Raw genomic sequence first — 72089 nt, forward strand, 5'->3', positions numbered from 1 at the left:
GCTGCTATGACTCCTTCTTTAGCACCTATTGGTGGGCAGGTTGCACTTCCTCCTTGTAACTGGACAGAAGGGAACAAGTGAAAGCAGGGTAATGTTTTCTTTGTTATTCTGTTTGCCTTCGTATTTTAGTTTTATCATTATTGTTCTCCGATATAGTTTTGCACCTAAGTTGTGGAAAATGATGCCATGTCTCTGAATGTGCATTAATTGTAGTGGGAGAAGCCCGAAGGGTTAATCTTATTTGAGCAATGACAGCAGCAAAAACAACATCATCCACAAAAACCTCTGGAATAACAGTTACAATCTCAGTCTCAACCACAGGTCCTATCAACCCAAGAATGCCCTCAGTCACAACAAAGTCGGATCAACCACAGATGCGTCGCCAGCAACAGTTGCAGCAACCTTCTATAAACCGGTTAGTGCTGGTGTTGCCAAGTCGAGAGCTGTTAGAGTTGCACTGCTGTCAGTTTCGGAGTTGGAGCAGAGCTGCTTCAACGATGCTAGAATGTTGTTATTCGCATCTGTTTTGCTAGGTGTCCTTTCTACCCATCAGAACATCCCATCCCGGTCCACCAGACTGCGATTAAACAAAGCTGTTATAGCATAAAACCGCACCGTCATGATATCAATTATTGGCTTATAGGTGAGTTAGATAATAAACATTTCGTAGACAGAATAACGGAGTCTCGTCAATGTAACAAACCCTAACCCCGAAATCTCTCTCGATTCGATCTATTTCTGGAGAATTTTGTTGTGCACATGTACATTAGTCTATTAAACGTACACTGCCATTAAGCTAGCTAGTGTTAGTAATACTGAAGCAAATGAAAAAAGAAGAAGTGCACAGTTGATCAGTAGCTAGAGTGATACGGCCGTGGCTCAAACTTATCCATTTCACTCTATGATGACAGCTGACTGAATGGACATTTCTGCTGCACATCGGGGTTTGCGAAAAGCTTCATCTAGGTGTCTCTTTATCGCATTTTATAGGTTAGACTGTAGTAGGTTAGACTGTAATGTTACTAATTTACAGTTCCTTTCAGCATTTCAAGATATAAGCCAGCAATCATCTGCTGGCACTTCGTTAGAGGTAGTGAAATATCCAGTACTGGGGTTTACTTGAATAAAGCTCAACAACAGAAATGGAGTCTCCAGACACTTAGATCAGGGACAGAAAATGAATAAAGTTCTTCTCACCGTGCAACGGTGATTAGGTACTGCAAGAGCGGACATGGAGGACCTTATTCTTATAGCAAGACTAAAATAGAGAAACTGCGGTTAAGAACTACCTTTTTTTTTTCCTAAAACAAAAACAAGAGTAACATTCAAGTTCAGTAGTAAATGCTAATGAAGAAGTTGACCCATTTCATTGCATCTGCTAAGTAATAACAGATGACTCATTTGCATCTCAATACTACGAGTCACATTCAGAAAAGACCTACACTTGTCTGTCTAGATTCATTAAAAGAAAATAACAATCACTAAAACAAAAAAAAAAAAGAGCAACATTCAAGTTCAGTAGTAAATGCTAACGAAGAAGCTCCAGTATATGCTCAGTAATAACAGACTACTCATCTACTAACACAAACTGCAGATTGGGAGAATATTATAGTTAATACCTGCATGCCCATTCAAAAGAGACACTACACTTGCTGGTCTAACATCAACCTTTCTCATGCTTCACTACCATTTTTTCGCTCCTTCATCACCACCAAGTTTCTCTTCGGCGGACGGCAGTTGTATGCCAAAGTATGACCATCCTCGAGTTCAAATTGATCCCATCCACCCATGCTTATGAATCTCTCCGGGAAAGCTGCTATGTCCCTCACCGTGGCCTTCCAGTCTATTTCTTTAGTGTTGACATAGTACTTCACAAAACCAGAGTTGAGGCGATCTTTTATGGCAGCAAACGCCTTTAAGGGAATTGCATTGATTAAAAGCACGCTCTCCTCCTTAAAGTCCTTAAATATGACTGCCATATTGATTTTCTCAGATCCCAGAACCGACAGATTAACAATCTCAATTTCTTCCATCGGGAACACAGTGAAGGGTGTTTCTACAAGCACAATTAGGTCATATGGAGTCAGGACAAAGGTGGGGTGTGAATAGACGGATGATCCCTTCCAGTGAATATTCCCATCAAACTCGTACTCCTTCGCTAGCTTGACAAAAAGACGAGGTGATATAGGCAGGGTATCCCATGGAGCATGAACTTCGTCGACAAAGTTCTTCAAACGTTCATTGTCCGAGATGTTTTGCTTCTCAATCTTATCTGAATCATGATGAGACCTCCTTTGTCTATTCTGTCCCGGAGGGCATTTCACCAAATGGAATTCAAACTCTTTTGTATCTTCTTTCTTCTTCTTCTTCTTCAAGGGGGGATGCATATGAAAGTGTAAGAGAGGCGGCAGCGTGCTGTCCCCAAGTCGGAAGAAGGAATATTGGATATCGTCAAAATAAAAATGCTTGCGGAAACTGGAGGACGTGTATATGTACCCGTTCACATGGGCTTCAAGGGTACCGATAATGGTCCCTCTTTTTTCACCTTGGCCTCCTACCTTGGGAAGGATCGCAACACCAGTAAGCCTTATTACCCTGTCTTTTTTTTCATGCACAAACGAACCAGTGATAGACCCAGGTTGTCTTTTTCCAATTTCAACCCATGGAACATTTTCAAACCACGGTTTCTTTATATATCCCGGACGATATGTTATTTCAGAATTATCTGCTTCTGTTTCGCTGCACTGAGTAGTAACACTCAACAATCTTCGTTCATCTTCCTTCTTCAACCATCGAGCAAGTATTGCCTGATTCTCCATACGCATCTCCTCCCTTTCATCCTCTGAAAATCTTTCAACAAACGGTGTTCTCTGAAAGTTTTCCAATACAACTGCCATTGAAACGATATGCAGAACTGAATCTGCAAGACATGATAGAAACACAGCAGAAAACAAGTTATTCCTCAGGGAAAAAATGAATTCCCAAAAAAGTCGCATAATGCAGGAAGACTTGTATTCAGAATTCAAAACATAACATATTTGTTTACAGGGAACATCTATCTGATTGCCATGAGATGACAAAAATAAAACTAGTAGCTGGATGAAATACCATCAAAATCAATAACCACCATGAGAGTTAACAAACGTACCAAGGTAAAGAAACTCTTTATGCTAGTACTAGAAACAGTTGGCTTGCAGCGACACAGTGAAGGAATGATTATGGCTAGTAGGAAACAATATAGTTCTAGAAGTCTTGTGTTTTAATTGAAGTAAATTAAGATGGTGATTGAAATTATTAAAAGACTGGAGTAAACATTCACGTAATCTATGTCGTGTGAGAAGCTAGGCGATGCTAGGCGTCGAGCCCCTAGCGCCTAGGCGCGACTAGAAAAAAATTAGCTAGACGTCGCCTTTAACAACATAAGATGTAATAACCAGGCAGGTATGCTAACCAGTATAGATCGGAACCACGAAAACTAAAAGAATCAAATGATCACTAATAGATAGCAAATAAATACATATACATGAATTTCGTCTTATCAATAATTAGCTAACTCCTTATTGAACAAAAATTCGAAACCCTAGATCAAAAATTAGGGGAAAGAAAAGACGGCAAAAGAGGCTAAAACATTAAGATTTAAAGAAATATCATCTGCGGAACTCGTATCATACATACCTTAAACGCTAATCGGAAGAAAAAAAATCTGATCTTTGTGACCTCGTACTCTTCTTTTTCTTTTTGTATGATGAAAAAACAAGGGATAAGGAAAGTCCCCAAATAAAGCTTGGGGGGTCATATATGGCAACCGGGACACTTGAACACGACACCTGTCCTAGAAACGGCACTTACTGAAGAGTGTTTTTTCCACCCAAGTGCCGGGCCTTGGCCTTGTGTACAAACGCAAGGGTGTTTTGGTAAATTGAGTAATCCACTTTCATAAAACCCTAATTTTACCTCTTGACACTGCAGAAGAATTAAAATTTAGAGTCTTCTTTTCAGGGAGCAGTAGAGCCGCTAGAGGCGAATCTACTTAAACCTCAAACAATTAAATTGATTAGATCTCTCCTATCTCAAACAATTTTTCTTATATTTTGTTCAATTGATTTCTATATTTTTGTCTTTTGAAATTAAAATTTAGTTTTGGATCAGTAGAAACAAGAAAGCAGAGATTGTGTGTATCGGAATTTTGCAATTCGGTGAAGGTGTCAGTTCATATTCTCCATATTTGTAATCCTCCTTATTTGATTTATGTTGTTCCTTGAGTTCATCTTAAACTGGATCTCTTTACCCGGCTCTAGTAAATAACTTTACTTCTCTAATTTGAAAGTACATCATAAAGTACGTCAGCGGCGGAATCAAAAGTATGTCAACGGGCGGAAATTGAATAACTTTCCGGATCAATTTCTTTAGCAATTTGGTTGTGTAACATAGAGTTCAGGTTTTGAGGTTGGGAGTTAAAATGATAGCATGAATTGGAGGCAATCCACTTTGTCAATACCCTAATTGGATGCGTGAAATAACGTATGCCCTTAAAGAAAATTAGGTTTCTATGATTGATTTTATTGAATCGAATCCCTAATCTGTTTTATTAGAATTAATTTTTTATTTTTAGAAATGAAATTAGGCTTCAAGTTATAAGGAAGCAGAGATTGTGTGTATCAGAATTTTGCTTATTCATGTGAAATTGATTAACTGGTGTGATCTTAGTAGTTTTTTACCTGTATTCGGATTTTGCTCCCGATTGTGATCTTAGTAGTTTTTTACCTCTATCCGGATATTATAGAATCAAAACCTCAATTCTGTGTTGTGTTGGTATTAGAATTAATTTGTGTATTTTTTGAAATGAAATTAGGTTTTAAGTTTTTGGATTTTTAAGGGAAGCAAGGATTGTGTGTATCGGAAATTTGCTTATTTATTGCAATTTAAATCCCAATGATTACTCTGCGAAATTGATGAACTGTTGAATGTAGGCAGTTGAGTCTCGTATTAATCCATTGATTAAATCAACAATACAGTATTGAGTACATTTATCTGGATAGTACATTTATCTGGATAGTATGATTAGCCAATCTAATTCTTCTTACTTAGCTACATCATCTTTACTCCTCTTTGAATTTTATCACTTGTGTGAATTTAATCTATTTAGCTTTTCTGAGATGAACCCATACTCTATTCTGAATGCATCGAACAACTATTTGTCTTTCAATTGATTTTTTTTATTTATGGGTGTATCGATATTTTGCAATTTAACCCGAAGGATTTCTCTTCGAGATGGGATGATCTGTGAAGGTTGCAGTTCATATTCTCCATATTTGTTATCCTCCTTTACTGATTTGATTTATTTTGTCCACCATGCAAATGATATTTAGGTCTTGTTCTTTGTGTTATCCTTAAATTAAACTGGATCTCATTCCTCAATGCTGTCTATATTTTACTTGCCGGAGTTTTCTAATCTGAAAGTACATCATAAAGTACGTCAGCGGCGGAATCAAAAATACGTAAACAGCGGAATTTGAGTAACTTTCCAGATCAGTTTCTTTGGGGATTCAGTTGTGTAACTTAGAGTTAAGGTTTTGATGTTTGGAGTTAAAGTGATAGCATGCATGCATCACTTAACATATGTCATTAAAGAAAATTAGGTTAAGAGTTAACATTTGACATTGTATCATCTGATTAAATTTTTTTTCTGGTAGATACTTTGTTTCCTGTGGTTTTAATTGAGAACTGTTACATTAGGCAAATATGATTAGGGTACAGATTAACTTTATGCAATTAGAGTGAAAATGATATGTAGGAGTGGAAAAAGATCAGCTAATCTAAATCTTCTTACTCAGCCACATCTTACTTATTGTGAATTCTCATTGATTCTGTCACAACAATCTTTGCTTTATTATTTATACTCATTAACAGATTATTAATCTCAATTACAGACAAACACTGATCTGTCTTTGCTGAGTTCTACTATGATTTGTGTATACACAGATTTTTGTTTCAAACAATCTGTTTATAATTTCTGTTTAAAGGTTTAAAGCTTTAAATGGGTTCAAAAGTGGGTTTAAAGGTTTAAATTTTGTTTTAGGAAGATTCGAGTGAAATCCTTTATCCTTGGTAATCCAAGCCCTCCAAGTAAATTGGGTTTATAGTTTTTATCACCAGATTTTTTTTCACAATTTTACGGATTTTGTTGTTTCTTTTTAGTATGTGTTATGTGAGTATGATGTATCTTTATAATAGTTATCCAATTTTGTTTATCTTGGGTCAGATAAGCTAAGTCTTCTGATATCTTGAGGTTATTTGAAGATATCCTATTCTTATTTGACTGATTTTGGAAATGTTCGAATATCTATTTTGTTGATTTTAAAATAATTTGGGAATCATATTGTGGTCGATTTTTAAGTAGCATTAAATTTGTTTTTGTAATGGGCTTGGGTGGATCACAAGTAACTGATGTTAAGTCATGTACCCAACAAACAATGGTTCCCCCTACCCTAAAAGGCAGTCATCCATCATCTTGTTGTCATCTTGATTGGTGTTTTACTTATGGTGTATTTGGCTAGCCGTAATGTTTCGCTTACGTTATAGTTGTGTTATTTTCGCCTCTAAATGTCAACAAACTTTTCTATTAGACGGTGTTGTCACGTTCATTTTTATAATGTCATTAGAGTATATACTACATTTTTATTTTGCAAATAACTTTCTTTTTTCATAATGGCCACTAATAAATGATGGATAACCATGTTTACCTCTAGTTTTTACTGTTTGTTTTTCTTGTGGAATTTTTGAAGTCTCAAAATGAATGCCATTGATACCAAAACATCTTTAAAATTGGCATACAAATAGAAGAACCTTTCCTGACAAACTCTATATTTTATTGTGTTTTTTTGGATGTCAGTCAAAGTTTAGGAAGCAAACATCATAAATTTATTAACACCCTATAACACCTACCGGAGGCCATCACAAGGTCACAAAACCAAAGCAGTCTAGTCTTGTTTGATCGGATGTGCACACCACCAGTGGGTTGAAATGTTGTCAAGGACCAGTGGCGGCCACAGGAGATTTGATTTTTGATGGTTATTTAGGAAATCTTTTTTTTCTAAGGTTATTCAAAGAAGGGGGTAGACGCATAAATAAATTTCTATTTTTTCGCAATTTTTTTACCAAACAAATTTTAACTGTTTTTGGTACCCACACAACCTTTCTAGGGGGTATATAAAGGACGAGCTTTTATTTGTGTCCCTTGTGTTTTCACAAAAAAGAAAAAGCAACAGAAGAAAGAAGAGTTTTAAGGCTCTACTGATAGGGAGACGAGATCACAAAAATCAGATTTTTTTTCTTCTGATCAACGTTTAAGGTATGTACGATTCGAATCCCTATTTCTTTAGATCTTAACTTTTTAGCTCCCTTTGATTTCCCCTAATTTTCGAATTTCTGTTCAAAATAATAATCTGCAACACGATTATTAGCTAATAGATAAGAGGAAACTCATACAATTGTTATTTATCATCTGCTTCTTTTAGTGCTCCTGGTTTAGATCTATGCTGATAATTACATCTTACGTTGTGAAACGCGAGTCTTGCAGGGCGCCAAGCTATTTTCTTTCCTAGTCGCCTAAGGTTCGCCTAGAACCTAGGCGAGGCGAAGGGCCTGTCATTGCCTAGCGTCTCACACTACATAGATTACATGAATGTTTAGTCCAGTCTTTAATTTTCTCAATCACCATCTTAAACAGTTAACTAATGTAAACACTGCAATTAAAACACAAGACTTCTGGATCAGACAATTTTGTAATCTTTCCTACGTGTTACTTATAATCTCGAAACTCCTCCTGAAAGCCCAACTGTTTCCAGTACTAGCATACAGAGTTTCTTCATCTCTTGGTACATTAGTTAACTCTCATGATACGTATTGATTCTAATAGTATTTCATCCAAATACTGGTTTTATTTTTTGTCATCTCCTCCTGGCAATCAGATAGATGTTTCCTGTGTTTGATCGCAACATTATGCGATGTTTCTGGAGATTTACTTTTTTCCCAAGGAATAACTTGTTTTCTGTTTCTTTCTATCATGTCTTGTAGATTTCAGTTCTACATAAACTTCCAATGGCAGTTGTATTGGGAAATCCCCGAATAATTCCATCTGTTGGAATATTCTCGGAGGATGAAAGGGAGAAGATGCGTATGAAAAAGCAGGCAATACTTGCTCTCTGGTTGAAGATGGATGATGAAGAAAGATTGGTGGGTCCTACTACTCAGAGCAGCGAAGCAGATAGTTCTGAGATAATTTATCCGTTGGGATCCGCAAAGAAACCATGGGTTGAAAATGTTCCGCTGGTTGGAAATGGTTCCTTGGTGCATGCAAAAAAGGACCAAGTAATAAGGCTAACTGATGTTATGATCCTTCCCAATGTAGGAGGCCAAGGTGGAAAACGAGAGACCATTACTGGTACCCTTGAAGTCCATGTAAACGGGTTCATATACACGGCCTCTGGTTTCCGTAAGCATTTTTATTTTGACGATATCAAAAGTTGTTTCTTCCAACTTGGGGGTGAGCGGGGGACGCCTCTCTTACACTTTCACTTGCACGCCCCCTTGAAGAAGCGGACAGAAAAGACAAAAGATATCGAATTCCATTTGGTGAAAAGTCTTCGGGGACAAAACAGACCGAAGAGGTCTGATCATGATTCAAATAAGATTGAGAAAGGGAAGCAAAACAGCTCGGATGACGAACGTTTAAAGAAGTTTGTCGATCAAGTTCATGCTAGATGGATTTCCCTGCCTATATCACCAAGTCTGTTTGATGAGATAGAGAAGGAGTACGAAGGGGTTATTTACTGGAAGGGATCAACAGTCAGCTCAGACACTGCCTTTGCCCTGACTTCATATGACCTAATTTTTCTTGTAGGGCCTTCGCTTGAACTGCCTACGCCTTTCACTGTGTTCCCACTAAGGGACATTGAGATTGTTAATCTTGCCCTGCTCGAACCTGGGAAAATTGATATGACAGTCATATTTCGGGACTTCAACGAGGAAAATGTGCTTGAAGTCAAATCAATTGCCTTAGAGTCACTTGCTGACATAAAAGAACGTCTTAACTATGGTAACGTGAAGTACTATGTGAACACTAAACAACTAGACTGGAAGGACACGGTAAAAGACATAGCAGATTTCCCGGAGAAATTCATAAGGAGGGGTGGATGGGATAAATTTGAACTCGAGGATCGTCATACTTCGTCCGACTATGGCTATCCTGTGACGATGAGGAAGTTGGTGGGATGAAGGGAGTGACGGGTCAGATGGGGAGAGAAATGGTAGTAAAGCAGGATGAAGGCTGATTTAGACGTATCTCTTTCGAACGTGCATGCATGCCAATGTTATAGTAATGAAGATATTTTGACAATCTGCAGTTTGAATGAGCTTCTTCGTCAGCATTTACTACTGAACTTGAATTGCTCTTGTTTTTGTTTCAGTGATTGTTATTTTGTTTTAATGATTTTAGACATGGAGAAGTGTCGCGTCTTTTTTGAATGTGCTTGCAGATACTCAGTAGTATTGATGAGATGCAAATGAGTCATCTAGATGGAATATTGTCGAGGAAGCTCATGATGACTTGGACATGTAAATGTGAACACTTTGTAGATACCACAAGGAGATTGTCTCTGGAGCCGGTACTAGGGCAGAGTGTACATGTTTAAGGTCTTACAGGGCCATAATTGCATACCAGATTGCAAAATAAAAAATATTTGTTTTCCAGACTCTCAGATCAAGTAATAATCTATTTGGAAGTGCTTTTTTTTTCTTCTTAAGCACTCCTCCTTACATGGAGGTAGCTTTCAGTAGTGCATGATGTAAATGGCCGAACTGAAACCCCATCTGTGTTAGTGCATACAGTCACATTTTGTTTCCAGTTAATCCTAGTCTTCCGAACAAACAGCATATGCACTATTATATGTTGTGGATAAGTTACTCTATGAAGTTTAGTCGTGTTTTTTATCAAAGTCAGGTTCCTAAAATCAAGTCGACCGTCTCTAAGCAACTTGTACTTCTACTGAAATATGAAGACGACATTGGATATTGAACAATATCAAGTGGAGATAACCAAGTACGTCAACCTCACAAACAAATGTCTCGGCAGTGTTGATGATGAGCTGGTTGAGCTACTGACATGCAAAATTGCAATCTGAATGAGAACAAGTATCTACCCTAACAATCTTAATTAGGTAAAAGCAATTCAAGAAATTGTATCTCCATTCTCAAAAGAAAATAAGCCTAACCGTTTCATAAACACAGCAAACATTTAAGATCTTTTCTAAGGTGTTGGTGCGGAAGACTAGTGTTACGATTTGGTGGTAGCATTTCATTTTTGATGGATTTAGAGTGTTATCCCCAAATTGCTTCTAGGCCATCATCTGGTGATGACATTCTCATCCATAGGTGGTCTGCTTACAAGCATCTATTTTCTTTCTGCATCTAACTTAATACACTTCATTTATCTAGGGATCAAAACGACCACGATGAGATGAAGACAGGCCACATACTACTAAATTTTCCACACATTGTTGGTGTCAACGATTTTTCCGGCAAGCAATACCGGAGGAAAATTCTGATGGTGCTGTATTGAATCATATGTGCATCTATTTTCCGCATCAAACTCAATGACAGTTCATTTTCAATGGGTAACATACTGAAATTTGATTTATGTATGCTTTCACTGCATCTAGATTACATACATATCATGAATTAATTTAAAAACATCGGAGACTAAAAACTGGCAATGACAGAACTTTTCCACCACTCGAATATTTGATTTATTTATTTACTGTGTTAATTGATTGACATACATAAAACTAAATTACGGAGATGAAGAGACGACTTCTGCCATGATTTTGTAGATCTGTTTTTTTTTTTTTTTTTTTGTTTAGGGTTTCTCTCTTTCTCTCCACAGAGAGACAATGGGAGGCACAGTTTAGGGTTAACTATACGCCTACTTATAAGGACAGAAAATCTGCCCGTCAAAATTATAGTTAACTTATAACCGTGTATTTCAACTTATCATTTCCTCCAACGGCCGTAACTAAATCTATGACTGACCGGAATGGCTGACCTGCTTATAGACGGCTGTGATTTAGTTGGAATGGAGATCAACTTTAAGATATTCATCTGACCAACTTTTAACAGTTGACTCAAGTAGTCAAACCATCCAAACAGTCAAACAAAAAAAATTAAAAAAATACTGCATACACCTTTTTTTTTATTTTTTTTTTATTTTGAGAAGATAGTTGTAAACACCTCTTGGCACATTAGAATTTAACTCCTCCTGGATACAAATGGAATGACAGCGCAATTGAAAAGAAAAGTGATCTCCATGTAGAAATCCCTTATTCTCTTCACAGCTCCTACTAATCAAGGCAAGCAAAACACCATTTAGCCCATGCAAATGACTTGTAATGACGAGCTATTATGATAACATGCGGAAACTTTTTAACTTCTCTACCCACTACTAATTCAAAATTTAATCATGTACGTTCTTTTTTGATGGATGAATTTTTTGATCAATGAGGCTTCCATGTCAAAAGTAAATTAGTGTGTTGGTATAGAATTTTGGTTACCACATTTTTTAATTTTTAATGCAAATATTTTAGATGCAAGTTGATTGGTATGCAAAATAAGTTTTCGCAATGAATTCCAAAATCCTAATTTCTGCTAACTGATCAGTGAAAATGAATTTGGTGAGTTACTGACTTAACTCAAATATCAATCATCATTTTTAGCGAAAGTCGATCGGCTAGTTTAAGAAGAAGAAGACATAAACGTATCAAATGACTGGTCTGAATAATTAACCATCAGATAACTCCCACCAACCTAACAATCCCAGATTTCCTAGAACAATCGAAATACTATTAACTAAGCCAAAAAATATGTCCTAAACTAATAAAAATCCTTAAGCAAATAACAAATTCTTCCTCCTCCATCAAGCAATCGATCCAGTTGCAGAGTCTCGCCGGTTTCAAGAATTCCGACACTTCTCGCATAACAAAGTCTTCCTTGAAGATGATGCTGTCATATATTTTAACATAATATTATATCCTTTCATCACCGGTGCTCCCACATGCCTTGATATAATCTTTGAACCCTTAATGGTGAGCAAGTATCCCAATACGAGAACGATGGCCCAGAATCCTAAACGTGCATACCATGGCATATCAATCAACTCCAAACCAAAAGTTGTAGTCGTAAGAGCGTTTTCAATATCAGTTGTTGAAAAGGTTTGGATCGTCAAATTGTATTTTGTAAACGTAGATGCCATTGAGTGCTCTTAGAAGTCCTGTCGTATATGCTTTTGATGAAGTTGAACAAAAACAAGAGCGAAACCGATATAAGGATCACTAACCCAATTGCTGGTATTTATAGATCTAAACCGCCTAACTATAGGAAACCTCTGGTATGTTTCCCTATTAAGAATAAGGATCCCTTTCCTAGTTAAGCTGTGGAGTCCCAATTTGTGCACATTCTATTCGTGGTCTATATAAGCGGTTATCTTGTTTAATTTTAGCAAGGTGTCAAACACTAAATGTTAGAAGCCAAATATGTAAGTCCATGCGCACGTTTTAGAACATATAGTGCAGCATTTCATACTTTACATGGCAAAAGAAAAAACTGTTAACAGATGATATATTCTTATTTTACCTTCAAGCATAGCTACTCCGTGCTTGACACCTTCTGAGGTGGAACTAAAATCAAATGTTTTAATTGAATGCTTAATGTTACCAGAGTGCATCTATAATAACTAAAAGTTCACATGCATATTGATATACTTCAGAGCAATTGGCGAGTTTGTTTCATGTCTGTGCTCCAAGCTGTACCTCCGTTTGGTTCAACAGCCATATCCAAAGGGCATTACCTAATCACCTCCAGTTATTTGGGAACATTCAACCATACGTTCCAATATCATCCAGCGGATGCTTCAATTTTGTTGAGTTTTCATTTTGGTCCCAACATAGAAGTTCACAACAGAAGGAGTTCTAAAAGTGATGATTTATATGGCAATAGCATACCACATTTGACTGATCCTTGAATCTGACGGACTTGTACCTAACTTGATTACCTCTTCTCCGATGAAAAAAGTTCCCAAATGGGAACATCACAACTCTTTAAGTGTGTCAAGAGATAATTCTGAGGTTTCTTCAAGTACAGTACAAGAGTTCCCAATTGTTTACATATAAGTAACTTAACAAACAATTGTTAACGATTCAAAAAACATAATGCAAAAGAGAAAAATTACACAGCCAGCCCTACTCTAAAAAGAGAGTACAATTTTACTATAGTTGGTTCTTTCTGTAATTGACCTTCTTCTGTATACACATCACAATTAATAACAGACTCACTGGTAGGTTGGTAACCCAGGAGCAAACATTCTATCAGTCCAACATCTATCCTTCAATTTATCTACCCTGCACACTATATTTTTACCACAGGAACTCAGAAAGACAGATGATCAGCAAATTACACCCAAGACACCCCTCTCTCACGGAGTAAAGGTTTCATCTCAAAGAAAACACAGTCCTCATCACAGTCATCTATACTGTCAATAAAACCAAAACAGAACATTTTCCTACGGCATCCAGAAGTTCCTAGCACAAGAACGAGTAGGATTTTCAAGCAACTTCTGTTCTTCAGCAGAAACCAACAACTTGCCACGGCCATTTCCAAGGTTTTCCTGCAACCTCTGTTTTTTGCAGCTGGCAAAAGATACTTAGTCCCTTGTATCTCTCCTTAACCTCCTGAATCTTAGGTTTACTTCCAGTGGGTTTGTATATATCAACTGCGCTTGATGTTCCTGCAACTGAGACATCCTTGGAATTTTCGTTCTTGAATATTTTAAAAACATAATTCTTGTGAAGAAAAATACAATGATCTTTTACTAAGTTACATCGGAAACAAGGTGAAAAAAACAACCTTAAAAGATGCCTTGGGAAGAATCATATAAATGCAAGTATTTCCGCTGTTCGTTTCGATCGAACAAGGACTTTGCAGAATCCATAATAAAATGCCATATACAATGTGCACTCTAAATCACACTAAGACGATTTAGGACCGCCTCAAATGACTCAGAATTCGAACACACTCACAGCCAACTAATACATAACTCAAGCCTAGAATCCTGAAAGAAATTGCATCACAATTAATAAATAGGCAGTGACCCTAAAATTACATCACAATTAATCATTTGAATGTCGCAAAGCATTATAGGAAGGCACTGTATTTCATGAGGTCAAGCTTAAATTAGAGTTCCCTGAATTTCCTACAAGGAGTAAAAGTAATCTAGACTAAAGTTAGAAATCAATAGGCAGTTACACTAAGCACTACTACAGAGAGAAACTATAATTGCTAGAATGCAATAAGGACCTGCAGATCAACAGAATTGAGATTTCCACAAGAGAGTCGAGCTCACCAGTAGAAATGTCAGGCTTCATGCTTGAGAAACATCCTGACATGAGATACTTTTCCATATTACGAAGCTACTGCATTCCATGGTTTTACGCATCTCTGCACAAAATAAAAGTCATGATATAATGCACGCTCATGGAACAATTTCAGGAGGATACGGATAGTTTACATCATATGGTATAATTGAACAAAAAGGTGTGCAAACTGCAAAGAGCAGAAATCAAAGCAAACAAATTTAGTTATTGCATCAAAAATACTACATAGCTGGCATGCAACATTGATTGATACAGCCCTCCTAAATAAAGTAAAATGGAAGTTATAGTAGACTGACTTACCCTCATGTGATGATGAACCAACACAACATCTAAATCAACAGGACTCCAATCCCTCTGGTGTTGCAAAAACCTAAGAGTGACAAACTCTAGTCCAACTAGCAAACTCCTATGAAGAGTCTGGTGAAGAGACCATGAAGCTTCTGTTGTTCTTCGCCCAAATACTAAACATATTTTTCTGGTACCAGGCCGACCCACAAACATAGTAGCTTCATTAGTTCAGAATCATGAAGCTTTAATGTTGTCTCTTTTGATGGCCTCCGGTAGGTGTTATAGGGTGTTAATAAATTTAAATTGGGCTCACATGCCACACCAACAAAAAATTAGTACCGCATCTTTAATTTTCAAATATCGTATTTTTCAAATATCGTATCGTATCATGATGTTTGCTTCCTAAACTTTGACTGACATCCAAAAAACACAATAAAATATAGAGTTTGTCAGGAAAGGTACTTCTATTTTTATCCCAATTTTAAAGATGTTTTGGTATCAGTGGCATTCATTTTGAGACTTCAAAAATTCCACAAGAAAAACAAACAGTAAAAACTAGAGGTAAACATGGTTAGCCATCATTTATTAGTGGCCATTATGAAAAAAGAAAGTTATTTGCAAAATAAAAATGTAATATATACTCTAATGACATTATAAAAATGAACGTGACAACACCGTCTAATAGAAAAGTTTGTCGACATTTAGAGGCGAAAATAACACAACTATAACGTAAGCGAAACATTACGGCTAGCCAAATACACCATAAGTAAAACACCAATCAAGATGACAACAAGATAATGGATGACTGCCTTTTAGGGTAGGGGGAACCATTGTTTGTTGGGTACACGACTTAACATCAGTTACTTGTGATCCACCCAAGCCCATTACAAAAACAAATTTAATGCTACTTAAAATCGACCACAATATGATTCCCAAATTATTTTAAAATCAACAAAATAGATATTTGAACATTTCCAAAATCAGTCAAATAAGAATAGGATATCTTCAAATAACCTCACGATGTAAGAAGACTTAGCTTATCCGACCCAAAATAAGCAAAATTGGATAACTATTATAAAGATACATCATACTCACATAACACATACTAAAAAGAAACAAGAAAAATCCGTAAAATTGTGAAAAAATATTTGGTGATAAAAACTATAAACCCAATTTACTTGGAGGGCTTGGATTACCAAGGACAAAGGATTTCACTCGAATCTTCCTAAAACAAAATTTAAACCTTTAAACCCACTTTTGAACCTATTTAAAGCTTTAAACCTTTAAACAGAAATTATAAACAGATTGTTTGAAACAGAAATCTGTGTATACACAAATCATAGTAGAACTCAGCAAAGACAGATCAGTGCTTGTCTATAATTGTTTTAGACATACAAACAACTTCGCTCAAACTCTTTTTGTACATGCCATCATTGTTAAACAAAAACCACATATGTCGCACATTGCACATTCATCTCATTTCCATCATAAATCTTAATATTTGAACTTGAAAACTTTTTTCAAAGTATTTTACTTAGTATCCAGACAAAATGAGTGTTCTAACATTACCTATTTTTCCTGAAAACAGATTGTATTCCCAAAGAGCTACATAAATATTCCTTAAGAATTCAGAAATTCAAATTTCACAAACAAAATTCAGATCTAAGTAAACTATTCATAAGCTATTTTAAAATGAGAATTTCATATCTTAATTCACTTATTCATAAACTTAAAACTAATGAATCTAGTCTGCTTGGCCAATAAACAATTCTACTTTGGCTTTCCCCTAATTTTTGATCAAACATTTTCGCTGCCTTAACATCTCCAACTTAAGCATGACCAAATGATTTCTAGTCCTATTTAGATAATCCCATTACTGGCAACATATTCAACATTTTTATCAAGCAATGGAGATTAATAATCTGTTAATGAGTATAAATAATAAAGGAATGATTGTTGTGACAGAATCAATGAGAATTCACAATAAGTAAGATGTAACTGAGTAAGAAGATTTAGATTAGCTGATCTTTTTCCACTCCTACATATCATTTTCACTCTAATTGCCTAAAGTTAATCTGTACCCTAATCATATTTTCCTAATGTAACAGTTCTCAATTAAAACCACAGGAAACAAAGTATCTACCAGAAAAAAAATTTAATCAGATGATACAATGTCAAATGTTAACTCTTAACCTAATTTTCTTTAATGGCATATGTTAAGTGATGCATGCATGCTATCACTTTAACTCCAAACATCAAAACCTTAACTCTAAGTTACACAACTGAATCCCCAAAGAAACTGATCTGAAGAGTTACTCAAATTCCGTTGTTTACGTACTTTTGATTCCGCCGCTGACGTACTTTATGATGTACTTTCAGATTAGAAAACTCCGGCAAGTAAAATATAGACAGCATAGAGGAATGAGATCCAATTTAATTTAAGGATAACACAAAGAACAAGACCTAAATATCATTTGCATGGTGGACAAAATAAATCAAATTAGTAAAGGTGGATAACAAATATGGAGAATATGAACTGCAACCTTCACAGATCATCCCATCCCGAAGAGAAATCCTTCGGGTTAAATTGTAAAATCTCGATACACCCATAAATAAAAAAATCAATTGAAAGACAAATAGTTGTTCGATGCATTTAGAATAGAGTATGGGTTCATTTCAGAAAAGTTAAATAGATTAAATTCACACAAGTGATAAATTCAAAGAGGAGTAAAGATGATGTAGCTAGAAGATTTAGATTGGCTAATTTGTACCCTAATGATATTTTCCCGCCTCAATGGTTTAATTGGTGATGACTTTGATAAGGCTATGAAAAGTATGAAGAATAACTATTTCGCTTTATCTCAATTTCTCCTTTCACAGAAGAAAGGTAGTCACTTATAGTTGACTGCCTCAATTCGCCTGTCTCTTTTATTTATTTTTTGAACTTTGTTATTATGGACCCTGCTCTCAAATTATGGTTCTATGTTACTCTTGCAGATTCCGAGAAGTCTCATCAATCCACCATTTATAAAATGAGAAAATACCTAACCAAACTTCGCAAAGATCATGAAACTCTGGAAGTCTCGCGTGCGAATCTTGAGGTTTCATTTACTACTTCTCGGGACCGGGATCGAAGGCGATTTTCATATCTTCAAAACTTCATGGATATTAATGTCAGAAATGTTGAGAAGGGTGTTGCCCGTAAAGATCATGTTAATACTCAAACTCTGGTTAACAAAATCCTTTTGATAAAATCTCTTCCTCCAGTGACTGTCGCTCCTCTTGATATAGGCGAACATGAGGAGTATCCTGAGCCATATAGTGATTATGAATTTATAAGTGATGATGAAGAGAATTCTGAAGAAGATATCAAAACTTCCCTTCCAGAAGGTCAAGAGGATCAACCCGAGAAGGATAAATCTGGTGATGCAGGTTCTGGTAATAAAGCTAATGCTGAAGTTAAGGATCTGAACTCAAGCCACAAGGTTGATGCTGAAGCTTCTTTAGTTAAACAAGACGTTCCTTCTAATGATACTTAATCTTTTCACTCTTTAGTTATTCGCACCTTTCTATCCTTATCTTGATACATTTTGAACTTATTTCTTAACAACAGAGATAATATTTTTTTACTTTAATTCCCATACTTGCCTCTTATTATATATCTTGTAAGAAACAAGTGTACGAACTTGCATGGTCTGCTACTTTTTCGGACTCCCTGCAAAACAAATATTACAGGATATTTTGTTTTCCTCATAAGGTCTTATTATTCCTTCCTAAGTAAAGGTCTTATTTTGCCTAAGTTCAATTTAATTTCTGTGCGAAGAAATCGTAAGCGGTCTTTACACCTTGATGTAATGACCCATTGATCTCGCCTTATCATATTCTTGTATTATTGCCTCTGCAAGTTTAATTTTCGCGTAAATATGATAAACCTTAATACTCGCATGAGTAAAAGCCTCATGACATTCACGTCTTTTGACACAATTCATCTCCCTAATGGAGGGTGCCGTCCTTATATTCCCCTGATTGCCCATTCAAGGAAGCTTACCTCTACCAGGTTAAGGTTGGCTCCTCCCATCCAGTAATACAACAATCAGTTGATTTCGCAGTATCTTATCCCTCCACCAATAAGGTTTATGGTTACGAGACTGCACCCTAAGTGGGGTTTCTTCGGACCGAGTGCATCATAGTCAGGACTTGTCAAGAGCGGCAAGGTATGCTCCATACGCCCCAGGTACTCTTGACTCAACCGTGTACCTCGGCGCCCTGATCTAGTTTCTGCACTCCTTAAGAAAGATCTTATTACCTTAATATTTCGATTTAGGTGTCTTTCCTGGATGGGATTTCATCTTACCCCAAATCTCCATGACTCCAGTTCCAAGGTCAATGTAGCTTTCCCTTGATCTATGTTCACTAGGTTTTCCCCGAATATGGCGTGCGTTAGGTCTTATTTTTTCCTCGATGCGAACTAGGTTGCACGCCAGATTCAGATGCCTAGCCTCCCTAGTTAGAGTATTTACTTCTGATGCCTTCTATTAAGGTCTTATTATAAGGACTTATTTTTACCTTTTGTTATAAGAAAATCTTTTAGGAATGATCGAAATCTTCAAACTTATTCAAAAACTGAATATTACATCCATGTTTAAAGATTATGAACTTTGCATATACATTTTTTATGTGATCATCACCGCAAGCATTTATGGATATTACTTCTTCAAATATAATCTATTCCATGGACGCTCTAACTTGTGACCTGTATTCCTTCCTTCAGGATCCATTAACTCATAAGCTCTATTTCCAACTACCCTTTTATAATATACGGTCCATCCCATTTATTTTCCAACTTCCCATCTCCTCCTTTTGATAAACTGGTATTTCTCTCAATACCAATTCTCCTGGTTGAAATTCTCATACTTTAACACGCTTGTTGTATTCTCGATCTAATCATTGCTGGTAATTTTACATATGCCTCAGAGCGACCTCCCTAGCCTCTTCTAAATCATCAAGTTTTGTTAAAATTAAGTATGCACTCAGATTCCTTTCCCATGCTTCTTTATTTGTTGTAGGAATAATAACTGCATTATGCACTTGTTCGCACCATCCTTTATTATGTCCTTCTAACTTCTTCTTCAATGTGTCTACGATTGTCTTGTTTGTTTCCTCTACTTGTCCATTACTCTGCGGATATAAAGGAGTAGATTTTCCACTTTTAATTTTGAATGCATTAAGTAACATTTCTATATTTTCTCCCTCAAACTGCTTTCCGTTGTCAGATACTAACTCTGCGGGGATGCCAAATCTACTAATGATATTCTCAAATATGAGCGTGAATATATATTTATCGCGAATAAGTTGTACTGATTTTACTTCTGCCCACTTTGTGAAATAATCTGTTGCGACAATTAAATATCTTCTTTGTCATGTTCCTGGTATAAACGGCCCAACAATGTCAATTCCCCATTTTTCAAATGGCCATGCATTTGCTGATGTATTTATCATTTCTCCAGTTGTGTGTATCTTCTTCCCATGACGCTGGCACTCTTCTCATCGCCTTGACACTTGTTTTGCATCCTCGTGCATGTACGACCAGTAATATCCGCGTATCTTCCCTCTGTATGCTAGTGTCCTTCGTCCACTATGGTTTCCAGCATCTCCATAATGTAACACTTTTAAGATTTCCATACCTTCTTTTCGTGTGATACATCTAAGCAAAGGTCCAAGAAATGATCTTTTGTACAAGATGCCACCCCTTAATTCATAATTTTTCGCACATCTTTTTAACTTGTGTGCTTATAATCTGTCTATTGGTACTTCTCCCTTGTACAGATATGAATGAAGTTCGGTTCTCCAATCTTTGTCTTCGCTCGCTTGTTCTTCTTCCATGTCCTCTACTATCATCTCATCCGCCTATGTTTCTTCTTCTTTCTTTATAGGTGGTAAAAAGAGTGTTTGTATCTTTATATCTCGTGGGACTGGATCTACTAACATGGAAGGTATAAAGGCCAATGCGTCTGCGAATATGTTATATATCCTTTCTACCTATCTATCTCCAACTTATTTTTGGGATTTTCGCTGCTAACTCCATGACTAACTTCTTGTACTTCTGTAAAGATGGTTCATTTATTCTATATGTACATTCTATTTGACGAATTACCAACTTTGAATCACTAGTTATTCTTGCATCTTGTATCTCCATTTCAATTCCTAACTTCAATGCATGTACCACTGCCTCATATTCAGTTTCGTTATTTGTGGATGCAAACTCCAGTCTGAATGAGTAATCCATTCGTGATCTTGTTGGTGAGATAAAGACAATACCAATTCCATTTTATTCTCCATTTGACGATCCATCTACTAATATCTCCCATCTGTTTGAACTACGATCTGTCAATAAATCTTTAGGATTCCCATGCTCTTCATCCATGTCTATCATTTCTTCTACATACTCATCTTCCTCCAATGGAAATTCTGCTAGGAACTCTGCGATGACTTATGAATTAGGTGAAGATAATACCTCATAATTGATCTCAATAATCTTTTTGAATTCTTCATTGCAGGATCAATTGGTACCTTTGTTAACACCTTAATGTTATGAGCCTGAAAGTAAATGCGAAGCTTGAATGACGCATAAACTAGCGCGAAAATTAATTTTTCAATCTATGAATAGTTTTTATATGCGGTATTGTACGTTTTACTTATGTGGTATATAGGCTTTTCTACCCCTTGATCCGAACGTAACAAAACTGCACCTAACGCATGTGGTGTTGATGCCAAATATAATAGCAGTTCCTCTCTTAGATTCGCTTTCTGCATAATGGATAAATTCATTAAGTAATTTTTTATGTTCTGCAGTGCTTTGTCACATTCCTCCGTCCATTCAAATTTTGTTCCCTTCTTTAATATATTAAAAAAGTGTTTGCATTTATCCGAAGAACGTGAAATAAATCTTCCCAATGAAGCTATCAGTCCATTTAGTTTCTGAACATCTTTCACCGTTGTTGGGGGTGGCATATCTCGCACATCTTGTACCTTTTTTGGATAAACTTCTATTCCCTCTTTGGCTACTGTGTAACCCAAGAATTTTCCTGATGATACTCCGAAGACACATTTTTCTGGGTTTAGTTTGATATTTAATTTTCGCATCTGTTCAAAGATTTTTATCAAATTATCAACATGATCTTCTGCTTCTTTACTTTTTACGAACATATCATCGACATAGACTTTTAATGTTGTATGTATCCATTTCTCAAACACCTTTTCTACCATTCTCTGGTATGTCGCACCCGCATTTTTCATTCCAGACGGCATTTTCGTATAACAATATAATCCTCTGGGTGCGAAAAAAACAGTATGTTCTTGATCTTCTTCAGTCAAAGGAATTTGATTACAACCTTTATATCCATCCATCAATGAGAGTCGACCATTTCCTGATGCCGATTATACCATCTGCGGGATATCTGGTAATGGAAAACTGTCTTTTGGACATGCTTTATTTAGGTCACTGAAATCTATGCAAATCCTTATCCCCTTATTCTTCTTTGGCACTACCACCATATTTGATATCCATTCCGGGTATTTTGTTGGCCTTATAATCCCTGCCTCCAACATCTTTTGCAATTCTGCTTCTATTTGGGGATGATATGTGGTTGTTATATTCCTTATCCTTTGCTTAAATAGCTTTGCATTATTTTTAATATCCAATCTATGGCATGCAATAGATGGATCTATTCCTGGCATCTCCTTCATACCCCATGCGAAGATGTCATTATATTCTCGCAAGATGTTTATTGTTCTCTCTTCTTCTTCTTTATCCATCTTGGTTCCTATTTTTAATATTTTTGGTTCTTATTATGTTCCAACATTTATTTCTTTTGTTGGTTCTTCAGCAGTGAAATTCTCTCTGGATTCTCCCATTGGTGTTGACTCCTTAATCTCTTTAATCTGTTCACCTTCCTTCTCTGGTACTTCTCTTGGTATTCCCTTTCCTTCCTTTGCTCTGATCATGTATATCCGAAATTCTTCCTCCTTCCTTACTTCTTTCGCTTTTCTCCAGCGATCTTTTCGCTTCTTTGCACGTCTTTCATAGTATCTTATATTTACTAGGATACAGATCTTCGCACTCATAACATCTCCTTTAATTTCGCCTATTCCACTTGGAATTGGGAATCTAATGCATTGATGTAATGTTGACGCTACAACTTTTATCGTATGCACCCATGGTCTTCCCAACAACATATTATATGGCGATTCTATATCAACCACACATAGTGTTATCTTCGTTTTTATTTCTCCCAGCAATATTCGCAACATTATCTCTCCTTTTGGTTTTGTAATTGCTTTGTTAAATCCATGTATATTGTATGTCGGACGCGTCATTTCTGCATCTTTGTATCCCATAGCCTTGAATGCACGATAAAATAAGATATCAACTGCGCTTCATGTGTCTACCAATGTTCTATCAATCGCCCATTCCTCTGATTTCTTCGTCCCTTCACTGTTTTCTCTTTGCTCAGCCGTTATTGTAATCACCAATGGATCCGTTCGCCTTCAATTCTCTTCCGATATTTCATCTCCCTTTTGTCACATTCCTTTAATGGAGATTCTTTATCCACCGTCTCCACCTTCTTTCCTTCATAAGGTCGTTTGTGTAATCTTCCTGTTATTCCCGCCTGAAAATCCGCATCGGAGATTGACGTTTTAGTTATAGAGTTACGTTGTATACTTCTACCTCTTCCTCGTATCTTCATAATTCTTACTTTCTCCGTAGATTCTTCCTTTTTAATCTTTATCTTCTCCATAATCTGAGGATTTAAACACTTGAAACTATCTTTTTGATACTAACTTTCCAGAATTTCTATAAAACTCACCAACAGGGTATATCACTCCTCCCTGTTTCTAGCGCCAAAATATAGTTGCAGGAAATCCCACAACCACATCCATACAAGAATCTGAACAATACTCTAAGAAATCATGGTGGAGGTCATTTAATTATTCATTCTTAAAATTGAATACAAGATGATATGAAAACTCTAACTTGTTCTCCAAATAAACTTTCTCTCTCCTAAGTTTCTTGTCTATGCTCTCAAAAAGATCTCTCCAGTTACATGGTTAGAGCAATTCCTATGGGATGAACAAACTTAGAGTTTGTTCATTTTGCTCCCACCATGGGATGAACAAACCAGGAAAATGGATGTTCAAATGAACAGATCTGTTCATTTGAACATCGAGTTGGAACATCAGAAGCGTCTGCTGTAAGGACGCGGGTTCTTGCCAAAAACGCCGGCGACATTCCCAGTGACGCCCGCGACATGTTCAATGACGCCAACGACAAATCTAATTACTTACTACTTTTTAATCCTATTTTATCTCACTTTATCCTATTTTATCTCACTTCATCATATTTTTTCTCACTTTAATCCTATTTTATCTCACCTAAATATTATAGTTTATTTTTCATCTTTATCCTATAAACATTTCATATTAAAAAGAAATACTAGTGGGGCCCTAGAAAACCAAATTTGTTCATTTTGTCTTGGTTTACCATAGTGGAGAAACCTGTTTGACCATCCACGTGGCTCAACAAAATTTTGAATTTGAACATTACCATAGGAACTGCTCTTACTCCTCTCTTTATATAGGGTATCACATAGTGGATGACAGCTAATACAGCCCCTATTTTTGGATTTACTGTGCGTTACTATCGCTCATGTACGTTTACTCAACTCGCACACTCTTCAAACTTCGCATAGATCTTCACACTTTACTCGTGAATGTGCTGACATCACCTGATACGTCATCTTAGTTTAACCATGTGCGAAGGTCTTCGCTCATCATTGTTTCAGTTAGACAATAGATGTGTCATATTTCACTCCTACAGGTTTTTTTAATTTTTGATTCAGTTCTTAGTTTTAAGTTATCATTCTTAGTTTTAAGTTATCATTCTTAGTTTTAAGTTAGCATTGTTAATAAAAAGGGTTAGATGTATGTTAGGACTGTGAATCAGTTAAAAACTGCAGGGAAGGTCTCATGGCCAGAATCTGCCGAGAAAATAGCCAGAACTCAGCCATAATCCCTTTCTCTAATAATATTTATTATTCAAGGTGGTGGTCTCGTCAAGTTCTTCAGTCGGTCCTCCTACCGTGGCAACGGTTGTACTAGTTTTTTTTTTCTTTCTTTTTTTCTTTTTTTTTTCTTTTTTTTTCTTTTGTTTTTTTGAATTCTCGTGAATTAACAACCTCCGACAAGCAAATGGAGAAAATTTGGAACTAGTGGTGATGCTTTCTCTGTTCAGTCATGTTCGTTATCGTTTAAGCTTTAGTATTATAAACCTTGAGATTGAGCCTACCTGTCCTTAAATGAAATATGGATTTGCAAAGTCTCAACCTTTCATCCACTTCTCAGAAAAAAAAAAAAAAAAAAAAAAACGTTGACCCTTTTCATTGCATCTGCTAGGTAATAACAGATGACTCATTTGCATCTCAATATTACGAGTATATCTGCAAGCACATTGAAAAAAAAGAAGTGACACTTATATCTAAAATCATTAAAACAAAACAATGATCACTGAAACAGCATCTGATCAATACTATGAGTATCTGCAAGCACATTCAAAAAAGACGCAACACTTCTCTGTCTAAAATCATTAAAAGAAAACAACAATCACTTAGACAAAAACAAGAGTAACATTCAAGTTCAACAATAATGCTAATAAAGAAGCTCCAACATATGTTTAGTTATAACAGACTACTCATCTACTAACACAAACTTCGTCTTGTAGAATAAGAAATTGACAAACTGAAAATTGGGAGAATATCTTCATTACTGTAACATTGGCATTATACGTAATAACTGTGTGCACATTCAAAAGAGATATACCTTTTTGTCTAAATCAACCTTCATCCTGATTTACTACCATTTCTCTCCCCATCTGACCAGTCACTCCCTTCATCCCACCAATTTCCTCATCGTCAAAGGATAGTCGTAGTCGGACGAAGTATAACGATCCTCGAGTTCAAATTTATCCCATCCACCCATGTTTATGAATTCCTCCGGGAGAGCTGCTATTTCTTTCACCTTGGCCTTCCAGTCTAACTGTTTAGTGTTCACATAGTACTTCACATTACCATAGTTAAGACGATCTTTTATGTCAACAAGTGACTCTAAGGCGATTGATTTGACTTCAAGCACATTTTCCTCATTGAAGTCCCGAAATATGACTGTCATATCAATTTTCCCAGGTTCGAGCAGCGCAAGATTAACAATCTCAATGTCCCTTAGTGGGAACACAGTGAAAGGCTTAGACACTTCAGGCAAAGGCCCTACAAGAAAAATTAGGTCATATGAAGTCAGGGCAAAGGCGGTGTCTGAGCTGACTGTTGATCCCTTCCAGTGAATAACCCCTTCATACTTCTTGTCAATCTCATCAAATAAACTAGGTGATGTAGGCAGGGAAATCCATCGAGCATGAACTTCCTCGACAAACTTCTTTAAACGTTCGTCATCCGAGCTGTTTTGCTTCCCTTTCTCAATCTTATTTGAATCATGATCAGACATCTTCTGTCCCCGAGGGCATTTCACCAAATGGAATTCAATATCTTTTGGCTTTCCTGTCCACTTTTTCAAGGGGCGGTGCAAGTGAAAGTGTAAGAGAGGCGTCCCACCCTTGCCCCCAAGTCCGAAGAAACAACTTTTGATATCGTCAAAATAAAAATGCTTACGGAAACCAGAGGCCGTATATACAAACCCGTTTACATGGACTTCAAGGGTACCGGTAATGGTCGCTCGTTTTCCACCTTGGCCTCCTAACTTGGGAAAGATAATAACATCAGTTAGCCTTATTACCCGGTGTTTTTTTTCTTGCACCAACGAATTAGTTCCAACCAGCGGATAAAATATCTCAGAACTATCTGCTCCGCCGCACTGAGTAGTAGGACCCAACAATCTTTCTTTATCATCCATCTTCAACCAGAGAGCAAGTATTGCCTGATTTTTCATACGCATCTTCTCCCTTTCATCCTCCGAGAATGTTCCAACAGATGGAATACTTTGGGGATTTTCCAATAGAAGTGCCATTGGAGTCTGAAGTCTGCAAGACATGATAAAAAGAAACAGAAAACAATTTAATCCGTGGGGAAAAAGTGAATCTCCAGAAACATCACATAATGTTGCGTCAAACACAGGAAACATCTATCTGATTGCCAGTAGATGAAAAAAAAGGATGAAATACCAATACGTATCATGAGATTAACTAATGTACCAAGAGATAAAGTACTGGAAACAGTTGGCTTTGACGAGGAGTTTAGAGATTATAACCAGTAGGAAAAAGTACAGAATTGTCTGATCTAGAAGTCTTGTGTTTTAAGATGGTGATTGAGATAATCAAAGACTGGACTAAACACTCATGTAATCTGTATAGTGTGAGACGCTAGGCACCAAGCCCTTTGCCTCGCCTAGGGTCTAGGCGCGCCTTAGGCGACTAGGAAAGATGATAGCTAGGCGCACCGCACGACTCGCGTTTCACAACATAAGATGTAATTACCAGTATAGATCTAAACCAGGAAAGATGATCACCAACAATTGTATCAGTTTCCTCTTATCTATTAGCTAACCATGGACAATATCATTTTGAACAGAAATTCGAAACCCTAGATCGAAAATTGGGGGAAATCAAAGGGAGCTAAAAAAAAAAAAAAAAAAAAAGCTAAGATCTAAAGAAATACCATCTGCAAAATTCGTATCGTACATACCTAAAGCGTTGATCAGAAGAAAAAAATCTGATTTTTGTGATCTCGTCTACCTATCAACGGAGCCTTCAAAACTCTTCTTTCTTCTTTCTTCTGTTGCTTTTTCTTTTTAACGATAACACGGGATACAAAGAAAAAGAAAAAAAAAAAAAAGAAAATGTCTTCCTTTATATACCCCTAGAAATTGTTACCAATTGTTACCAAAAACAGTTAAAAACTTAAAATTTGATTGGTAAAAAATTGTGAAAAAATGGAAATTGTTGTAGGGCCTAGGGTTTATGGATGTGCGGCCCAACTAGAAGCCTTAGAGTTTCGTATATAAAGAACCATTTTTTATGGACTATGGTTTTTTTGGGGGACCATGATCTTATTAGGCCAACCTCTCTATACTTATAAGGGGTGTCCTAAAGTTTGGTAAAATACACATTTACCCTTTACTTTAATTTAAATTAAAACTAACCTAATAACTATATAAATCTAATCATATATATCTAATCTAAATGAATCTATTAACCAAAATCAAAATCAAAAACAAAAATAATGGGGAATCGAAATTTTTTAGTTTTGAAAAATAAATTATTCTCTTCTTCTTCTCTCTTTCCTTGACGTTCCTCGTTCGATTGAAAAATCATTATTAACCATCAAATGAGTTGAAAATGGAAGTTGCAGAGAGAAGTTCGGCTACGAATTATGTGAAAAACTTTGTCGAACTAACCGAGCGTAATGGAAATGATGAACATGAAGAACAGTTTGGCTATTTCGCAAAAAAAAAAATCCCAACCAAACCTTAGTTCGGTTAGTAGCAAAAAACATTTCCCAACCCAAAAAACATTTCCCAACCGAACCTAATAGTTCGGTTATTTGCTAAAAAAATTTCCCAACCGAACCTAATAGTTCGGTTAGTTGCAAAAAAATATTTCCAATGGTTCGGTTAGTTGCAAAAAAACATTTCCCAACGGAACTGGTCGGTTCGGTTACGTCACAAAAAATGTTTCTTAACCGAATTTTAAGTTCGGTTTGATCGTAAAAAGTTTTAAATATTTTTGTAACCGAAGTATTTAATGGTCACACCAAATATATAGTTCGGTTTGATCGCAAGGAAAATTTTCATTGTAACCGAACTTCTTCCTGGTAACTAATCATTACTAATCATACTAATCATTGCTAATCATACTAATCACTAATCATTAAGTTTGTTTTTGGTCATAAATTTGGGTAAACGAACTTAATCGCAAAAACATTTAAAATTTCTCGCAAAGAAAATTTTCCATTTTTTTGTAATAGAGCTTCTTAATGGTAACTAATCATACTAATCACTAATCATAATAATATTAATTAATAACTAACTAATCATTAAACTAACACATTTAATTAAGGACAGTAAATTTGGTATTAAGAAAAACAGTTAGATAAGGGGTGACTTAGGATTACTTATAATGTCTTGCCTAAAATAGAATCATGGTCCCCACAAAAAAATCATGGTCCCCAAAAAATGGTTCTATATAAAGGATAGGGAAAATTATACTTAAGGCCGAAAAAAATAATATTCTTGTTGTTAGGACCACAATTAATTTTAGTTCCATGACACCCATAATAGTCCACGAACCAAAATCTAGAAGAATGAATTGTACATTGTCTGTGATGTTATTGGTAGTCTGTTTCACAATTGTTGAATGGTGTTAGAAGCCTAAGAGTTTCCTATATAAAGGATAGGGGAAATTATGCTTAAGGCCCGAAAGTATATCCAAAAGTTTATGTTGCCAAATGGTGATTTTTAAATTTGAACGATTTCAACGGTTCGCATAAACATTTGGATTCTTATATAATGTTGATCGGTTCGTCCACTTGATGATGATATCTTAATGACTTCTTGTATCACCATTGAAAGTTATTTTAAGCATGGTGTGAGTTCAGATATTAACAACCATGACTTATATCCAGAACTGAAAGTTTTAAAAAGTTGTATGCCAGCCCAAACCAGTAAAGCAATTGAAGTGTTGAATTTCTTAAAAGATATGAAATGGTGTTATCCAAATGCGTTTATATCATACCGAATTTCATTGACAATTCTAGCGGCTGTTGTCTCAGCCGAATGAAGTTTTTCGAAGTTGAAGTTGATCAAAAGTTACCTTCGGTTGGCGGTGTCACGAGTAAGATTTAGTGGGTTAGCAATGTTATATATTGAGATTGGGATGTTCGATAATATTACTGACGATCTCGCATCAAAAGGCAGGAAAAACGGTTTTTGTCATGCGACAAGCTATTTTCTTTGTGTTTTTAGCCTCTCTTTTTTGGCGGTTCATATCTTTTGACAATATGTAATATAATTTGTACCCAATTGAAACAAAAAAATTATTTTTACTTATATAGACCCCGTTTCAGTAAGTTCTCCTAGGGCCTCTAAAAACATTGCTACGGCCGTGACTGTGGGATCAGGTTTACTTTCCCTCACATGAAAATGATAATAAGAACAACCCAAAACATATTTTTGGCTCTAGGGTTCGGCTACGATGGGTATGTGGCATATACTTTGTGTATAAGGCCCTGTTGTTCGATTGACACCTCCCCAACTAATAACTCCTGGTCAGAAAACGGTTTTCTATATGTTTAGTTATTGAATTTTAATTTTGCTAAATGAAATTGCATATAATTCAGGGAGGTCAATGTTTTTACTTTCCACAAAATCATTTCGTACAATTCATGTTAAATCCTCTTTAAGTCAGAATTTGTTCAGAGTCGTGCTGTGACGAGGTCACCCTCGCGACAGCTTTTATAAGGGTGCATTTTCAGGCCGTTAGTTATAGCATCCAAGATGAGAGAAAATTTAATAAGTAAATATTTATAAAAAAAAAAATTATCATTATTTTTTACACATCCCTTCATTTGATTTTTGGTTCTTTTTGGTCCGTCTAAAAAGGTTAAATCTATACACTCGGATTCCTCCCCTTTTCTTCTTATTTTGATTTTTTCATCTTCTTTCTTTGGTAAATCTTTTATGTGCATACGAATTAAGAAACAAATCAAATTAATCAGGTTTATGGAAACTGTAGCTTATTTTAGAATAATCACTATGCCCTTGTATATGATAAGCTACGTACATATCTGTCTTTTTATGAATTATTATGAAAAATTTTGGTCAAAAGGGGAATCGATGAACATATGGGAAGATGGAAATACCAGGAGCCAATAATCCTTGTAGCATAGGCATGGAGAAAACTATGACCTGATTTGATGATATTTGCACCTTTAACAGCCATGGTGTTGTTTAATGGAAGAAAGCCGATTATGGCTCTAGATTGATAGGAATGTAAAAGAATTACAGCACAAGGATAATCGTCTTGACAAACATATGATCTTAGGTTACATTTGCATCTTTGTATTTTTTTTATTAATTATACGAAAATATGTAAATCAAGAATTCATAATTATGTTAAATATAGTCATATTAAGGCAGAGAATGATCGGAATCTTCTTTAGAGAATAGATCTAATCTTTTAGAGGGACTAAGGAGGAATAAATATTAAATAAAAAGATTGTACAAAATAATAATTAAAAAATAATTAATTATAAAAATTGATTAGTTAAATTTTGGCTCAAGATACATATACATCTTGGATGTCATATCTAAGGGTCAGAAGTTGCATCCTTATAAAAATTGTCACGAAGGTGAACTCATCACAGCACGACTCGTTCAAAAGCGAGCAGCTTAGAAGATAGACTTGATGTAGGACCTGACAGATAAGTGGAAGACATATTAATATGATTATATTCAAAACCTCTCTGACTAGATTACAAAAAAGAAGAAGCTAAATTAGCTATTATGATCATACTGGGTTAACGAATCCTGATTTGTTTCAAACCAATACACCATTTTATCAAACAGTTAAAAATGTAATATTCATTTAATAAATAAATGTACGGTGCTAAGTGGTGATATCTAAAGATTTAAGAAATTTCCAGATAATTTGATAAAATATATTTTTGCATATAAAAAATATACTTTATAGATTTACGAACATTGGGAATTAGATGATAATTTGGAGTTAGGAAATTGAGAAATAGTTTTTAGGTAGAAAAGTTTCTTGAGTAAATAGGAATTAGACGACAATTTGGAGTTAGGAAGTTGAAAAAACGAAAATTTATGTTCAGATTGACATGTAAAGATAGCAGAAAAGGGGCCTCATACTCCCCATACCCACTGTAGCCGAACCGACAGAGTTGTACTTTGTGAAAACTACAGGGAGACCCATTCTCCCTGATGTTTCTACTGTGAAGCCCACGCTCCCAAAACTACAGGCGCGCACCCAAATTCTGGAAAAAAATTATTCTCAAACCCAAAATATATAAAATTCTGTTTTTGTCTTTTTTTTTTCTTCTTCTTCGTCTTTTTTTTCTTTTTCTTCTTCTTCTTCTCCACTATACCTAGATCTCAGAAAAAGGGAGAGATTCGATTGATTTCGAGAACAAATTCATGCCTAAATTCGATTGATCTCAACAGCAGCACCAAATCGTCTTCTTGTTCGAATTAACGACGAACACTCTTAGTACCGATTCTCTTCATTACAATTTAAATTCACTACTGTTATTAATGGTAGCAGCAAAAATCCCTAAATGGGTTTGTAGAACACGGTTTGGTCACCATAGATTTATGATCAAAACTTGTTTTCAATGAAGATTTTGAAATGAATTTCAGATTTTTATGAAACTCTCAGCCGTGAATTGAGTTGGAGTAAGCAATACTGGATGAGTTGTGAAGAAGGTTTAATTGCAGATGATGGTGTAAATACATGAAAGAAGATGATGGTCTAAATACATGATTTTGACCAAGAGCCCCCGAATAACTGAAAGATAATGGTTTGTGTGGGAGTTAATGAAACATGAAAGAAGATGGTGATGTGGTTATGACTGCATAACATGTCATTCAGTCGAGAAACTGTCTGCATAACATGTTATGCATTCGTGAAAATGGATGCATAACCTGTTATGCATCTACAAAATTTGTTGCATAACTTGTTATGCAGTCCAGAAAACCTGCATAACCTATTATGCAGGTTTAATTGCAGATGATGGTGTAAATACATGAAAGAAGATGATGATGTAGATACATGATTTTGACCAAGAGCCCCCGAATAACTGAAAGATAATGGTTTGCGCGGGAGTTAATGAAACATGAAAGAAGATGATGATGTGGTTATGACTGCATAACATGTCATTCAGTCGATAAACTGTCTGCATAACATGTTATGCATTCGTGAAAGGTTACACATCTACAAAATTTGTTGCATAACTTGTTATGCAGTCCAGAAAACCTGCATAACCTGTTATGCGTCCGAAAATATGGCTACATAATGCATTATGCAACGAGAAAGTAGATGCATAACCTGATATGCATCCGTAAATACGGATGCATACTGCATTATGCATCAATTTTTTATATGTACGGCTAAAATCAACCAAAACAATGGTTACATAACTTGTTATAGATGCATAACTTTGTTATGCAGAACATAACTTGTTATGCAGTCGAAAAAATGATTGCATAATTCGTTATGCGTCTGCAGAATATGTTATGCATCGTTTTTGGTGACTACATAATGGTTAAGTATCAATGTTTTCAAAAAATTTCCCTAAAATGAGGATCACCTCCGATTTTTTCGTTAAAAACAAAAATTTGATATTCTTGTTTGTACTCGTTGCGTAGCTCTTTTAAAAAGATTTCCAACGATATAAAATTTGTAAAATCTTAAGGCGCGGATTTTTAGATATGTTATGTCCAAGTTGCGCTGCCAATTATACCCCTGAAAAGATAGTATGCATAACGAGTTATGCCTGAAAAGATAGTATGCATAATTTCATATAATTATGGGTGTCACGGTATACAAAATTAATTGTGGGCCTGAGAACGAGAATATTATTTTTTTTGGGTCTCCCCCTAATTTCCCCTTGTACTTTCCAGTGCCTCTGTCACGTATAATGCTTATACTCGGCCCAATAGACGGATCGTATGAGGCTTTTTGTGTTGGTCTCCGTCTGCCAAAATTTTATGCTTTATTCATGGTGGATACATTGCTCTGGTGAAGTCATTTATAAAGGTCCTGGCATAGATATGTGCACATAGTCAAAAATTTCCTTGTGGGATCATAAGCTTTGTTTTGGTTTTCTTCCCATTGACAGTGTTCGATGCCACCTTGTTGCATGATTTTGTGCCTTTCAAACGAACCCTGATTTTAGGCATACCTAAATTTTTCTAGGAATACAAAATAATAGTCCCATCTTGGGTGACCTTATAAGGGGTACCCTATAGGTAGCTCAATTACTTATATACCCTTAATACAAAAATCTAAAATCAGTTTTCTAAAAAATCAAAATCATCTCTTCTTCTTCCTCCTCCTCTAGCCGAACTCTTCATGCGAAAAAAAATTCATCATCGTGATTAATTGTCGATTCGTACAAATTTGATCGTCGATTAAACTCAACCACATAATGACTAGTACAAAGAAAAGTAGGGACTAGGCAAACCAAATCGTCTTCTAATCCATCAATTGAAGAAGAAGAACCAATCGAAGATGAAGGTGTAGAAATTGAAAATCAACCACCAATTGAACCATAAATTGAACCAACTGCATCTCCAACTCCGGAAATGAGGATAAGAAAGTAAGTTTTACAAACCCAATCTCCTATTTATTGTTTTTCATCGATTAAATGACAATTACATTGTTGGGTTCGGCTCAAAATTGAGTTGCGTTTTTAGCCGAACTGTTCTTCACAAAGGCAGTCGAAAAAATGATTGCATAATTCGTTATGCGTCAGCAGAATATGTTATGCATCGTTTTTGGTGACTGCATAATGGTTAAGTATCAAGTTTTCAAAAAATTTCCCTAAAATGAGGATCACCTCCGATTTTTTCGTTAAAAACAAAAATTTGATATTCTTGTTTGTACTCGTTGCGTAGCTCTTTTAAAATATTTCCAACGATATAAAATTTGTAAAATCTTAAGGCGCGGATTTTTAGATATGTTATGTCCAAGTTGCGCTGCCAATTATACCCCTGAAAAGATAGTATGCATAACGAGTTATGCCTGAAAAGATAGTATGCATAATTTCATATAATTATGGGTGTCACGGTATACAAAATTAATTGTGGGCCTGAGAACGAGAATATTTTTTTTTGGGTCTCCCCCTAATTTCCCCTTGTACTTTCCATGCCTCTGTCACGTATAATGCTTATACTCGGCCCAATAGCCGGATCGTATGAGGCTTTTTGTGTTGGTCTCCGTCTGCCAAAATTTTATGCTATATTCATGGTGGATACATTGCTCTGGTGAAGTCATTTATAAAGGTCCTGGCATAGATATGTGCACATAGTCAAAAATTTCCTTGTGGGATCATAAGCTTTGTTTTGGTTTTCTTCCCATTGACAGTGTTCGATGCCACCTTGTTGCATGATTTTGTGCCTTTCAAACGAATCCTGATTTTAGGCATACCTAAATTTTTCTAGGCATACAAAATAATAGTCTCATCTTGGGTGACCTTATAAGGGGTACCCTATAGGTAGCTCAATTACCTATATACCCTTAATACAAAAATCTAAAATCAGTTTTCTAAAAAATCAAAATCATCTCTTCTTCTTCCTCCTCCTCTAGCCGAACTCTTCCTGCGAAAAAAAATTCATCATCGTGATTAATTGCCGATTCGTACAAATTTGATTGTCGATTAAACTCAACCACATAATGACTCGTACAAATAAAAGTAGGGACTAGGCAAACCAAATCGTCTTCTAATCCTCAATTGAAGAAGAAGAACCAATCAAAGATGAAGGTGTAGAAATTGAAAATCAACCACCAATTGAACCAGAAGTTGAACCAACTGCATATCCAACTACGGAAATGAGGATAAGAAAGTAAGTTTTACAAACCCAATCTCCTATTTGCTGTTTTTCATCGATTAAATGACAATTACAGTGTTGGGTTCGGCTCAAAATTGAGTTGCGTTTTTAGCCGAACTGTTCTTCACAAAAGCTTCTTGTAAGTGTATATGAACAGTTCGGCATGAAATTTCATGAAATTTCAAGCCGAACCTAATCACAGATAGAGATGCATAGGGGTTCGGCGTATTCGATAATCATAATAAGTGTTGAACCTAGCACATTTAAGAGGTTCGGCTATTACGATATTCTCAATATGTGCCGAACCAATAACAATATTTTAACCCAAAAAATAACAAATTGATGTTCGTCTCATACGATTTTCGTAATATAAGCCGAACCAGTAATTATTTTTTTTCCGGGCTATTCAGGATGTTGTTCGGCTTACTATGAAACTTTCATATAAGCCGAACTAGTGTCTAGCAAAAGGGTTGGAATTGAAAATTATAGGTTCGGCGCATGCTGTAAACAGATTCAGTGAGCCGAACCGTTCATCAATTGGTAGATGAGCCGAGCCTCAACCTGTTTCGCCGAACCATGATCCAAAAAATCATCTAAAGAACCTTTATAATTCTGAAAATTATATTAATCACTAAACAAAATATTTTATCACTAATCAATATTACTAACACTAATACGTAAAGGGCAGATTTGCCATTAAAAAAAATTTGGGTTAAGGGGTAATTTGATTTTGCTATTTCATAACCTTTTTTTGTCTTTATGCAGTATGCCTAGTAAGATTTCAGTATGCCCAAAATCAGGGTGAGTAATCGCCTTTGCAACAAATATATCTTCAAGCCATATGCCAGAGTGGTAGTAATGTCCTGGCTCAACACTATTAAAGAACAAACAAATAATGATAACTAGTATCTTCGGTGTATGTTGAATGTGGACTAGAAAATAAGCCCAACCTTTTTGTATACTTGTAGGAATGTGATTTTTTAACGAATACACCCGAACAGGGTCACGAACAGCTTGTACTTGAAGAGAATTAGTGTGTCATCATATGCACCATTGGAATTAGGGACAAATGTTAAAAAATAAAATAATTCACCCAGTGCTTTTCTTCACCAACAGTGGGCAAGCTGTTCTGCTAAATTGATGTTTGGTTTGGATATGAGCGCAAAGTTCTCCGAAACCAATCTAAGAACTTGGAGGAGGAGATTTGTTGAAGTCACGACATTCATAATATTCACGCAAGGAATAAAGCGAGGCACTTTTGAAAACCGATCAATAACCACAAAATTAATATCATGGGCTCATTAAGTTCTTGGCCCATTGACAAACCTTCCTTGAGGGCATCTGGAATTGGAAGTTTAATGTACTCCCTCTGTTTTTAAAAAAAAAATATGCTAAATTGAAAAAGCACAGTAACTCTTTTATAGGAACGAAGGGAGTATAACTTTACTACGTAGCCAAAACCTTCATTGATATTTTTTTTTTAGAGAATATTAGAAATAATGAGCTTCCACAAAAGAGCTGGTCTTATATAGATAGGCCTAAGTAGCCAGAAACCGTTGCTGTATAGCTTCTTTAGACAGAAACACATCATCCAAAGCTAGTCTAGTATCCTGTTTTTGGGATAGGTGGAATACAAGTCTTTAAGAGAGTCGGATGCAATTTCGCGAGTACTATGACTAGTAGAATGGCGAAATGCATCAGCTATCTTATTGTTCGAATCGAACTTTTGCTGGATGGAGAATGTATAATCTTACAAGGTACAAAACTACAAATTCGATTAGGTGGTGTTTGATTTTGAAAGGACTTCAGGGCTTGAGTATTGGGCTTGGTGGTCCGTATACAAGTTTTCTTATGGATTATTTAAGAATGATTTTTTTAGGGAACATGGTTTTTTTGAGGGGACGATGATTTTATTAGGCCACATTCCCTATAGAGATAAGGGGTGTCCTAAAACGTTGAAATGACTAACCTGCCCTTAACCTAATTAATTTAAAACCAACCTAATAACCACATATATATATATATATATATATAGAACCACCACCTCCTCCCACCACCACCGCCGATTACCACCAACCACCGATTACCACCACCACCACCGCCGATTACCACCACCATCACCTCCGACTATCACCACCACCAACCAACGATTACCACCACCTCCTCTCATCACCACCACCGCCACCTATTTAAGAAATGTAACAACATCAATGCAATCACAATTAAGTTCGATTACATAATAATTTTATCGAGGATAAAAGACGCCAGCCGCAACCTGATTCTGCCACGGGACCACTCCGGAGCTATTTTCCAACAAACCCTTCACTTTAATTTGATTTTGATTGCTTCAATCGAATAGAAATCATCAAAATAAAGTTTTAATAGGAGTTACAGAGCCATGTTCGGTTAGGACGATTTTCCAAAAAACCCTAGTTTACTAACCGAACTTCTTGAAAATGAAGAACATGAAGGACAGTTCGGTTCTATTGGATTTAAAACTAAGTCACCGAATTCTCTGTTCGGTTGTTTCGCAAAATTTTTTAAAACTACAAAGTAACCGAACTCCACCCTTAGAACCAAAAAAAAAAAACAAATCCAGTCTAACCGAACTGTGTTGTTGTGTCCACTATATTGAGTTCCAAAATAACCGAACTTAGCCAATAGAGTTCGGTTTGTTCGCAAAAAAAATTTAAAACTACAAAGTAACCGAACTTAGCCAATAGACGCTGGAACTTCACATTTTTTTTGTTTGTTAAGTTCTGTAACTTCACAATTTTATCGCAGAAACCAAACTCGGAGTTCGCTTGGTTAGCTGTTAGGTTCAAGTTTGCGAAAGAACCGAACTTTGTAAACTTATATACTCTTATATTACGTAAAGTTCGGTTAGATCAAAAGTGCATGCAGTTTGCGAACCAACCGAACTTTTTACACCAAAGTTCAGTTAGTTGAGAACCAACCGAACATAACGCTGTAACTCCTAGAAATTCTATTATTAGGGAGTTCGGTAACCTGCGTGTTTGGAACAAGTAACCGAGCTACACTTTCATATGAGTTCGGTTACTTGTTCATCTCACGGGGCAACCGAAGTACAGCTTCAGATGATTTCGGTTACTTGTTCTTCATATAAAGTAACCGAACTACAGCTTCAGATGAGTTCGGTTACTTGTTCTTCATATAAAGTAACCGAACTGTTCAAAATCCAGTTCAAATCCGGATCATTTTGAAGATTAACAAATATTTTAGGAGAGGATGGAGATGAAGAATCAGATGAGTTTTCATCATTTGAATACTAAACTCAGTGAATTGGAAAAAAAAATATTTTCATGTTTTTCTCCTTCATCTTCTCTAACTCTACTCTCTCAATAATTCTACTCAACTAATAATAAACCCATCTTTTAATTTAATCTCAATAATTGTTTTTAACTAAATCATTCACTAATCATAACCTAAAATTAATTAAGAGGGTAGATTAGGTATTAAATAAATAACTAGATATGGGGTGGCCTAGAATTACTTCTAATGTCTTTACCCAAAACAAAATCATGGTCCCCAAAAAAACCATGGTCCCCAAAAAATCGTTCTTATTTAAGAACACCCCTCCATTTCTGTAGGGCACAAATCGCCACATAGAATTCCAATTCTTATCCGTGGACCACTTTGACGAGCTTCTGTTAGTTTTCTGCTAAGACTCTTAGACAAATATGCACCAGCTTAGCACCTGAAATCTTGATTCGGCTTCACCAGACCGTATGAAGTTTCTTTTCGATTGTCGTGGAATAGTTGTAAAATTTTGGAATCATATACTATATCCGGTCAGTAGAGAAAACCTATCCTTACAATAGAATCTTATAGGGGAAAATGTGACACTTCTCGAGGTTGACAAATTACTCATTCTCCCAAATAACCAACAAGTTGGAACTCTGGTCCTTGTCCGATTTTTAATAAATATAGATATCATCATAAGCATCATGAACGTACGCAGAGCATTAGATAAACTAATAAGCATAACAAACCATTCCAAGAGAAAACATGAAAAATTATGAAATTCACCTGTGTGGAACAAAGGTTGTACCTTCAACACTGTGCGAAGGCACACTTATGAAAAAATTCCACATGGGCGCGGCAACGACCCAATATCTTAGATCACATATTTTCACCATATTTTCATGCATGCTACTGGGAGTACCTGTTGGAAAAACAAAGTTTTTTTTAGTGAATGAAAATTAATAACAAAACTTTTTTCAAAATAATAAAAACACCTTCCAAATTTATTTCTCAGCCTTTGAAGAATTTTCTTCACCTTCTCTTGCAACAAGAAGGATAGATATCTTTCTTCTTTGGTTTCTCTATGCTTTAAAGAAATAAAATGAGAGATTGTATGTATAGAAAATGATAAGTTTTCCGCTGCCAAGCTCTAGTAGAATAAGGTTTGGATGTGCTATTCAAATTTTATTGAGATTGTTGAATCCTGGAGGCATATGTCCAGTAGGGCTATAGCATCATCTTTTTCAGAGTGTAGCCGGGCATTCTTGTCTTAAGGACAGCATGTTGAACATGTGCCTCAATCTACCATTACCACTTTCTTCTTTCGTGGTGTTTAACAGGGTCGATTTCTTCAAGACATCAACAGTCCTTTGGGAGATGATACACAAATCAGATAAGTGCCTCTTATTTATTATTTAGCGTTGTTGTTTTGATATATTCTCAATTTTAATTGTTATTCCCCGACAATCTTAAGACAAGAAGTTCTTTTCATAATAACAATTAAAATTGCGCAATTGGGTTTAATGTTTAGGGCACTGTAGTTGGGTGTTCATGATTTTTTCTAAAAATAAAAATCTATTGATCCAATGATGAAAAGATCCTTACAATGGGTAATTGACACCTAATTATTGATTTAAAAGTATGTGGAGATTGGTCGTTTCTCGTTCCAAATATGTCAAACGTGTTGCATGATAAAAGTGGAAACTAAATTTTATAGTCACATAACTGTTTGGTACTTCGTCTGTGAGAAATTGTTCTCGTACTCTTTTGATACCACACAAATTTAGTTTGTATCGGTTGCTTGGGTTGTCTTTAGTCAAGTTTCTAATGGGTGCCATGATCTAATCAGTCAGGTGTTGGAATTGGTCAGCAGAAAGCTACCACATGCCTGGTACATTTCGACTTGATACTTTGGAGAAATAGATGACAGCAGCAAGCTATCATCTTATCTAGTACCTACATGAGGGTATCCACATTCCGACTTGATGTATACGCATGCTAAAGAGCTGACAAGTGAATACTAGAACCAATCGGTGTTTGCGCAAGGAATGGGTCCTTGTGATCCTTTTATTGGTATGAATCTACTAAGGTACAAACCTATGATTGTACGACTTCCATAATTAAATGAGGAATAGGTAAAGTTAGCTGGACTTTACTCAGGTACGAGCAATTTTTGGATTTCTATAAATTTATATCTAGCTCAATATTATGGGAGAAATGGTTTAAGCTCAATATTTGATACGAAAGGTAATTATTCCTTTGAAATGTTGTTTGATTTGGGACAATTTTTAAAGCCGGCATAATGCTTAGGCTGCTTAGCGAGACATTAGCATGTAAAAATCTGTAGATGTTAATGGTCTGTGGTCGGTTAAGGTCTAAATTAGTTCAGAAGTGTGAAAACAAGAGTTGTTGGTTAAATAACTCTTGGTGATCTTTTGAATCAAGCTTAAAGGTACGAACTTAATTAGTTCAGAAGTAGACTGAGCGTTAATTTCATTTGTAATTTCAAACTAAATTTGATGATTAAATTACCTGAGTTAAGCTTGAAACTGTGGGGGTAAGAAATCTCTGTCGGGTTCTTTTCTACATTATGTACTTAGATATATAAGAAAAAGATAAATTATGGTAGAAATACATTACCTGCCATAAAGCATGAGGTTCTTTATCAACCTGTATCTTATTCTTGTGATCACTAACCTTGGCTTTGAGTATAAACTAGTCAGGTAAACAATCTATATGCAAAGATGATCCGATGGATGCGGAAACAGGAACACTAGATCGTGCAAAATTGCCAATCATAGTGCATTCTCCATCGACGAAAGCGTCTATGACGGTATTAGTATGTATTGTGCAGCAATTCATGTCCTTCAATAAAATGCAAAGGTACAGTGGATTTCAGGTCAGGTACTCACCCCGTCTAGAAGGATGATTGCATGTTTATTTTGAGTTGTGTCACGTGTGTAAATCTGTTCTCGGAGTAACAATTGAGGAATTATGGTAAACACTCCTAAAAATAGTTAGTGTATGTAATTGTCATTGAGAAGCTATCTTTCTTTATAATTAGGGACCCCAAATCGCCACATGTCCACGCAATAATCACTCTTGCATTTGGTGAAGCCATGTCAGTATTAATCTTCCAAGTTGTCGCAATCTAATTGGCTTCTCCAGCAGTCACTAATCTAATTGGAAACTCTAATAAGCGACTCCAACGGTCACTAATAACTTTCCGTGGAAAAAGAAAAGTAAAGGACACAACCTTTCAGAACACTAATAATAAGGCAGAAGAATATGCAATTTGGTTTAAGTCGCAAGAATTACGACTCTTCAATTGGACGTCAGTATTAAAAAATCTTGATGAATAACATATTTATTCACGATTACATCAGTCAAACTTATCGAGATCAAGTCCGTGAATTTTGGCACTTCTGTGATGCTGTAAGAATTTTAGTCCGTCCATGTTGCAGCCTAATATACAAGTAGGAATCTGATTCTCAGATCTCATTTTCTATCTTACTATAGGTTCAACTAAGGGGACTGGAGTGCCAAAAGATCCAAGCACATCATCATCCAACATCATATCCATGTCAAAATACAGATTACTGTCGGGTCTTGAAAAATGCTCAGAGTCAACTTGGTTGCTTTATGGTATTTTTGATGTCCACTCTTGATTGGTTTATGTACGATCGATGGATCACAGTATCACACACCAAAAGATACAGAAGTCCACGAATAAGAATCAGTTATAGGATTATAGACATATGAATTGCTGCTAAGATTAAACAGCCAAAATCTTCTTAACTGTTCCAAATGTCTTCAAAAATCACTTTTCGTATAAAATGTTTCTGAACATCACATACGAAGCTTTAAAATCCTAAAGCCAAAATCAAGATCAATTCAAATGTGAACACAACATCTATAACAAAAGGTACCCAGAAGACTATCTGTACAAGCGTTTTGATGAATTGTTCATCTCAATTCTCTGCAATAGGTACCCAAAAAACTCTCTACAAAAGTTTTGAAGAATTCTCTACAAAAGCTTGAATGAAATCATGTATCTCCCCTGCGCACATGTGAGTTGACAACAAACCTTGAACCTCTGATTCTGAGTTTTCATGTGCATCTTAAAGGCATTGTATAGTCATAACCTTGACAACTAGGTACTTATTTGGGTCAAATAGCATGTTGAATCTTACCTCACACATGACCTATATTAGGTTATGGTTATGTTTAGAGTTATGGTTGAATCACAGAGAATTTGTATGTATGAAAATGATGAGGTTGTTGAATCTGGTGGTAGTAGTTCAGGGAAATTGAGATTGCAGCTATGGGTGGATTGGAAAGTAAGTTGAGTTTATGATTGTATATTACAATGAGTTTTGCTTGGATTGTATAAGTTATTCAGGTGATGTGAATTATAGTTGTGGTTTTTATTAGTCTGGTAGAATGGAAATGATTATGGTTTGATCCCTGCAATTAATGATCCAATTGTTATCTACATGACCTATATGTCAAATTACCTCACACATGTGATTTCAGCTACTACCCATTGCTAGAATGTCGTTCAAATTACCTCACACTGTTGTACATGACCCATATCTAGTAACTTATTTTGTTCTACCGTGTATTATGAACTGAACAAAGTCATTGTACTGTTGTTGATTTGCTTTGCAGGAAGTCACATGTGAGCCAAGCACACAACACATGGATGCTCTGCTTGATATCATTTGTGAAGTATTGGCTAATTAAGTTCATTGTCATAGGAGGAGCTGAATTATCATTTTGTTTTTTTATCAGTTGTCTATTAGTTTAGCATGTTGTTGTCAAAACTTAACTATCTTGGACATGTATTCTCTAACCTCAGTATTTCATCTTTTTTGCGTAGTTTTACACCCAATGGATAAAATGAATGAATGTTAAAATTCTCAGTTTGATTATAAATTTCAGTTAAATTTGAACTTGCACTTGAATATCAGTTAAATTTGAGTTGCATTTGCATTTCAATTAAATTTGAGGTTGCATTTGAATTTCAGTTTGACATTAATTTGACTTGACTGTAGTTTGACTTAACTTGACTTGACTGTTTGACTTAACTTGACTTGACTGTTTGACTAAAATGCCAGTAAGATTAATTTAGATTCAGCCATTCAGAATTTCAGCTGGTCTGAATCTGTATTTTTTTATATTATAATACAAATCTACGACCAACATCGCGGGTCAGCATTTAGTTACTGTAAGAAACAGTCTCTGTTCAGAGACCCACGCTAAGGGTCGTGCAATTAAAAAACGATTTATAAACGACCCATTCAGAGAACCCTAGAACAGGTCGTTTAACTCGTATATATGACGTGTCCTGGCGGTCACGGAATTGCTGTTTTCCACTAGTGTTTCATATAACTTACATATTGATATACCTTAATTTCGTAAGAATACTCAGAATAAAACCAATTTCATCTAGTTGTAAACTATAATATAATTGTTTTTTGTCAAAATATGCAGGATGAAAACTAATTTCATCTAGTTATAGACTATGATATAATTGTATTTTCATCGGAATATGCTGGATGAAATCAGTTTCATCTCGTTTTGAAGGTGCGGCTGCAGGATTTGACCGAGCTTGGTTGCAGTTGAAATTAAGACTAAGAAGATGTTGTTCTTGCTGATAAACATACGAATTCGAGGTTGAGTTGTTTTTGCTGGAAGATTATGATGATGCATTAAGAACAAGTTTGGTTCAGATTCAATGAAGATGGGTTTCTGAAATTTGTTCTCTTGATGTTGCTATTGAACTACAGGTCTGGATTGTTAAGAATATGTATTGATGTGGCTGGCTCTTGAACACAGTGAAGATGGTGATGGAGTTGATGCAGGTTGGCTTGGGCTGTAAACTGGTGGTATTGAGGTTCAGGTGGGATTTGAACTGAGTTTGTTGGTAGTGATGTCAAGAACAAGGAGTAGTAGTGGCTGCAGTTTTGTGAAGTTTCAGTGGTGGTTAAAATGGGTTTTGAGACTGCAATGGAAATGTGATGTTGCATGTGAAAAAGAAATGTTCTGCAACTAATGGTCTGAACGGAGTTGTAATGGCTGATTATGAAGTTGAGGCTGTAAATGAATGTGCTATCGAATGCAGTGTCTAGAGCTGTGTGCGATTTGGACAAAAATGGAGTAAATGGGATTCTCTGTGTTGATGGATGAAGATTGCGTATGAATTGCAGGCCAAGCATTGGAGCTGGAGCATGAAAGATGAATGTTAGGAGATATTGCAGATATTTGAGCAGAGATTGACAAGAAGATGCAGGTACAGGCAATGGCAGGTTGTTATGATAATGCATGGACTGAGATTGCAGTTGTTGGCCAGAGAAGATGATGGTGTACTGTGATGCTGAACTGAGGCAATTGAAGGAAATGTGTAAATGAAATGCAGCCGGTATCTATGATAATGAAGCTGGTGATACTGATATAGCAGGCAAGAAGCTACAAATGGGTCTCTGGAATTGGCAGTTGTGATGATGTTGTCGCAGAATGAGAAGGTTTCAGTACAGCTGTAGATGGATAATGGTTCGAGTCTGAGAACCGGTGATATAAGGTGGTGCAGAACAAGGATTTTCTTCTAATTCTTGGTGTCTAGTGGAGTTGTGGCAGCTGGAGTTACAGGGGATTGAAGATTAAATGGTTATGATGCTGTTGATTACAAGGAATGCAGTCGTGTGTGAAGATGTTGTTTACAAGAGACCAAGTTCAGTTTGAAAGACAAGCTAGAAGACTAGATTTTGGTCAAGTTTTTATGTAATCAGTCAGGCAAAGGAACTGGCGCTTTTCCATGGTTCAATGGTCGTGTTTGGCAGTTAAGGGGTATTTTAGGTGATTGATATTTTTTGGTTTTTATTTTCATGGGTATCTAAACCTAGCAGTCCGTTTCACCCATGAAATATTTGTTTTGGTCTTTTTGACCAATTTTGTGTAAAAAGTATCAACAATACTTCATTCGTGCTATATGCGTGCTAAAAGCATCAAACTACCAAAAAAAGCTTCCACTGAAACTTCAACGAACACTGTAAACGCTAATAAGTAATAAATACTAAAAAAAAATGCTTCAAAACAACAAAGAAAATACACTAGAAATTGTTGGAGATGGGAAATCTTAGTAGTCAGGGAAGAAGATTTCAGCATTAGTTTTCTTGGAACGCACGTTAAACGAAGTCTCGAGAACTTTTGGATTCAATGCCTTCTGGACTTGATATCCATCCTGCTAAGTGGATATAAATTGGTTTTGGGGTACTCTGATGATGGAAAACCAATCCATACGCTCGTCATCAGCAATTTTGAAACCACGAAAAACTTTGGGATAGTGAACAAGTTACCAGCCTTGACTCTTATTTCCATCTTGCGCTTACCATCAACGCCGACAATCTGTCCACGACCGCTACCCCGAACAACAACAATATATGTAACCTGGTAAGCTGAATCACAGGAGAATCCAGGCGAGTACATGGACCCAACATCAATCCTGACAATATCAGCACCAAGTCCAACCTGTTCAACAGATGGGAAGTTCTTGGTGTTCAGCTCCAAAACTTAGCTGCCAAAGAAAATGGTTGCCATATAGCGGAAATCGCAGAGCCTCACTTTTCAAGCAGCCAAGCTTAAACTTGACTCATCTCGTGCCATAGCCTCATCACACAAGCAATTATCCGAAAGACAAAAGAATTTCAAGCTTGATAAATTACAAACCTAATTCCAAACAGAAAATACTACGCACATCAAGCTCCTCATGAAGTTCACTGTATAATTATTTTTCAAGAATATGGAAAATGTTAGCAGTATGCACAAAACATTTGCAAAATGCAAGAAACAAGGACCGAAGTAAAACACCAGCGCTTCAGTGCTCCTTGATAAGAGAATCTGGCCCTCTTGCTCTAGCATCTAAAATTTTCAGTTTTTCATACATACAAAAAGTCAATTAGAGAGTTTGTTTCCCGGTAACAATTGCGAAACGGAACTCAACGTACAGAGACGATTTAAATATAGAGAAACACACAGGACCCAAGTTTAAAAATATCTCAGCAGCCAAATCATTCACCCATTTTTTTTTTACAAAAATGATGTAACAATTTTACAGTATACAATTACCAAGTTATACCACGATATTTAAACAGTACCTAGAGAAATATACAAGTATCCGTATTTTCACATATCTCATTTCTATTTCGGTTCTTGAATGCCTAGAGAACCCTTCATGAAAGCAAATATTTGTAGAAATGTATAAGAATTACGGAAAATGGGTCATTCGTCCAAAAAATTTTAAAACATGGTTCAAATGGACGAGTAAAAATTAGTATGGATGAAATGACCAAAATTTTTTTAGCAAGGATGAAATTGGATTCATCGCGGCTTAAACTTAAAAGATAGCAAGGATAAAACTAGATGCATCCTGATATAAATTAAAAAAAAGAAAAAATATTTGAAAATTGGTAGGATGAAACTAGTTACATCCTGGCTATTTTTATATTTTGTCCATTTGAACAGTGTCTTTTTAATTTTTGGCCATTTAAACAGTAACCAAATGTACAAGTCTTTTTCACCCAGGAATTGTTAGTTTTGGTTTTTTTAACCAATTTTGTGTAAAAATTAAGCATGCAGCATGTCATTTTCGCACTAACTAACCCTACCAGATGAAGCAATATTTCCAGCAAGTCAGGATTCTAACTGAAATGAACAACAATTTGTTTCTAGAGACATAAGGTCCATATTGTAGCTAAATCCCCACTTTAAAACATACATAGTTTGTTTATTTAACTATCAAGTGCTAGGAAAGATAATGGATTTCAAAAATGATAAAAGTCCATTTAGTAGGAGCTGTTGGGCCTTCAAAACTGAAGCAATCAAGATATTGATCTCATATGCATGCTTAAGTTTGGTTATAAATTTCAAGTGCACATAATAAATTTTCCTCTCTTTTGGTTATATCTTATATATCTCGAGATATTGATCTCATATATTTCGACCACTTTTTTTCCCCCGAGATACATATAACCTAGCCTAGCCTAACTTACTAACTCGACCAGTTGAAACTCTGACTAGTTGATTCGGCGATCCATTTGAGTTGGCAACTCGCACATTGTTGATACTTTATAAAAAGTTCAACAAGTCGCACATTGTTGATACTCGAGAGCACAATTTTCGGGTGAAAATACTTTAATAATAGCAAAATAGTTAGTCCCCAATAAGATAATCCTATCGAATGCTAAGTGAGGTTAATATTCCAAAACATCTTAGCACGATTCTCGGTTAAAATTTTGAAATTTTTTGACAGACTTCCCAACTAACTGCAAAAAAGCTTTTTGCAAATAGATGATGGCTATTATGTGATTGATTTGTATATACATTTGATGTTGGTTGGTAATTAAGTATGTTTGTTATGAGACAAAAAATGTAGTTACATTTAAAAGTTGCATCCAGAAAGACATGGTACATTTCAAGTACCTATACAGATTAGAGAGGATACTAAAACAACATATACTTAATTATTAGTTTTTTTTTTTCAACGGCAAGTCAAATAAAATCGATCATAATCAACTTTTCCTCCGGTGAAAATGGCTTTCTCCCTAATAATAATCTTAATTATCACCTCATAACTCAAACTCCTAAATTCTACAATTAAAACATATACCATGCCAAATTAAATCATGATAGCCTTGGCTAATTTGAGGATTTTTGTTATGGGGAAAGATATAGATTGGGGAAAACTGACTTTTGGTCAAATATGCCTACCTAGGATTAGGATTAACTTGGGTGCAAACATAAAATCTTCTGATAAACACATAAACCTTTCACCAAGTACTCAATGAATGTAGGTCAACACTTTTCAGACAAGGCATTGTTTTGCAGTCTATCTCTCTGCACTCTCTCCTCCTCAACGGCTCTTTCTGAAACTTTTCCAAACCAATACTTTCAACTTTCTCCATGATTCCTGAGTAATGTCTCCTATCTGGGTTCGGTCCCTAGCCAGATGGGGAATTAGGAAAAGGGAAGATTGATCTGAGCTTGTTACGATTCTTGATTGATCCACATCTGTCTGAGAAATCTTGGGATTGAATTTTTTTTTTTTTTAAATTTTTGCATCCATTAATTTTGCATACATTCAAAAATTACATTTGCATATTTGAACTTAATATCTTGTTAGCTTTCCATGATTATTGCCTTTATATTAAGCTTTGAGCTTTTATTTACATTTCATCTTCGTCTTTCCTTTTTGCATATTCACTTCATCTCCTTAGTCATTTCTTTTTCTATTTTTCTTGTTCTAGATTTCCTTTAGAATTTTGTTTTTGGCCTTGTTCGTGCTGTGTTAATTTTTGCCCTATTCAGTTATTCTTTTGGATCTCTAGTTTCTGTCCTTCTTAATTGTTTCTCGAATATTTTTCTCTCTCTCCTTTCATGGTTGTTTGCATCTTGCCTTACATGTTTTAAGGATTATCTTCTCTATCCTATTTCTCTCCTCCTCTTTCATCTGTTTCTTTGTACCTTCCATTAGATGTTTCTTTATCTCTCTTTAAGGTTCGGCTACTGTTCTTATCGGTTCTTAATAATCAATAAAGTTATTTCTAATTCGTCAATAGCTCATAAAAATTAAAACACAAATTTTTCAAACTCGTTTCATAACATAGATCTTAATAGATTACATTTATAAGATAGACTGTAATAACTGAAAATTACTTAAACTAGGTCCCTAGTACTTAATAGATAAAACGGAATGTAGATCACCGATGAACTTACTAAAATATGAACTTGCTAAATTTCAGTTCTCTTGAACCTATATGGGTGTTTTTTCTCGTGTCAGTCGATACACGACGGCCTTGTCATGAACATAATCTCTATCCATTCCAGGGGAATTCTCGTCATAAAACTCCGCAGCTCTTACCGGTCGTGCGGCGACTATCGCTCATGTATCTCCTTAAACCTCTCCTTCCCTAGTCTAGCTCTCTCCTCATCATTCTTATTACTTGGTACCAAATTTTGTCGCCTGAGCAGGATTCTGAACAGTCTCCTCTTGGCATATAGTACACCTATAATACTGAATCCGGTGTAACTGGCCATTTTGACAACGTATATCTCTAGTTGAAGAAATTCGAGCATCAATAGGAATATTAAATGGATTGCAAACCATGTTTAATTTTTTTCTTCTCTTCTGCCTTGTGTTTCTTGTGATCTCTATTCTCTCTTCTGCCTTCCAATTACTTTTAGGGATACTTTTATTGATAGCAATAATCTCGATTACATTCTCTACATGCTTTGGTTTTACTTCGATTAGTAACAATCTTACGTTTCGTCCCCTCGTGTCCTTTTTTTTCATCTTCTTTGCGATTAGTGGTTTCTGAAACATTATCTCTCCAGAGTCTAGACTGCCATTAGACTAAGACATTGCACCTAGCCTGAATAAGTGGGGTCCCTTGATTGGCCCCTTAAACGGTTATCAAAAACCAAATTAGTCAAACAAAGTATAAATACTTTGCCTAGTGTTTTTTAATATATCTAGGGTCTGCTTATTGTCTTGATCTTTCCCTTTGTTAACACAACATATAATCTAATCCGTGTGTAAAATAACACACGGTATTCTGTTTCTCAAACAATTGTAATTTAGGCAATCAGTCTTAAGTTAGGAAACCTACCTTCCTTGCTGTTCAAGGAAGCTTTATGTATAAATAACCTCTTGTATCTCGTTTGTAAAACTAAGTTCAGTTAATAAAAACAAACGTTTAGTCTCTTCTATTCTCTTCTTGTTTAACCCTAAGTTCTTAGTTTTATCTTGGTATCATTAGGTTAGTCGATCCTATTCTATAATGTCTACGGAACCATCAACTACCTCATCTACAGTCTCTTCAACAGTCTCTTCTACGATCTCCTCAAGTATTTCTTCTACTGTGTCCACCGTTGTTAACTCTACCATGTCTTCTTTTCAATTTTCCCAACCACATCATATGATCACTGTAAAGTTAGACGACACCAACTACTCGTTATGGCGTGATCAATTTCTTCCCTATCTTCAAGGGCATGACTTGGATGGTCATGTTACTGGTGAAACTCCCTGTCCTGTACCAACTCTTGCTGCTGATCTACCAAATCCTGCCTATCTTTCTTGGAGAAAACAAGACAAACTTCTAGTTAGCTGGTTGTTCTCCTCCCTTACCCCAGTTGTGTTTCGTCATGTTCATCATTTGACGACTTCTCGAGAAATCTGGTCGTCTCTGGAATCTCTCTATGGTTCAAAGTCTGATGCTCAGGTTCATCACCTTCATTGTGAATTACGAGCATTAAGGAAAGGCTCTCTAACTATGCGTCAGTATATAGATCGTGCTCATGATCTTGTGGACAGTCTAGCAGCAGCAAACACTACTGTCACAGACAAAGAGTTCCGTCACTGTCTCTTAGCTGGCCTGGACAACACCTATGATGCTATTGTAACATCGTTAACCACCACGATGAGTTCGCTGTCTGTAGAAGATTTTCTCACCTTCCTCCTGACGTTTGAACTGCGTATTGATCAACATATGAAGCTGTCTAACTCTCAGCCAGTTGCTAATCTTGCTGCGCAGAACAGACAATCCTCATCTCGTTTTTGTTCTCTAACTGGTTCTTCTGCAGCGTCTAACAATCAGTTCTCTTCATCTCTTCCTTCTGGCAATCAGCGAAATCAGAATCAACATGGGCATGGTTCATCTCAGCCTGCTCGGTTTAATAATCAGCGTGGTCCTGCTCCACTTGACAACCAACGTGGGCCTGTAAGTTCTGATCCTTCATTTGTATGCTGCCAACTCTGTGGGCGTCAAAATCATGAGGCCCAGGACTGCTGGAACCGTTATGACAAGAATTTTCGACCACCTAGGCGTCAACCACCATCCTCCGTTCCTCGGGCTTTTGCTGCTTATGGACCTGGTCTTCTACCTTCACCTTCTTGGACGCCTGACAGTGGTGCTACAGATCACATCACCAATGATTTTTCTCGTCTTCAATTTCCTACTGAGTACATTGGTCCTGATCAAATACATATGGGTAATGGTTCTTCTATACCAATTTCTAATGTTGGTTCCTATATTTTAGGGACTCCCAACCGTAAGTTGCAGCTTCGTAATGTTCTCTTTGCACCCAAAATCTCTCATAATCTCTTGTCTGTTTCTCGTTTCACCACTGATAACAATGTCTTATTTGAATTTGATCCAAATTTTTGTCTTGTGAATGATCGATGTACCGGGAAGGTTCTTCTTCGAGGCATTAGGAAGGGTGGTCTTTATCAACTTGATATTTCATCTCAATCTCCTCAAGCTTGCATAGGAGAACGTGCTAGTTTACAAGCCTGGCATGCTAGAATGGGTCATCCAATGATGCGCACAGTTCGCAAAGTTATTTCTCAGTTTTCTCTTCCAGTTTCAAACCAAACTATTAGTTTTTGTTCTTCTTGTCATGAGCATAGGAGTCATAAGTTACCTTTTAAATCCAGTACAACTGTTTATTTGAATCCATTAGATTTAATTCTCTCTGATGTATGGGGACCCTCTCATATTTTATCTAATGAAAGATATAAATATTATGTCATATTTATTGATGCGTATAGTCGTTTTACTTGGATGTTTCCTATGTCTCAAAAGTCTGATGTTTTCTCTTTATTCTTTTTATTCCAAAAACATGTTGAAAATCTTTTTAATCGAAAGATAAAAAAATTTCAATCTGATAATGCTGCTGAGTATCGTAAACTCACTCCACACCTCCAAGAACTTGGAATTTTTCAACGTTTTTCATGTCCACATACTTCTGAACAAAATGGTTTGGTTGAACGTCGTCATCGTCATATTCGTGAAATTGGTCTTACTATTCTCAATATGGCCTCTGTGCCGTCCTCATATTGGTATGATTCTTTTTACACTGCTTGTTATTTGATGAATCGTGTCCCTTCGACTTCCGTTAATAATTCCTCTCCATATGAAGCCCTTTTTGGTATTCCGCCCGATTACACTTCTCTTCATGTATTTGGTTGTCTATGTTATCCTCACTTGCGTCCATATAGGTCTCATAAAATGGATGCTTTGTCTTCCCCTTGTGTTTTTATTGGCTATAATTCATCTCATAAAGGTTATAAGTGTCTTCATATTCCTACGGGTCGAATATACGTCAGTCGACATGTTGTTTTTGATGAGACTACCTTTCCCATTGTGTCCGCCTCATCACCTTCGCCGGCGTCGACTTCTTCACAGGTAACTCCATCCTTGTTTATTAATGCTGCGCCGTCATCTGTGTTCGTCAATCATGAACCGTCATCCAACAATCATGAGCAGACAAAAACTGATGTTGTTTCTCAGCCGCCAGAATCTGTCTCCAATCATCAATCGTCAGAACTTGTCCCTCTTCCGCCGCCATTAATCTCTGATAATCATCAGCCGTCGACAGTACCTGCTGCTACTCTTTCAATGCCATCTGTCTATAATTATTTTAATCATCAGCAACAGTCGCCGACTTCGTCTTTGGTTTCTGCACCAGACACATTTATGACGTCTACTTCTACTGATACGTCTATTGCTTCAACATCACCTGCTCCTACCACACACCCAATGATTACAAGGGCTAGAGATGGTATTTTTAAACCAAATTCAAGATATGCTCTTATATGTGATTCAACTCTTGAACCTACTATGAATCCCCTTGTGTATTTCTCAAGCTCATAAGGATCCCCAATGGCGTACATCATCCGATGACGAAATCAATGCATTACTTCGAAATGGTACTTGGTCATTAGTTTAATATCATCCTTCTATGAATGTTATTGGTTGTAAGTGGGTTTTTCGAATCAAACGTAATCCTGATGGTACAATTGCACGTCGTAAATCTCGCCTGGTTGCTAAAGGATACAATCAACAAGAGGGGATTTATTTCTATGAAAAGTTTAGTCCGGTTGTCAAACCGTGTACTATACGCATTATTCTTACATTGTTTTTATCTTCCAATTGGCCCATTCATCAACTTGATGTGCAAAATTCTTTTCTACATGAAGAACTTCAAGAAGACGTGTACATGAAACAACCTCCAGATTATGTTCATTCTCGTTTTCCTACACATGTTTGCAAGTTACATCGTTCTGTTTATGGACTTAAACAGGCTCCTCGTGCATGGTACCGCAGACTTAGTAATTTTTTGTTGCAAATTGGGTTTGTTACTTCCAAGTGTGATTCGTCCTTGTTTATTTATAATGGGACTCATGGTGTTATCCATTTGTTGGTCTATGTGGATGATATCATTGTCATTGGCTCTAGTACTACATGTATTACCTCTATTCTCATGCGTTTACAACAAGAATTTGCAATTAAAGATCTTGGTCAATTATCTTATTTTCTTGGAATTGAGGCAATTCGTACTTCTTCGGGGTTATTTATCTCTCAACAAAGTTATGCTCATGATCTTCTTATTCGAGCCAAAATGGATGGAGTCAAACCAATTACTACTCCATTGAGTACTTCTGGTGATATTTCTTCTGATCATAGTACTTTATTAACAGATGCTACTGAATATCGTAGCATTGTTGGAGCTTTGCAATATTTAACATTTACTCGTCCAGACCTTGTGTTTGCTGTCAATAAAGTTTGTCAATTTATGCATGCTCCTACAGAGTTTCACTGGGGATTAGTCAAGCGTATTCTACGTCATCTCAAGCATACGAGTACGTTTGGTATACTTCTTAAGCCATCTCCTTCTTTACAACTGTCTTTCAGTGCACATACTTATTCTGATTGGGCTGGTTCTCTTGATGATCATCGTTCTACAAGTGGGTATTGTGTCTATTTAGGTGGTAACATAATTTCTTGGAGTGCTCGTAAACAGAAAACAGTTTCTCGTTCTAGTACTGAAGCTGAGTATCGTGGACTTGCAATTGCTACTGCTGAAATTATGTGGATTCAATCACTTATTTCCGAGCTTCGTATATCTACACGCTCTCCTCCAATATTATGGTGTGACAATCTTGGTGCAACCTATCTCACAGTTAATCCTATATTTCATGCTCGGACAAAACATATAGAAATTGATTATCATTTTGTTCGTGATCAAGTAGCTTCCAAGCTTCTTGATGTCCGTTTTATATCCTCTAAAGATCAAATTGCGGATATTTTTACTAAACCACTTTCTCAAGATCGGTTTTCTCTTTTAAGGTTCAAGCTAACGGTTCAGGATAACCCGTTACGCTTGCGGGAGGGTGTTAACACAACATATAATCCATGTGTAAAATAAAACACGGTATCCTGTTTCTCAAGCAATTGTAATTTAGGAAATCAGTCTTAAGTTAGGAAACCTACCTTCCTTGTTGTTCAAGGAAGCTTTATGTATACATAACCTCTTGTATATCGTTTGTAAAACTAAGTTCAGTTAATAAAAACAAACATTTAGTCTCTTCTGTTCTCTTCTTGTTTAACCCTAAGTTCTTAGTTTTATCTCCCTTATCTCGGCTGGCATGATTTGACGTGATACAAGGTTATTCTAATTTCTTTTTTTCTTTCTCGACTCATCTTTCTTAGTTAAGGATTCTAAAATAAACTTGTTAACTTTTCCCAAAATAGTGTTGTTGTTCTTGGATTGGTCGAGGTTGTTTTTAAGGTTAATTTTTCATTTGTTATCTTTTAAACTGACTGAAAAAGCGGGGGTCTAACAACACCACTCAATATTTCGCTTAGCAATCTGTATGGACAAACTCGAATATACTTTTAAGAGGATCAACAAGACTCAATCAATTAAAAGTATATCAACGAGTTTATATCTCTCTTCTTGATTTGATTTACTCAAGCAAAAACTGCAAGTTCTAATCAAATACAAGGAATAACTTGGATGGTACCAAAGACCAATATCCAAGGATCAATCAATATCAATCAACAACCAAAGGTCGGATTTCCAATTGATTGATTCAAACGCACAACCTGTATTATTTCAATTATATAAACAAATAATAGCGAAAATAGAAATAACACAGACACCAGAAATTTTGTTAAAGAGGAAAACGCAAATGCAGAAAAACCCCGGGGCCTAGTCCAGATTGAACGCACACTGTATTAAGCCGCTACAGACACTAGCCTAATCCAAGCTAACTTCGGAATGGACTGTAGTTGAACCCCAATCAGTATCCCACTTATCCAAGGTACAGTTGTACTCCCTACGCCTCTGATTCCAGCAAGATACTGCGCACTTGCTTCCCTTAGCTGATCCCACCCTCAACTAAGAGTTGCTACGACCCAAAATCGCAGGCTTTGACAATAAACAAATCTATCTCACACAGACAAGTCTATCAAAGGATCAATTTGTCTCCCACAGATAAACCCTAAAAGGTGTTGTTCCGTCTTTTGATAATAATCAAGGTGAACAGAAACCATATTAGTAGACGATATGGTTTACTCACAGCAGAGCAAATGCAGAGTTGGTGAGGATCATTAGTAGACGATTGAGCAGAATTGATGATGCTAAGTAAAGTTTGAGAAGCAAATCTTACACTATCCAAAGCTTTCTTTTCAAGAGAAAGGGGTTCCAATAAGAAAGAGGAAGATGAAGAAGGGGAAGCAGAAATAGAAGGAGAAGGAATGGTGAAATTCGCAGAGCTAGGAATATATGTATTATTCTGTATCGTATCAGTGTTCGCGAGCGAAGGAGTGTTCGCAAATGTTGAAATAGTTTGAAAAACATCCTAAAAAACCGCAGAGGTAGGAGCAGGGGTATCCTTTATTCCTTGATCAGCAATATTTTTCTCTTCGGGAGGAAAGATTTCCTCGAGAGTAACGGAAGCATTAGCATGAATAGGATAATTATTAGTTGGAGCTGTATTTTCGACAGGAGTTGGAGGGGTGGCGTTCGCGACACCAAATTCAGGAATAAAAATGTTTGATTTAAGAGTTGTAGGATTGCGAATTCTCTTAAGTTTCGGTCCTTTTCCACCTCCCGTCTCACAATCGGAGTCCTGCGAAAACAATGCAGATAAGAAATAGAGGCAACAATATTGTTTGATAAAAAATAAGATATTTCTTACTCCTTTTTTGTGCGAAGTCTTCCTCTTGTGAGATTCTTTGTCTTTGATGTCTGAAGAGGATTTAGGGTTGGGAATTGTTATTTTGAGGCCACCTGAAGAAGAGTTTTCCTACAAACAATATGGGAATTAAGTTAATCATAAGATCAACAATCAAGATTTAGGTTAACAATTATGATCAATAATCATGATTATCAGAAGAACGAGGGGTTGATTTTGATAGAGTACACAAACCTTGAGTCGGGATCCATGAAGATAATGGTGATAGAACAGCAACAATAAAGGATGAATTAGAGAAGCAGTAGCAGAAAGATAAAATAATCTCGAAGAAGTTGGAAAGAAAAAAGAAATCGAAAAAAAAGAAAAAGTTATTTATCAAGGATAAATCAATAAATAGGTAAAAGAGATGACCGGTTATAAACAGGTTATATCGGTAAAAAGTAGAAGAATCGACACGTGCAGATAGGTAGGCTGAAATTGCGGAAGAATGTCGGCAAAAAAAATAGGAAAAGATGAACATGTGCGATAATTTGGATTGAAAATTTTTCATATCACTCACTTTATAAAGGGAATGACATGAGAACAGGCAAAATGTAGGAGTAAAATATCGCACATTCACTATCTATGCGAATTAGTGATGATCCAATGTGAGCGAAGATTATCTCTCATGGCGAAATTGAGAAGACGTATTTAATGATGTCAGCAAAGTCACGAGTAAAGTGTGAAGATCTATGTGAAGTGTAAAGTGTGCGAAGTTGAGCGAATGTACATGAGCGATTGACGATTGTAACACACAGTGATTCCGAAAATAGGGGATCTGTTAGCTGTCATCCACTATGTAATATCCTATATAAAGGGAAAGACTATCATGTTATGAGGGAGATCTTTAGAGTGTGTTAAACAAGAAATTAGGAGAGAGAAAGTTTATTTGGAGAGCAAGTTAAGTCTTTGTATTTTCTTGCATCCAACTTAAGATCTTAATGAATAAACAAATGATTTTCACTATGATTTCTTACAATATTGTTTAGATGTTTGTATGGATGTGGTTGTAAGATTTCCTGCAACTAAATTCATCAAATGAAGTATAGTCATACAAGGGATTAATATTACGGAAGGAGAAAGTGACGCCGATTGACTATCTTGAGATATGTCACTGTAAGGAAATGTAATTTCCTGAAAATGAACATCAAGAAAGACATAAATTTTCTTGGTAGCCAAATCATATAGTCTGTATCCTTTTTGTCCATGTGGATAACCCAAAATTTTTTCAGGATATGAACGATTATCAAGTTTGTGAGATGGTTTGGTGTTGCGTCCAAAACAGAGACAACCAAATGTTTTTAAAATTGAATAATCTGGTTGACCACCCAGGAGAATTTCGTGAGGGGAAATGATAGAGGTATTTTATTTATTAAATAAGTAGCATGCATTATGCATTCACCCCAAAATGATAGAGGTAAACTAGATTGTAAACGGAGTGCACGCGCAACATCCAAAAGGTATCTATGTTTACGCTCAACAATACCGTTTTGTTGTGGAGATTGGATACAACTTCTTTGATGGGTAATTCCATGTTGAAAATACAAAGCTTTCATTTCATTAGAGAGAAATTCAGTTCCATTATCGGAGCGAATCGTTTGTAATTGAGGTAAATATATATCTCCTGATCCAGAATTTATAATGAAGACTTTCTTTTGAAATTGAGTAATAACATGAGCGTTAAAATACTTGAGAAATTTTGATGTTTCTGATTTGGTTTTCATAAGAAAAACCCATGTACAACGTGTGTATCCATCGACTATACTAAGAAAATAGCGATCATTAGAAAGTGAAGCAATATTGAACGGCCCCAAATATCGCAGCGTATTATTTCAAATGGTTGTTTATTACAACTAGTACTTAAAGGAAATGAGATGCGAGTTTGTTCGCCAGTGGACATATCCCACAAGGTCGACTGCAACTTGAACTAATATAATTAAAATTTTGACATAAATACTTAAACCGTGCTGAAGACGGATGTCCTAATCTCCAGTGCCATAGATCAAATGATGATTGAGTAGTGATTAATGCCGTCGGGCGTGGACGTAGATAATAAAGACCATTGTAGTACTCACCCAGACCAATCAACTTCTTCTCTGATAGGGCCTGAAATTGACAATAGTTTGATGACAAAAGTGCTGAAATAGAAGACGACTTGGTGAGTTGACTCACAGAAATTAAGTTGAATTTGAATGAGAGTACATGATAAACCCTTTCTAGTATTAAATCTTTAGAGAAAACAATACGTCCAATATATAATATGGTTGCAAGAGAACCATCAGGAAGCTGGACGTTAAATTTTTTAGGTGCTTGTTCGTATGTACTAAAAACAGTAAGATCAAAACATACATGATTTGTTGCACTAGTATCCATAATCCATGAGTGCAATGAAAAAATTAATGATTAGTATGATTTAGATGTTATATTAAAAACTGGTGAAGAAAAGTGGAAAGATTTACCTGCTATGTTGAGAAATGGCGCAGTGTCAGCAGGCTCGGAAGAGAGCATTGCCAGGAGCTTAGCATATTGATCAGCCGTGAGTGCCGGTGCCGGAACAGAGTATGATGCTTCACCACTTGTAGGAGATGCAGCAATAAAGGTGGAGCCATCTTTTTTCTTTGATGGATAACCATGCAACTTGTAGCATGTTGCACGAGTGTGCCCAACATGGTTACAATGGTCACAGTGAGGCCTAGGCCGTTTGTTGGGACCACTGTTACGGTCTTGGAATCGCTGAACATTAAGTGTCGCAGATTCAACAGTGGGTACAGCAAGGGAAGCGCTGTTTTTCTTCCTGACGCACCAGTGCATAAATTTTACCAGTAGATAGAAACGGATCCATTAAAATAATTTGGCTACGTACCATTGAGAAGTGATCGTGTAGACCTTGCAGAAATTCAATAGCGCGATCCTGATGAAACTGTTCCATCATCTCCTTCCCGTGGCCGCAAATGCAAGGTTGGACGATAATCAGGGAGTTGAGTTCATCCTAGAGAGTAATCCTGACCTTCTTGCTTGAGGGAAGCAATTGAATTCTTCAACTGATAAATCTTTGGAGAGTTTGATCGGGAATAACGCTCATGGAGATCGGTCCAAATTTCATTGGCAGTTTCACAGTAAAGGACACTTGAACGAATGTCAGGGACGATGGAGTTGAGCAACCAACTGCTCACCATGTAATTTGAGCGTTCCCACTTTTTCAGATCATCCGTGTCTGCAACAGGTTTTTCTAGACTTCCATCCATGAAGCCGATTTTGTTTTTCGCCCTCAAAGCTAGTGAAATCTCACGGCTCCAGATGCCGTAGTTATCAGCAGTTAACAATGGAGTTACTAGGATTGCTGTTGCATTGTCTGAATGATGTACGTAATTCGAGTGGTTTAGTGAATGATGTGGTCAAAGAACGACCTTTTGAGTTTGAGTTTTTAGAGTTTGAGTTGTCAACGGAAGAATCTGATGTAGCTCATGGTCTAAAATTTTGCTGTAATTGTTGGGAATTTTTCGTATTGTAAGTCTTGCCAATCCGCGTAAATGTTATTATGGTCCAATTAATCTGTTGTCTTATGTCTAATTTTATAAGCGGAAATATTGGTGTTGTAGCTCTTTTTATGTTGTTGAATTGATTTGAAGTCACCATCCCAAATTCTGAAACCGGATATTCTCCTCATCCGGGAGACCAAATCCTCATGGTCAAATTTATCTTTTTTTTCCAAATGTGCACCTTGTTGATCCAGTGGGTACATCTGGAGGATTGGCCTTCGCAGGCATTGATGGTTTCCAATTTGAATTAGTTCAGTGGAATCTCAACATGACAAATGAAACTTGCTTCCATATATGGGGGTCTGGAATTATTTGGATGAAATACGTCACTTGAATGAAAGAACCAACATGTGCGGAATGTAATTAACAACTTCAAATTAACTCCCGTACTGATCTTCTCATTCCAAGGGATGCCGGTTTGCAAAGAGGCCTTTGGTTAAAAACAAGTTCAATACTGGCATTTGATAATCAACCAGCAAAAACTAGCTAGGAATCGCATCATTTAGGCTAAAGATATCTCCACAACCAAGCTGTTCGAGCAATCTAAAATGACTCATTCCCGACATTCCATCTCGCATCATTTAGGCTAAGATGTCTCGCTCCTTTGTTCACCATAATTGTTCATTTATGTAGTTGAACATCTATTTTCATTTTTGTTCTTTCTTGAATAATTTTGATTTCGAAATTTTAGGACAGTGAAGAAGTAGATAATTGCGGCTGCGCCGCTGCGGACACCAATTTAGGAACTTCCATAAAGTGTATTTATATTTTAAAACTAGGGCTCGAAACTTGTAAAGACCGTCCATTTTCTAAAGACTAATCCAATGGTCGAAAAAGAGTTGAAATAACAAAAAAACCCTAAATTAAACTTCTAAGCCTTGTAAGAAGAATAGTTGTCCCCCTGCCGCCTCGTCTCTATTCACTCCTCCCAGATCTGTGTAGATGAGAGAAAAAGAGATTCAAATCCATAAATTTCAAATCAGCTGTAAAATCCATCATATCCGATTCTTTAAAATGATCACATTAGGTTTCTCCAGATTGCCATCTCGGATCTAATTGATAATTTCCAGTTCTAGTGTTTGTTAGAGCGACGGGTTTAACTGTGTTTTGAAATGATTTGATTTTCATTTCAAAATAGACAAAATAGAATATGAAAAATGTTCACAGTTTTAGATCTAATGCTATTTTGATTTTCATACTTTGTTTGTCTGATTTGATTAGACTTCTGTTCTTGAAATCTCCAATTCAAATTAACTAAAAACCCTAATTTTTGATTGAATTGATCCATAATTTCAATTGGACTGAAACCCTAAATCATAGCCTTCCATCTGATCTTCATGGTTTTTACCCTATACACCTGTTCAATTGAATGGGCTATGAAGCGTTTGCACTTGGAAGGGGATAATTTTGAGGTCACTAAGGCAGTTTATGGCAATGGGAGTGTCACTAGTAAACAGTGTTGCAGACACCCTGGCCAAAAATTTAATTTGCACTTCAGAAAATACACTTCCCTGGCTCAAATTGGGGAAACTCAAATTTCCTGGAAATGATAAAATTCAACTTACCTGCTAACCCCCATTATGGTTCTAGAAATGTGAATTTATCATCTAGCACCTGTTTCTTGCTCTACTAAATTATTGCAGAGTAAGGGACATACACTGCCAATCATAAGAATCTATTGTCATTCTCTGGCTCTTCAATGACAGAAACACTCTCTTCTCTCCAGCAGTTTTATACATTTTTGAAAACACTGAAATAATGAAGTTAAAGGGAACCAATTTTAGGGATAAAGAGAAACAAGAAACTCGGTGGATTACGGTCACAATCAGTAATTGTGAGTTTGCTTAAGGATTAAGAGGAGAGGAGATGTTAATACCAGTTAAATCAAATTAACATTGGCAGGAGGAATGAATATTTATGGGAGATATTGTTTCAGAATTTGTCAATTTCCATGCACTGCTTGCTTGTGTATATAGCAGATCTAGAAGCCATGGTGATAATCAGTAAAGAAACCATTCTGGCAGATGTCTCTGCATAAATCGCTATCGTTCCGACTATTACAACATTTTCCTTTTTTGTAAATTTCTTATCATTCTCAATAATTTAAAAAGAAAAAATTCACAAGCTATACCTTGCTGCATACTCAGAGAAGTGCTTCCCAGGTTGTCGTTGCCTCAGAGTGCAAATCGCCTCCTGGGTAGAACTCCATGAACAGGCAAGGTTGGCAAGAATGTACAGGCCAACAGTTTCAGAGTTTCTCTTGATCATAACCTTTCCCGGCTTGCTAGGGATGCTCTGTCCTAGTCCCACTCAGTTCAGAGAGACACACACTAGCAATATCTCCACAACCAAGCTGTTTGAGGAATCTAAAATGACTCATTCCCAACACTCCATCTCGTGAACGGACGGCTAAGGTAGCCTTCCATCGAGGATCATTTCCTTTCTGAGGATTATTGGTGCTCCCAGTATTGTTACTCCAATTGCTATCATCACTAAGACCACTGCTATCACTTGCCCGACGAACACTAGTTTTCTCCCTCTTCCAATTTCCGTCGATACTCATCATTCCATCACTATGATAATTGCTAGTTCGACTAATAACGATGCTCATAGCTGTGACAACCAATGCTACTGTGTGGGCTTACATTACCGGTAGGAGGCAAGGAAGCATCCCAAACGCACTCCCTCCCGTCAAAATCATGTGGCAGAAGATAATGCAACCTAAATGGAGAAGATAATACACCTATGCTCTTTTAAGTAAAAGAACAGCTTCGTTAGGTTGAGCTTTAACACCAGGAGGCCGAATTGAAAGATCGTCTGCAAAAGGTCCCTTCAGTGACATACTTCTGACTAAGGACCCAGGGTTGGATTTGGTTTTACCAATTGCAGCATAGACTGGCCGCATCAAATCTGTGTCTACTGGCTCAGGAGGATGACTGGCACCAGAAAAGGAGCTAGGTCCACCTTATTCATTCGAATCGTCAATGCCCTTAAAGATCACATCAACAGGAAAACCTTCCTCTAATTCTTGGAAAGAGTCTGAAATCTCTGACAAACATTTGCTCAAACAGTTGTTGTGCGTGCATTCATACGCTTGTTTTCCCCAGACACTTGAATTCCCATCTCAATCATTTTGTCAAAGAGCTTCATGGCACAATGAATCTTCGTCTGCAAACACAACCCTCTGATCAAATAAGTGAAAGTATATACATCAGGATGATAACCCATCTTTAGAACAACTCCCAACAAGCTGAAGCCAGTATCAGTATTCTTGGATTGGCAACAACAGTTAATCAAAATGTTGAATGTAACGAGACACGGTTTGAACACAACCAAATTCATTCTCTTATACAAAGTCAATTCAGTAAATGATATTGAAGTTTGCAAAGTGAATGGAGCAGTATTAGATGGAAGTGGATGAAATGCAGCTAATTTACCCAAGTAAAAGAAAGCATCATCTAGTTTCAATTACTAGTTTCAATCACAATTTATACCAACAAAAAAACCCACATTCGAATCAAATTATAGTATCCAGAAATAAATTACAACTCGCACACTCAATTTGTATTGAATAATTTGTATGAATGCAATCGAAGGGAATATAAATTTAATTGGTGAGACCTTGGCCGTTGGATGAAAATGAAATCCAACGGCTAAAACTTTCCCAGAGTTTTGTTATTTATAACCCTAGATCTGTGGATTGTTTTGTGCCGGCACAACATTTAACTCTAAAAAAACACTCCTCTCTTCCGCTGTTCTCCAAAAATATGCAAACTTTTAGTAAACCCTTTTCTCATTTACCAAATTTTAAGATTTTTATAGATAAACATGGGTCAGTTATCATTGGAATTGTTTTAAAACATTTGAATATCATTCTCTTAGGCTCTGATTCTCGTATGATTTGGGAAGAAGATGGCTCCATCGCCGTAGACGATAAAGGAGGTAAATTTTTGTTTTAAAAGCTTGTTTTTATTGTGAATCTAAATATAGTGTCTTACTTTATTTTCTTTCCTCTCTTCATGTTCTTATTATCAGCTGAGATTCGACTCAAAAAAATGAAATCGAATGAGAGATTCGGGTTAGTTTCGTGCGGAGATGTTGATTTATTTGATACCGTGACAAGCAACATGATATCTTCGTCTAAGAATGTATACTTTTCTTCTCAAGTTATTGCCAAGCTCTTTAAGGAAAAATTTGTTAACGCTGTCCATCACAAGCCAGCAATTGAACGCAAGGGTCTAAATGCTGGTGTGTTGATTGGAACTTTTGATCAAGAGAAAGGTGGATATGTTCCAAAATTAGTTCATGTTGAACTTGACGTCAAGGATACTACCCCTTCAGCTCGTCACTCATACTATGCGAAACATGGTTTTGACGGCTCTTACACAGAAAAGTTGACAAACTATTTGGAGGACAACTACAAGGCATTTATGTCTCTTCAACAAGGAATTGATCTTTTGAAGACCTGTCTGAAAATTGTGAGAGGCACGTGTTTGGAACATGTTAAATGGGGTGGTAGTAAAAAAGATACAGTTGGAGGCTTTATTTCAGGTATTACTCTTATTTCATGCATCTAGAATTGCAGTTATTTGTTTTGCGAAATATTCAATCTTCACATGATATTAGCTAGTCTTACAACAATTTTTTTTTTCCTTCATAAAATTGGTTAGAAATATCAAAATCAACAATTCCTAGGTGAAAAGGACAGTTAGATTTTGATATTGTTCAAATGGACAAAAAGGTAAAAATATTAAGGATGTAAACAGTTTCATCATACCCATTTTCAAATACTTTTTCTCATTTTTAATTTACATCAGTATGCATCCAGTTTCATATTTGCTATTTTTTAAGTTTAAGTAAGAATGAATCCAGTTTCATTCTTGCTATTTTTTTGGTGTCTATTTCACCCATATTAATTTTTACTCATCCATTTGAACCATGTTTTAAAAATATTTGGATAAATGACCCATTTTCCGTTTTTTCTTCTTATTACATTGTGTGCTTAAAAATCTGAATTTGGTAATGGTAGATGCTTTTAGCCTCCACGTAGGCAGCAAGGGACAAATGGGGTCCGTAGACCCAACTTGATTTTGAATTCCCCCATAATATGCTTGGAGTTTTTTGTGGGGGCAACATTTGTAGTTAAACTGAAATTTCTATAGCTAATGGGTCAATTAGGGTCAAACTAATACTTTTTACTGTGCTAGACCACCCATTGAAACTAAGAAAATATAAATTGTTTGTATGGGATTTGCCAATTTCACTCGTATCGTTGTCTTGAAAATGGTCCATTTTGCTCGATAGGTAATTTAGGCTTGCAATCAGGTTTATAAGCCATTTGCAAGAATTTTATGCTATGAAGTAAACCAATAGAACATGAACCACCCAATGCCAGTACTGCACTTTATCTTGCACTAGTTAGTAGTAGTTTTGTGACTCTTATCCTTTAAACAGGTGATTAGGAATAAAGATCGATACCTCTTTGCTGCGAAAGAGGGAAGCTCAATATAGGTCTTTTCCTCTTCTTAGTATCGTCGTTCTTCTTTCCATGTGGAAGAACAGCCTTAGCATTCATGTATTGGTTTTTACTTTATTTAAGAAGAATTATTTTTGCTCGAGTTTGTTACATGTTTGGTGCAGTAGGCATTTGTTGTTGAAGAGTCTTTCTAGCAGTAGCAAACATCCTAACATGACCTAAAGGGCCAGTTAAAGTATGTAATGGTGGTCACCACGAGTTCGCTTGATTATTTTATGGATTGGGAAAATGATAAGCATTAATAGTATGCGATTTTTCATATTCAAGTTTAGTAATATGATATATGGACCAAATTTCTTTTTTTGATGAATATCCGACAAAATTTGTTTGACCCCATGGTGCCGAAGCTCTGGCTCCGTCACTGTCTACTGCCCACTATTCTTGTTGGCAGTTTCATCTTTGAATAGTTTGTGGTGTATCATGATATTAGTCATACAACTAAGTCTCCAACCTTTGCAGTTATGGAGATTCACTTGGCATCCCCCCAAGACATAGAAGCCGGGAAGCTCGTGAACGTGATTCTCAGAGAGTTTGAAGAGCCTCTAGTTGGTGAAGACGCCCCAACCTCTCCTAAGGGAAAAGCTAAAGGTCGCAAAGGTGGTAAAGGTGGTAAAGGTGGAAAAAAAAAACGTTAATTTGGCCACTTGGTGAAGATAACTCTTAAATGAGGCTGAACTTGTTAACGGTTCCTCTTTAACTCTTAAGTTGACTACAATACTCTCATGTAATCAACTTCTTAGCCCACAATATTCTCTTAATTTGGTTGGTGAAGACCCGGTTCTTGTTACCATGTTTGATTACAGTATTTACCTGTAGTGCTTATTAAGGTGATTATGGATGTTTGTTGCACCGAGAGACGATATTAAGTATGTTCGTTAAAGTGAAAGTTCTGAATACTTCCTTTGATTTATATACAGTGTCGGATATATTCTGAATAGCGATGAGTACCATATACCTGATAACACCGTGATCTTTTCAGTTAGTTGTTTCACGCTTTTAACTAAATTTTCCCTTACATTCTTTTCAATTTTCTTGGAATCCAAAACAGATTTTTCTTCACTGGGGAATCCATTTCTTGGAATCCAACTCTATAATCCAATATATGGATTTGCGAAGTCTCAACAGAAATTTGCTTCTTTACATGACAAAGTATGTCAGATTATGGATGAGCTGCAAGACTAATAGTTCGGGCTGTCATGTTTGTCATTCTGCAGGGAATACTACAGACCATGTTTTGATTTACTTGGTATTCATCTCTTCTTCTTTTTTATCACAAGAACGCAATAAGAATCATCTTTACCGTGATTTCACTTGGTAATATTTCTTTCTTTTTTTTGATCGATAAAGAAAGGATGTACTGATCAAAAAATAGAGGGTATAAAAGATTTATACAAGAGTAGAGAAGAGAAAAAAGTAAAAGCCAAACCCGCAGACACGCTAAGCTTTAAGGAAAGAAAAGAAAACAAAAGCGAACTTACATAACCACCAAACGACAGAGCTAAGAACTAACGAGACTTAAAGAAGGAATTGTGCCAGTTCTCCATTGTGGGAAAAACTGGGTTATAAACGTGCATACAACCAAATCATTCATTAACAAACAAGACCCATATTCTAGTTTATGAAAATAACACAAGAAATGGTTGAGACGATTTATCAAATACCTGGTGCGCAGCAATCCTTCTTCTCGAATTTCACCAAACCAATGTTTCCACAATTCACGGAACACATAAGAGGAGAAAAACCGAGAATGGAAAGCATCAAAACAACTTATCTGGAATTTGTATTGAGGCGAGATAATCCTCTTTTCTGAAAGCTTTAACTTCCCGTCAATGGTGCACAACGTTTATGGAGTAAGCTTAGCCAAGATACAACAATACCATTGATGTTAACTTGATAGACGCATTTATGTGTCTATATTAGTCTCAATTTTCTGTAATGTTAGTACTCAATTTTGCGCTTATTTTGGTATTTTATGTCTTTGTAGGTGTTTTTAGAGAAATAAACATCTGTGGAGAAATCGGCTCGAAAAGTTGATAAGGGGCACCCAGTTGATAAGGGGCAACCTCAGGGCACATGCTATTCACACCCCATCAGAGGATAAGGGGAGGTCATCTTCTCAAATTCAAATGCAGAAAAAGGGTAGATTTCTTCACCACATGCGGAATTGCTGGATTGGACTTGGGTGAGATTTGCTCGGACTTTCTCACAAAGTTTAGTCGGTTCGGGTCTTGTTTATCTAAACATGAATAGTAAGGAGTTTGGTTTCGAGAAAATAGAAGATCTCTGTGTGTTTGCGATAAAACAGGGAAGAAAGATATACGAGATTCTGTGGTTCATTATTGGAAGTTACGTGGCGTTTTGGAGAAGATAAACTCGCCTAAATTTGTATCAATCTATTACGGAAAGAGTTTGGGAAAAATCAGAGACGTACAGAAGAGATAAAAAAGGAAAAGAATCTTGTTTCTTGGGTTGGAAGTAAAACGGAGATAAGAGAAGTTATTCTCGGGATTACTTGTCCGGAGGTGTATATAAGGTCTGGTACGAGTCCCAGAAGGTTTTATCGAGTAGTTGGGGGTCTATACGTAGTTTAGGGGAAGCTCTGGTACGAACAAATCACGCTGCAGAGAAAGTTGCAGCAGCAGGAGGAAGAAGACGAAGCTGAAGAACATTAGACGACCTGAGTCAGTCGCAGATAAGTGTGGTTTATCCACGACATGCATAGTATCGCTCTCAGCAGTCTAATATCTTTTGTATTGTTAGTAACAGTCGATATGTAACGCAAATAAACGTTGAGGTTGATCTGTTTTAGTGATTTTTCTTGTACTTTCATCTTTAAACACTCTTTGAGCCATGTATCTATGGCTCATACCATGGTGAATAGTGGTTGGGAACATCAAACTTATGGCTCATACCATGGTGAGCCTAATTACTATCCACACATGCACAAATCATACGAGCAAGAAAATAAGGAGTATTATAGTTCTAGTTCCTCGTGTTTGGACAATATAATGAAAATGTTGAAAACTAGTCCCTATTATGATCCTTATGAACCTGTTATTCCTCTAGAAGAGTCTCTCAAACAATTAACTGAGAATACAAATAGGTTTGTGTTAGAAATGAATAAACAAAATGCACCTATGAGTGAACCTTCTATACACGATAGCATAAGGAAGTCATGTGAGGCGACACAAAAGCTTTTGTTAGAGGCCCAAAATAGTTTTGCTCGAAGTAATCTTAGTGTTTCCAATAATACCCTTGAAAAAAATGAGGATAGTTATTTGCATAATCAAGATGACGAGGTTAGATTTGGTAACATTACTTTAGATGAGGTTCAACCATTTACATGTTATTATAATGATGATTATGATGTGGATAGTGTTGATGAAGAAATTGAAATAAGTAGGCATATTGATCAAGAATTTGTTACTCCAATTGAGCTTTATAATGATAATGTTTCTAGTTCAAATCCCGATAATTTTTATGATTATTCACCTATTCAAAAGGACGAGGATTTGACTAGAGATACCACTTCTTTAGATGATGTAGTATTTCCTATTGATTACGAAGTCAATAATGGTTTAGAGGAACGGGTTTCTTTTTTGATTATTGGTCTGGCGGTTTACAGCGTGCGGCGTGTAATACGCCCGTTACAAGAAAGTGTCATAAAAGTGAGGCGGTTAGGAATGGAAAGAAATAAGTGGTGAAACGTATCCTCATAATGGAAACATCAATTCCAGGCGTTACCCGTTACCATTTTCTTCCACCACTCAATCGCTCTCACTTCTTACGAGGCCAGGGTACGTTTTATTACGACTTGGATAAATAGGTTGCATCTATTTTCCACCAGACAACAAGTTTTGGTCAGGAGAACACAACAACACTCAGAAGTCATCTGGTAGCTTCCACTCTGCTAACCAGCATCACTTCCTGATACAAGTCGTAAAACAACCACACTCAACTATTCTGGCTTCAACACTCTCTTCGCTTCCCTCCCTAAAACCAACCCTTCTCCTTCACTTTGTGACCGAAGCAAGTCTGGAACGGCTATTTCTTGGTTTAGGCCGGATTTGTACATATTGATCTTTCGAATCTAAAGTACTCCTGTGCAGTACATTTTTTAGGGTTTAGACTAGTTTCTCACCCCCACACACGAAATTACCGAATTCAGCAAAAACTGTTTTCACCCTCAAACAATTGGAGACCACAGTGGGAGATCAATCTCTCGGTTACAATATCAATTTCCAATTCTCGATTTCTCTTTTCAACCCAAATATTGAGATGGTAGAAGCATACTAGCCGTCGGCTCGGTTATCAGACGGCTCTGAAAAAGCTGGGGACTTAGGAGTGACTGGGGACTTTTCACGGTCACGGCGGTGCCGCCCGCAAAACTCAGACTTACATCCGGGAGATCCATTTTGTCAGGAGACCATAAAAAGCAAGTAAGTCCTGTCAGAAAAGGTATATATTCTACTACTTCAATTTTTTCACATAGATGGTAGAAACCTACAGCTATGTTATCCCCATGTTTCATCCCATACTTTCTACTGTCACGCAATTCCATGACTCTCCTAGAATATTTTTTTTGCTTACGGCCATGATCAAACCGATGTTATTCTAAAAACAATTCATTCCAAAGAATAATCCAAAACCCTCATAGGTAACAGTTATCTATCAGTTCAAAAAAAAAATCAAACCATAAACCAGGCACTCTGTTTGCCTTTAAAAAAAAAAACTAAATAAAGAATTTTAGAGGATAGGAGTGCATTCAAGGAAAACTTCTCGATATCCGCCTCCTGCTGTGTGATCTCATCCGCGGAAGGGCCTTCAACCGCCTTGGCCTGCAACTTTTCAATCTCGGAGAAACCTTCAACAAACCAAGGAGCGTTGAACTCGTGGTCTACACACATATCACAATGGAACTTCCAGCTTGAGATCACGTCCTCGGAAATGGTATGGCCAATCACTTTGCACATATCGTCAATTGAAGATAAACCTTCCTCCACACGCTTGACCAGCGCAAACCGGCTAGTGACCTTCTTGGTTGTGACGATGTACCCGTACCTTTCCTATATATTATTATATAGTGTCTTGTATTTGGCTGGCACGCTGAAGCCCCCGATCAACACGTGATCTGGATAAGGAACCAGGTATGGAGGAGTGAAGATGGCGCCCGCAACTGAATCAGAAACCGGCAAGGAATTTCTAACTACAATTGCGCCAGCAGTCACCCGAGCACTCTCCATCGTTTGAGGCGCAACAACATCATCATTGTGATCAACCTCCATCTCCAGGTTTCCAGGTGCGGCTGCCACGATGGAGGAAAAGCTGTGTCTCCGTGAGTCTCCATCTCGGATCCATCTTCAGTGGTGGATTCTCCCTGCGATACAACGAATTAGACATTTTCCAAAAAGAAGAGAGAGGTAAAAATAACGTGTGGAAGACTCAGTGATTCATTTTCAGACCCGTTGGAAGAAAACTCGGCACTGCTTCCGGAAGAGATATTTTCATCATCACTAGATTCTGAGCTTTCCTCCTTTTTGGGCTTATCTTCACCATGGGAAGGCTCGGCATTGCCACCCTCCGCCTCAACGATCGTCGTTTTCTGATTACGTGCAAGTTTGGTAAAGGCGTTCATACTGTCGAGACCTTGAACAAGGAACAAAAACAGGCGTTCAGAAATGAAATTAAGATTTACGCAATCCAGCTAAGCCATCAAGAATGTGATACATACCCGAATGTTGGAAGAACTGAAAGTCACAAGAGCCTTCGGATCTAACCGAAAACCACCTGCGCGATCCTTTGACCTTCGCTCCCTCGCTTGGGGATTGTCCGCATCATGAGTAGGAGACTTTCGCTTGACCGAAGAGGGATCTCTCAACAGTGGATGCTCTGCTAAAACTGCAGGAGAAGGCTTACCACGAGTATTCTCCACTACATCATTCACGAATCCATGGATGGGAAGGAACTCATCCTTCCAGAATGCGTTATACTTGGAGGTCGTCACTGGAACTCGTTTCGAGGGAAGGAAAGGGAGGCTTTTACCCAGTGCAAGAACACTAGCATCAAGAGCAGCTGGCAACAAGTTTTCTAGAGCAACCAGCTGACGAGCAAGAGGGACTCCTTGGTCAAATCCCATATGCCGAGCCTCTCTATCAATATTATAAGGAACTTCCTGGCAAGATCCTCTAAAGAAAGACGGCACATAACCGGGCGTGCAACTTCGCATAAACACAACCTCCCCAACGTTTGTTTTCTTTTCAGAAAGCAAAGATGTG

At 36.6% G+C, this 72089-nt stretch overlaps 3 protein-coding genes across 5 annotated transcripts; 1 reads left to right on the plus strand and 2 right to left on the minus strand.

Moving 5' to 3' along the window:
- Positions 1–213: 213 nt before the first annotated feature.
- On the minus strand, positions 214–3755 carry LOC113334237 (FACT complex subunit SPT16-like). 3 transcript variants are annotated; one of them, XR_003352671.1, is made up of 3 exons: positions 3676–3755; positions 1620–2920; positions 214–577 (listed from the first exon to the last, which is right to left on the minus strand). XR_003352671.1 is itself a non-coding variant. In XM_026580566.1 (2 exons), the coding sequence occupies exon 2, from the start codon at positions 2895–2897 to the stop codon at positions 1674–1676; it is 1224 nt and encodes a 407-aa protein (XP_026436351.1). In that variant the 5' UTR covers positions 2898–2920; positions 3676–3755; the 3' UTR covers positions 1343–1673. The 3 variants fall into 3 exon arrangements, 1 of the variants encoding a protein (XP_026436351.1); XR_003352672.1 differs by having other exon boundaries at positions 214–593; XM_026580566.1 differs by lacking the exon at positions 214–577 and having other exon boundaries at positions 1343–2920.
- A 3499-nt stretch (positions 3756–7254) lies between these two features.
- On the plus strand, positions 7255–9846 carry LOC113333983 (FACT complex subunit SPT16-like). The gene is made up of 2 exons (XM_026580333.1): positions 7255–7351; positions 8077–9846. Exon 2 carries the CDS (start codon positions 8101–8103, stop codon positions 9274–9276), a length of 1176 nt encoding a protein of 391 aa, XP_026436118.1. The 5' UTR covers positions 7255–7351; positions 8077–8100; the 3' UTR covers positions 9277–9846.
- A 15465-nt stretch (positions 9847–25311) lies between these two features.
- On the minus strand, positions 25312–27645 carry LOC113334134 (FACT complex subunit SPT16-like). The gene is made up of 2 exons (XM_026580486.1): positions 27515–27645; positions 25312–26853 (listed from the first exon to the last, which is right to left on the minus strand). Exon 2 carries the CDS (start codon positions 26838–26840, stop codon positions 25713–25715), a length of 1128 nt encoding a protein of 375 aa, XP_026436271.1. The 5' UTR covers positions 26841–26853; positions 27515–27645; the 3' UTR covers positions 25312–25712.
- Positions 27646–72089: the final 44444 nt, after the last annotated feature.

The sequence above is a fragment of the Papaver somniferum genome, unplaced genomic scaffold, assembly GCF_003573695.1.
Source record: "Papaver somniferum cultivar HN1 unplaced genomic scaffold, ASM357369v1 unplaced-scaffold_135, whole genome shotgun sequence".
NCBI classification, from domain to species: domain Eukaryota; kingdom Viridiplantae; phylum Streptophyta; class Magnoliopsida; order Ranunculales; family Papaveraceae; genus Papaver; species Papaver somniferum.

What these genes read in the sequence shown, in the direction of transcription:
- LOC113334237 (XM_026580566.1), bottom strand. Translation starts at nt 2,897, where the DNA reads ATGGCAGTTGTATTGGAAAACTTTCAGAGAACACCGTTTGTTGAAAGA.
- LOC113333983 (XM_026580333.1), top strand. Translation starts at nt 8,101, where the DNA reads ATGGCAGTTGTATTGGGAAATCCCCGAATAATTCCATCTGTTGGAATA.
- LOC113334134 (XM_026580486.1), bottom strand. Translation starts at nt 26,840, where the DNA reads ATGGCACTTCTATTGGAAAATCCCCAAAGTATTCCATCTGTTGGAACA.